Source organism: Arvicola amphibius, chromosome 13 (assembly GCF_903992535.2).
Source record: "Arvicola amphibius chromosome 13, mArvAmp1.2, whole genome shotgun sequence".
NCBI classification, from domain to species: domain Eukaryota; kingdom Metazoa; phylum Chordata; class Mammalia; order Rodentia; family Cricetidae; genus Arvicola; species Arvicola amphibius.
The window spans coordinates 31,116,299-31,188,387 of record NC_052059.1 but is presented as its reverse complement, the minus strand read 5'-3'; positions in this window follow the sequence as shown (position 1 = coordinate 31,188,387).

Below are 72,089 nucleotides of genomic sequence, written 5' to 3'. Positions count from 1 at the left end.
GATATGTCAGTGGAAGAATATTCTTGCATAGACACAAGCTTTGCATATTAGCAACATGAACAAAGAATTCTTACAATTTGTTTGTGAGTACACTTTGGGGTTGTGTTCTGTCTTCAGAAAAAGTGTCAAAATTAATGAATCTATATTTAGGCTTTTATGTTCATTATGGCTGAGCATATATCAGTTAGTAGAAAGGATGGAATTGTTTTTGAAAGTAAGTTATGAGTCAATCAATAACTAAAAAATAGCACATACGTAAATCAGCAATAATGAAAATACAGTTGATTATTTTATAGTCAACTAGATAACTGGCATTTAAAACATTTAAAAGTTTCAGTCAAAAATATTAAAACCTGCTGGATGGTAGTGGTGTGTGCATTTAATCCTAGCACAGGCAGCCAGATCTCTGAGTTCTAGCCAAGCCTGTTCTACAGACAGAGTTTCAGGACAGCCAAGGCTACTAGAGAAACCCTGTCTTGAAAAACAAAACAAAGAAAAATTCTTAATTTTCTCTAGTTTATCTTTCAAAAAATAAGGAAGAAGAAAAGAAAAAACAGTGCTGTTAAAATCTCAGTAAAAAGGTTGAATTCTCGTTAAGAATAGTTAAATACTATTGTGTGATCTGGTTAACACTGTTCAATTTTAAAACTAAATGGAATTAAACAGTGATGATGGGGGAAATGTGGTTATTACTACAATGCATTTAAGCCACGTGGGATAGGCTAAGTTATACAAAAGATTTGTACTTTTAAGTGTTTATTGAACATAGAAATTGCTTTACATGTATTGCATCCCTTCATGTTATGCTTTTGCTTTGTCTCTTTGTTTCTGTTTTGCTTGTTGAGGCATTGTTTCTCTGAGTTACAGTTCTAGTTTCTTGGAACTTGCTTTGTAGACTTGACCTCAGAGATTCACCTACCTCTGCCCCCTGAGTACTGGGATTAAAGGTATGTGCCACCACTGCCCAGCCATTTTACATACTTTTATGCAATATTTTTGCAATATTTTCACAATGCATATTGATAGTTGATAGATGAATAGATAGATATATGGAACAGAATGTTAGGCAATAATTTGTACACTGTGAAGATGTGTTGCTCTCACTGGTTTAATCAAGAGCTAAAGGAACAGTAGATAACCAGGTAGAGGTTAGGCAGGACTTGTGAACACAGAGAGAGTTTTGGGATGAAGGAATCACCAAAAGATGCAGGGAGAAGCAAAATGAACATACCACACTGAGAATAAGTATTAAGCCATTTGGTAGAATATAGAAAAATATTGGGTTGATTTAAATGATAAGAGATAGTTAATAACAAGCTATCAACCATTAATAATTAATTCATAATTAACAATAGGTCTCTGTGTAGTTATTTGGAGCTGCCTGGCAGGACAGAAAATTTCACCAACACAGGAAGTTGGGAGAAAGGTAGGTTGAGGAAGTTCAGAGAAACTGGAAGGAATGAATGAATGATGATCATAATCCATTGGATGCATGATTAAACTCTCAAAGAATTAATTAAAAGTATATTTTTATACTGTGAGCTTCAAATACAAACATATTTTATGAAGAAAGAAATAGAAATAGGAGAAACAGAATCAAAGGAGAAATCTTTAAAAAGCATTTAATTTATTCATTCTAACTCTGTAGTTTAAATATCTATCTAGGGTAGAATCAAGCAAGAATATCAAGCACTTCTGCAGGATAAATGTAAGTTATCTTAGTAGAAAAATGGATTTTGAAATTATTAATGATTATCTCAGGGCAACACTTGCCATGTGGAGAATGTAGCTAACGATTTGCTTCCAAAAGAAACCTTCTAGGCAAAGACAAAAGAGAGGCCAGGGAAGCTAGGGAGGTTTGCACGTTCTCACACTGTCGAGTGTCTCCGCTTTCACTAGCACTGTATTTAGCTGCAGCTTAGAGTTTAGCTGCTCTCTGCCCTGTACTGCACAACTGATACAATGAAAACCAAGTTATCACCATCCTCTTTGGTGTATTAATTAGAAAAAATAAAACATTCATAATTGGTTATGTGCTAAGTATATCATATATATGAGACCACAAAATTGCATATTGCGAATATAATATAGCAACTATTGCAAGTTAGTGAAGTCCAGATAATTTCTTTCTATTACAGGACACACAAAAGGACTTCCTATCACTGAATGACATTGTAAAATCTATGTCCTTTCCACTCACTCCAGGCTGAGTTTATTGTCTTTATGATTGGGAAGTGTTAAAATGCCCTATTTCAATGTAACTAACTACAAGGCAGCAAGCAACACCTGATGCTGGTTCAGAGGAAAAACTATGTTCCTTGATTCTGGGAGAATTATGCCAAGACTGTTCTTTGGATTACATCTTTTTTTTTTTATTTTTAAGTCCCTGTCTAGTTTCAATCCATAAACAAGTTGCTTATGGATTACAAATCACTTTTGCAAGCCTCAAAATAGTTGCTAAAAGCTCTTATTGCCCACTGAGAATTCTTCCCCAGTCAATTGTACTTTCTCACTTTGATAAATAGCAATTGATGATGAACAGAATACAAAATCTTTGCCTGGAAGAGTATTTCAAGAAATAGTTACATAAGTAATAGTAAATAAAAGGGATGTTGCTAAACCAAGTCTTGTATTTCTAATGTTCAATGATTTGAAGCAGCTACAAAAGTTTGTCTGATAATATGGTTAGGTTTGGGTTTCAAGTCACTTTTCACAACAAGCGAAACATACCCAGGCACACGAAGACACATTGATACATATAAACTAAGTATAACATTTTCCAAGTCTCTTATTGTTTAGAGTGATTCCTTTATAGATTTTGTGATTATAGAAAAATTGTTGTCATTATATTTTAATTTTCATTAAAATAAAATGAGCCAAATTATGTTTTATTATTTATATTGTACTATTATTCAGGATTAATAATGTTTTTAAACTAGCCTGGTATCTTTAGGGAAACAACAAAAATAAATACTATTTTAATGACCAATGTTAAAGCATACATACTATGTAAGTTTTACATCAGATTATTTTCTATTCACCTGTATAATTATATTCAATTTATAATATATGCACTTATTTTCACTTCTCTGTACACTTAACACATTCATATTTGTGTGTGTGTTTGTGTGTGTGTGTGTGTGTGTGTGTGTGTGTGTGTGTGTGTATGTGCACATGCATGCATGGGCTTAGCATACCATATGGAGATCCATATATATTTACATTCTTACTTGTGTGCTGTGTATAAGAGCAAAGCTAGTTCAGAGAAATCCTTCATGGATTTCATATCTTTGAGAAAAAAACCTTGTAAAATGCCTGCTATGGTTTGTTTTTAAAAAAAATGACTTCACATTTTCTTGACAAGAAAAAAGCAATTTCACACTGTACGAAATGGCTTTGAGTAACATGGACTTTTTATTCTCTGTATTCTTAATTAAGAAAGATTGACACCTATGAAGGTTCCAAGCCAAATAAAAATTCCAGATTTTAATTAACTCATCTAATGATTTTGTTTTCCTGCTAGGAGACATTTGCAAATCTACAAATTTCTCAGGGAGAGTTGGAAAAGATAAATAATATTAATAATCATATTTATTACTTCTGTAAAGGTTATGGCAAGCAGTTTTGTAGGCATGGCATCACTTAAATAATTAAGGATGGTACACTAACTTTTGGAATTCTCTCTTTCACCTTTTAACCTACCTTTCCAGCTGTCCGTTCAACCCAGCATGCTGCCGTCGCCGTCTCTAACCTTTGACACCTTATGAGAGCCCCTAGGTGCTCTCATCTTATATTGTCTATGCCAATTTTCCACAGTGACCCAGCTTTGTGTGAATCCAACTTCTTTTCCAATAGTTATGAATTCTAATATCCATTGCTATTTATTATAAGCTCAGAAGACTAAAAAAATGATAAAATGCAATACTATATGGAAATAGAAGATAGTATTTACTGAATTTACCAATACCTATGCAATGCATCACGTCTTTCTTCTCCATCTGGGTATTCTTATTTAGCTAAGTTGTTTGAAAAACTGAAAAAAAAAATCTTGAAGTACTAAATACTCATTATTTATCACATCGTGATATCTGAGTGAACACATTACTAATTATAGGGTGAGGTCAAAGTTAAATCAATACAGAAACGTTTATCTATTTACACATCTCTAGAAGCTATACACACACTAAAACCCTACATTTATTTTGAGTCTAGACTATCTGGTCATTATTTTCAGCTATGTATATACACAGTAGGAAGATTATTTTCATCAAATACAGAATGTTTTAATTAAGTCTTCCGGTTGTCTAAATGTATCGCACCCACACCAGTTTTCTTACATGATCTAAATTTGGCTTTTATGTTCATAGAATTATTAAACATCTATGGGCATGTAAAAGGGTCATCTGTACATAAATTTTACAAATTAGTTGAGATCATTTGAAAATTAAATTATCATTAGAAAGCTTACATTAAAGAGAATTTCAAACATTCACTTGAAAGAGCAAGAGATTAATAAATCCAAAATTAATTAGAGATGATTAAAATAAAGTACATGTTACAAACAGAATGTAGACTCTTCAATGACTTAGTTGTCATTTAAGACAGTCTAAATAACATGCAAGTGTTTGCACAAGTCATTTTAACAAAACAAAGCTAGAAAAATAATTTAGACAGTTGAATTAATTTATACATGGAGTTGTTAACAAGAAGTTGGGAATTTTTTTAGTATTACTTCTTTTATTTTTTAGATTATAATATATTTCTATCTTTTCTCCCTTTCCTTTCCTGCCTTCAAATCCTTTCTTTGACCTCTTTCAATTTCAATGGCTGGCAGGGCAGTCGTGGAAGATGCCTGTAATCCCAGCATTTGGGAGGCACAAGCAGGCAGATCTCTGTGTTGTGCAGTTGTGGCTGCACCTTAATTTATTACTATTCCAGTCAGCAATTGTGACCCCAGTTACTGGACTGCTTCTCTGGCAGCAATCCAACCACTCAGGCTGATAAAAATTCTGTTCCCACAGGCACTGGCTCTCTCTGCTGATGCCCTTAAAGGTAGCTTTAACTAAATCTCTATCATTCTATTTATAAATAAAACTAGAGACTCAACGGCTGGGTAGAAAACCTCCTATCTCAGAGAGGTGGAACAGCACCTAACTAACATTCTCCTTTTGCTGGTATCTCCCCCAAAAGAGCATCTTTCTGCACCACCAAACAAAAACAAATCTTCACCAACCAAATTCCTCCCTACTACTTCTGGTGTGCTTCTTTATCTTTCCCAGATGTTCTTGGTGCTCAATGATTACTTTCTGTTAAGTAGGTGCTAACTTAATCACCTGAGTCAAGGTTGGTTTTATTTAATGAATGCAAATGCAAACTCAGGGTTCACAGTGTGATCAAATATCCTCCAATATCTCCATGAGTTCGAGGCCAGCCTGGTTTAAAACATGAGTTCCAGGACAGCCAGAGTTGTTACATAAGAAACCCTGTCTCAACTACTTCCCAAAATGACTTTTTTAGCATACACATACACACTCCTAAACATATCCTGTTCCATCTGTATGATATCGTTTGTATGTGTGTTTTGAAGTCTGACTATTTAGCTTTGAAAAGCCAGTTGGTAGTTCCTCTTTCCGTTCCCAGCGCAGCCATGGCTCGTGGTCCCAAGAAACATCTGAAGCGTGTAGCAGCTCCAAAACATTGGATGCTGGATAAACTAACCGGCGTGTTTGCGCCTCGTCCGTTCCTCCGTATTAAGACTATTTCTCTCACTCTCAGCATTTCTTCCCTGTGGTTTTTGTGTAGGCTTAAGGCCTCATTTCCTTTTCCCATTGACTTCGGCAAGTCTATTGTTGTGTTCAGCTCATGCTTGAGAAGTTCTAGTGATGACAATTTATGGAGGTAGCTTCTGTTCTTACCAGCAGACACAATCTCACAGCAAATTCCCTGGTTGTCTAGCTCTTACGATCTTTCTGCACCCTCTTCTGCGTTGTTCTCTAAACAATTGTATATATTGGCCCCTTTTTTTCTTTTTTATAGTAATCTTTCAGAGAGATTTTGTTGAAATATTTGGGTATTGGTCTATTAAAATGATACAAAGCAGTTATTAGTTATGTGAGCATATATTTTGTATAATTTTTAAATAAATTTATAAAAATTCAGTCTTATCCCAGAGAGATCATGTGTCAAATTTTTAAAATATTAAAATTATTTTGTCCTAATTGAAAAATAATGTGTTCTAGGCAACAAAAATATATCACTAAACCTCCATGCCTAGAACTGTAGATGAACTTAAAAACACTGTGATTCTTGGCTTAACATTTACCTTATCCTACTTTCCACAAAATTATCTGCCAAATGTCTAAAAATTCACCATTAGAGATTGATATTTGCTATTAATTAAGTAAGTAGCAAAAATTTAGAGGTTATAGGATTCAGACTCATCTTCCTCAAAACCATTTAGATGTAAAGAATCATTCTGCTATCATGTATATAGTATGGGAGGTAGAACACAGACTAACATAATCAAGACATGGGGATGGCGAGAGAGAATTGTGAGTAAGAGCATTTGCTCTGCAAACATGAGAACATGAGTTTCAATGCCCAGCACCCATGTAAAAACCTGGGCAAAGCTGTATGCCTATGATCTCAAACTTAGAGGACAGAGACAGGCAGTTCCTGACAACTCCTTAACTGAAAAGACAAGCTTCCAGTTCTGTGGCCCACACTGTCAAATCAGTAAGGCAGAAAGCAGTACAAAAGCAGCATTCTTCTTGTTCTGCACTCTGCCACACATGTACCACCCATGCACATGCATGCACACACACACACACACCATAACTACACACATAAACACACACAAACACATACAAATACACCCACAAATAAGTGATTGTGCTCTGTATTACAAACGGTGATTGGAGAGAAATAAACAAGTAGCACTAGAAATGTCAGCTGAGGTGTAATTTAAAATTTTATTAGTATTTCAGTAAATTTCTGGCACGGGACAATTGTCTATATTCTATCACTAATGTTTTAAATAAACACTAATTGGCCAGTAGCCAGGCAGGAAGTATAGGCAGAACCACCAGATAGGAAGTAGAGGCAGGTCAATGAGAACACGAGAATCCTGGGAATAGGGAAGCCCTCTCGGCAGTCCTGCCCAGACACAGAAGAAGCAAGATGTGACTGCACCACTGAAAAAGGTACGGAGCCATGTGGCTAACACAGAAGAGAATAATGGGCTAATGTAAGTTATAAAAGTTAATAAGAAGCCTGAGCTAATGAGCCAATCAGTTTATGTTTAATGTAGACCATTGTGTGATTTCTTTGGGACTTCATGACTACAGGAACCAGGCAGGACAGAAACCTCTGACAACAAATTTCTTACTGAAGCTGGTGATATTTGAACAGAGACTTAAAATAGAGAAGATCATTGAGATGTAAGAGGAGGCGAGAAACCAACTTTGCAAGCTGAAAAGCAACAAGAAACCGTCTTTGAGACAGCAGCAAGAGTGAGAAGAGTATTAGAGACAAAAGAACAAACAAGTGCTATGGAGAAAGACTCAGTCTGCTGCAAGGTGCAAAATCTCCTGTTAAGTATAAGAAGGACTGGCTTGGCCGGGCAGTGGTGGCGCACGCCTTTAATCCCAGCACTCGGGAGGCAGAGGCAGGCGGATCTCTGTGAGTTCGAGGCCAGCCTGGTCTACAAGAGCTAGTTCCAGGACAGGCTCTAAAAAAGCTACAGAGAAACCCTGTCTCGAAAAAACAAAAAAAGAAAAAAAAAAAAATAGAAGGACTGGCTTGGTCTTACAAACCTCAAGAGACCTAGGAAGAAAAGAGCCATTCAATCTGTAGATCACCCTAAGTATGATACTGGAAATTCTATGTGAGGGGGCACAGTTAGGAGACCCTAGAAAACATAGAGGCACTGGTCAATAATCCAGGTAATATCGTGTATAAACTAGGGCTGCACAGATTTAAAATGAATCGAGAACAAGCCTGTGAGCTTGGCCTAGAGCAAGTGGAGTGTGGAACCATAATCTGACCTGGAAAATAAAAAAAGAAAAACAGACTAATAAGTTTTCTCTTTTTAAATAAGTTTTCTGTCTTATATTTCTGTTTCTACTCACAGGTTGCTAGAGAATTTCTGTATCTTGGTATCTGGAACTCTCTAAGCTATGTAGAGAAGATTGACCTTGAGTTCATAGAGCTCTGCTATTTTCATCTTCAGGTCATAAAAAGTCAAACTAGTACTGACCTGAAAGTTTCATCCCTAGTGACCAGTTTTCATAGTGCTCTTCGGGGCTGTGCATCATCATAGCAACCTAGCTGCAACCTGTGTGAACTACAATAACAAGAACGACAAGATCTCCACCTGTAAAATGTTGACACAACTGTTATAGACAACAAATTTGTGATCACATTTAAAAGTTGTTTAACAAGGTGGAGCCCATCCCTGGTATCAGGTAGATCAAGAGAGTCATAGGCCTTAGGGAAGAATGAACATGTTATGATTATTCTGATAATAGACATCATAACTAAGTTATCATTTTACCCATAAATTAATGCATTTGTTAATTCAGAGAAGCTTAATTTAGTAGTAGATGGTGATAAATGCAGAGACACACTTGTTGTAGGAGGCTGCTTGTTTGTTCTCGGCTGCTCAGCCCCAAAATAATCACACAAAACGATATTATTTGCAATACTGTTTGGCCAATAGCTTATTTCTGGCTGACTTATATCTAAACATTAATCCATCTTCATTAACCTGTGTATCATCATGAGGCTGTGGCCTACCCGGTAAAGTTTCAGCGTTTGTCTCCTGCGGTGCTATATGGAATCTCACTGACTCCATCTTCTTTCTCCCAGCATTCAATTTAGTTTTCCCTTCCTAGCTAAGTTCTGCCTTGCTATAGGCCAATACAGTTTCTTTATTCATTAACCAATAAAAGCAACACATAGACCGAAGAACCTCCCATACCACCCACTGGCCAATGTACAGAGAGTGTGATGTTTTCAACTTTAAATGGTACATCTTCACCACACTCTTCTGCCTTTACGTTGCAGGGATCATGTCATAAAAGGCAGACTCTGAAGTGAAACAGTGTTTGCTTGCAATGGCAGTAGAGTTGTACCCATAAAGCTACAGCATCTGTGATTGAACATAAAAATTTTGCAGAAGGTCAGGTCAGCCAAAATCCCAACATGAAAGGGAGGGTTTCAGAGTCCCACTGGGACTAGGCAATAGCATATTTAACAACAAAAAAAAAAATGATGTTTGGAGAGAATGAGAAAATCAAATAAAGATGCTGGTGAGTCCACAAATTAGTTAAAGCATAACAATCAAAGCTGAAATGAACTAACAAAGGACAGTATATAGAGTTGAGGATAGGAACCTTTAAGAAGCCATTACAGCCATTTTAAACACTGGAATATATTGAGGATTTTTTATGTGATTTGAAATGTTTAAAGAATTCTGGATATTTTTATCAGTGTCTGTTCCTATAAAAAGAACCAGAAAGAGTGAAGCACAAAGAGATAGTCAATTGGAAATTAATTAACTGTCTGGATGTGGTGCCCTATATACTTAACCTGAGTTCCCTGAGGATGAGATCGGAGAATCACAGGCTAAAGCACACATCACTAAATATTGGATCCTATGGCAAGGTCTGTAATAATGTATATAATGCATAGTGATGTTATACTATAACTACATAAATATCTTAAAAGATATTCATATTTCTTTCTGTTTTGCACAAATAAAAATATAAGTCAACATAGAATAGGCATTTTTGATAAATTCTTATTTTTACCATTATTGGAGAATGTGAGCTATTTTTCACCTATATATTTAGCTCTTTGGGCTTTGAACCTTTGCACTTGAATCAAAGTGTAATTCTGAAGGAAGACTGTGCCCTAAGTTTTATTGAAGACCCAGATGCATGTCCTTTTTCCCTGGCTGCATCAAGACTAAATCGGCTCACAGAGGAAACTCAATGTTGGCTGCCATTTGAGGTACTCACTGCCCACAGGCACAATTGCCCATCAACCCTATAGAGAACTGTAAATTTATTTAGAAGGCCTGTAAATGAGATTGATCTAATAATAAATGCCACTAAGAAAGAAGCTGGAGGAAGCAGTGGCAACAATTTCTCTTCCATTACCACCTCAGTATCCCCTGTAGTTATTGCCAATATGAAGGCAAAGGAAGAATATTTTAGGACAAGTTGCAAAATTTCTGACAGAATGATGGTAGACTTTTTAGCTGTGCCCTCCAGAGGGAATAGTTGCATGTGTGTGACATATGACTAATTGAGTAATTATCACTGTGTGTATGTGTATGTGTGGTGTTGCGTGGGTCACACCCTAATACAGCAGTTTCGAAGGCTTTACATGATGTCAGCAGGCCTCTCAGTCATATGCACCTTTACAGGGAGAGTCTTGTGTCATAAATACTGCTGTGATCTCTAATAAGCAACTACATATTGGGCAAATGCATTTAGCTTAGAAATATCAAATTATTAGGCCATTTGCTGTATTTCCAAAGGGAAAGACTCGGGGGAATCTATAAATACTCTAAACTCATACTTGCCATGTGAAAATTTTACTTGTCGCTGAATTATTACTTGGCTTCTGAAAATCATTATCTTCATTTGGCTCCCTTAGAGAAATAATTTACCTCATATGGACAAGCACTTTCCTCCCAAGAGGGAGTGAATTTTACCAGCCTGCGCCTCACAGGATCACAAATACTTTTAATTGTTTCTTTTGCACTGATAGCTTCTTTCAGCTGGTGAGAGGGCTAATCATCTTATGCAAATATCGATGCGCTGAAATAGTATGCTGTTTGGATTCAGAGAAATTCTGCTCCAACTGTCCTCCGTGAGAGAATTCTGAGAAAGAAATACATAAATCCTGAGAAAAGTTCTGAAATAATACCTTTTAAAATTTGCTCGATGATTAGAACACAGGATATTTTTGAAGATTTTAAAAAATATGTAAAAAGAAACACGTATGTACCATACTACTTAATAGTTTAGTCTCTTGATACATTACTTATGATAAAGGTCATAAATTTAAAACCTAAAGTTAAACAAAAGCTTTTCAGTGCTAAGAGAAAACACAATAGAAAAAAAGATGACAAGCTGTATTTATTTATTATCATTAGCATTTTTCTAAATATTGTTTAATACAAGGCTGCTAGATTACAGACCATGTACATAATATTATTCGCTGCCTATATTCAGACCCGAGTCTCTCTGGGCATATATACACATGTAGACACAGATTTTGAATATTTTCTTTTATTCTATTTTCAGCATCCCCGATGGCCTGGTTCTCGTTTCTTTCTGTAACGGTCTCTCTGAATCACTCTGGACGTCTACCTGGACAACTTTATGCATTCTAAATGGAGACAGCAGTGCTGTGGCCATCCCCTAAGAACAATGTTCTTATTTCGAGATGCAGACGCCAAGCAACAGGAGTCCCGAAGCAGCATCCGACTCTAGCTTGTCAAGCTTTACAAGCTGCTGTTTTCCTTCCCTCCTCCCTGTCCTGGGGGCTGCTTGATTGTCCTCTTGAAGCTTTCACCGTTGATTCCCATTTCCTTACTGTGATGTTCTTCCTGGGAGACATAAGGGCTTGCACAGATTGTTCTAATGAGGGGTAATGCACAGAGCTCTTACAAATAAGATATGTGGGGAGCAGGAAGGAAGCGTCAGGGGATGCCCAAATGACTTATTTAATCTGTAGTTCTCATTAATCTACATACTATGTGCCCATTCCCTTGAGAGGTTTGCAATATAGTGATACCCTGCTGTTCAGAATTTATGTACGATTTCCAGGAGGGTGGAGTGGGGCTGTATTCTTTCATTATCTTTTCCCTGAGGGACCAAGACAGAAGAAACTGTGTGTGTGTGTGTGTGTGTGTGTGTGTGTGTGTGTGTGTGTGTGTGTGTGTTGCTTTTCAGTTTTAAGGTGACACTAGTGCTCAGGGGACCCACTGACAATGTCCCATCTGGGCATCACAGCCAGCGTTACATGGATTCTTCACCAGTCAGAAATACTTTACTGCTTCTTCTATGAATATTGTAGGAAAAATAGTATCTCATAGGAAAAAACAAGAAAGCAAAACAGAGGGACCCTTTCTTAGTGTAAGCTCCACTGTGAGGGAAAAGACACTGCAGCCACTGAGATGCAGATTCAAGTCCTGTTTATTTATTTTAAAACATTACAGATGCATCCAAAAGACAAGCCATCAGTCAACAGTGACAGGGAACATGAAAATGTATAAGAATAAATTGAGCTTTATTTTTTCTTAACTAAGTATAGACATTCATCACAACTTACCTGTAATAAACCCTCTTTTCTGTTTGATAATATCATCTATTTTGATACGTGTCTTAGACCTAATTAGAAAGCAACCGTCTGTTGTTGTGAGATGGCGCCTTTTTTTTTTTTTTTTTTTTTGCCAATATTAGTGAAGCCCACTGCAATTAAAGTTATGGCAAAACTTTATGCAAAGCAGTGCGATGTTTCTGCTAAATAGTGTGTGAAGTCCTCCTCCTTGTGATGCCTAATTACTGGTGTCATAGAGGCATCTGTGCACACTCAACACTCTAATGGGCTGCTCCTACAGGACTAATGCATTTTAATTGATGCTGTTTAGCGTGGCTTTTGCTTTCTCACTCACATGAGAAGCTATGCCCTTCTGCTCATCTGTCCTTAAATGAGCTTGGACTCTGCTGGGGAAGTCAGTACAGATGGTCAACAAAAGGTGAAAATTACCAGGATCCCAGCTATCAGTCTCTTTTCAATCAAGATCAAATCTGAATTACTAATCAGCTTCCTTGTGCCCCTCCTCTCAGCCTTGCTCTGAGCCCAAGATGTTTACATTTGGATTTAATGCTAATCTCTCTTTGTCAAATGGCTTTATCAAGTCCCATTTGATTTAAAACACACCTTCCTAACTAGCAAATCAGAGGCAGGCTATTGCAGTCCCTCAGCCTGTAGTTCATTTCAAATACAAATTGTTCTTTCCTTGGGGAGAGAGCTAAAGACTAGTTGAATTTCTTTTCTGGTATCAACTGAAATGGGAAGAAAAAGTGCTTGAACACAATAGAACTAAATGGCAAATCACGTGTGTTTCTTTTGAATTTTACCGTGCATCCTCCACAGAATTGTTATCAGTGTTACTGTATGGCTCTTCACAAACACTGCATTTTGACTTTGGAGTTTTCTGAGCAATGTGTCTTTACTTCCTTGGTAAGAAGTCAGACAGACAGGAAAGAATAATTATGTACACCTGCACCACACTGACCTTAAAAATACATGTATCTTCTCTGTGCGTGTGTGTGTACAGAAATACTTTATATTTCCTAGAATTGTAAAAATCATTACACAGATTGTAAAGACAAAGGGAGCCAGGTTTAGAAAGGAGCTAGACACCAGTTACCCTTGCTGGTCTATTAGCAAGACTGTACCATTATTATTAGAATCACTCAGTACCAGTCCTTCCTGTGTGACCACAGAGAGGAAAGTGTCCTGAAGTTCTAATGAGTTGCTGATAATTTTAAGTGACATTCAGTCTAGTCCTCTCTCTTTGCTTTAGAGAGTAAAAGAGACACAGAATTGCACTCCCTTAAATCATCAAGATCCTAGTACTGGTTTCTAGGCAACCATAACAACTGAATGAAGAAAAAAAAAATACAGAGAAGACTTCGGATTTCTTTTTTTGAATAAAATACATGTTTTTGCCTGTCAATCAAGGTTTTTTGCACTACATATGCCATAATGAGATATTTATACATTTTAGCCTTAAAGAGAGAAAAACTACACTGTTGATAAATGCTATGCAGATATAATTTATGATGCAAGAAAGACACTTTGCTTAGAAACAACTTAATAATACTAAGATTCTAAATTCTGTTTATATTAGGTGGTAGACTTATAAATATATGGCCCTCTAACCTTTACATATAACAATGATAAAAATATGTAGTTGCACAACTCAGTGAAACAAAGGGAATTAAACAGCTACATTATGATAAACTCTTCATAATACTTAAAGCTGTCATGGAGTCGTACACATGTTAGTTCCAAATTTTCACACTAATTTGCAATTAACCTTGTGTTAACTCACATTGTTCTGAGGAACCTTTGTGAGAAGAAGGAAAGAACTCATCCATCTCTACATGGATTCTGGGATTTTACTGAACTCATGACTTCAGTCTTGTGGACAGATGTCTGTGACCTACTGACCCCATCACTAGAGCCCCCTTTAAAAATGTGTATGTCTTTTATAAGTTATACTTCATTTATGATTGTTCGGTGTGTATATATGTTCACACTGGTGCACATGTAGAGGACTAAGGACAATTTGTGGGGGCCTACTTTCTTCTTCTACCGTAGGACTTTGGAGAATGGAACTCTGGTCATCAGTGTTGGTGGCAAGCAACCCACTGAACCTTTTTGGGGCCCCAGATTTATACTACTATTCCGTCAATTTTAAGATTTATATTTTGGTGGGTTTTTTTTTTTTTTTTTCAGAAACCACTCAGGGTTTACCTTCTAAAAAACCAAATCACTGCACAAGAGAATCCCACTCTAGAAACAAAGAGCTCCCACAGAGAACAATAGAGCTTCAATATGGCCTTAGAAATTCAGAGCAGACAAGCCCAGTTCATTGGTCAAAGACAGAAATTCTATTGATATAACAACTCAATTCTTCTGAATCTAAAGTTCATCTTGAAATTCAAGGTAGTGTTTTTATTCTTATCTATAGTCTGCTTGCTGTCAAAGATTGCTTCCAAGATATCTTACAAGATTTATAAATCATGAAAGTTAATATTTTTATTTAAAACTGATCAGGTAGCCTGACAATCCTAACTTTTCCTTCATATGCCTAGGTTCAAAGTGTTATTGTGTGTGTAGTAATAAACATGCTTCTCATAATATTTGCAAATTATATGGAAAGCAGTCTTCAAATAACTCCACCATTAACAGTCATTTATTATGTTTGTCTCCTAAAAAATGAATAAAATGTCTTCACATGATTTTCTACTTCACGAGGAAGATATTTAACATCGATGTAACTCAACAGTTTCTGTTGATATTGATGATGTGGAGATGGGAAAGACATTCTTCAAAGCTCACTTTAGGGAGCAACAGGTAGAGACACAGTGATTGATATGCTGTGTTCTGAACTTTTGGAAAGGGTGAAGAATATCATGGGAGGGAAAGAATGGTCATTTAGTCTGGAAGGATCTAGTTAAGCAAGTCAATCAATGTTTTCAGTAAGACTCTCAGAAAGCCATAATCACAGGATCTCTTCTAATCATAAATACAGTGTTGTAAAAGCTAGAGAGAATCCCAAGAAATATTCTACAAATTAGACTACATGCTTTAAATTAGTTGGTTTTAGTCACATTGAAACAAAGAACTTTCTTAAGTTCTTTTTTGGAATAAAGAAAGATTCTGACCTAAGACTAGCAGTATCTCTCCTATGTTCATGCACAAGAATTGCATAGGTATTTATACTACTTGTATGGTATGTAAAATAACAGTAACCTAAGATTATTGCTGAAAACTGAAGGCTTTCTCATGAATGCCAGCACAAGTAGCTCTTATCCTACTTCCATTATGTCAAAAATACAATTTTAGTAATTCTAATTATTATGTGACATTTTCCTGATGGTTAGAAATTGCCATTGATCTGACTATCAGTTCAATAGTATTTATGTAGACTGGCAGAAAGGTCAGTGAATATATGTTTTCATCATTATCATTTGCATTATTCAAACTGGTTTTAGATACATTCAAATCCCTTTACAATTTACAGAATCAATGAATCTGAATTTAAAAAAATGAATTAAATTTGATAATATTTTTATGATACCATCTAATATTGTAGATGAAATCTACTAAAAGGTGTACCAGCAATTCAATTACCAATAAACTGAATAGTTTATTACAGAAAATATCGTATTTCACCGATTTTTCTAAAAAATTAAATTTGTTCCAAAATTTTGATATCACAAAATTTTGCCAGAACAAATTAATGAGGCAGAAGTATCTGTGTTCAAAAGTAAAAGTAGCTTTGTTTTGTTTTTATAAAATTGCATTAGGTTTGGCAAAGAATAAACAAAACACTAAATGGTGATATGTTCAATTATTCTAAGACATCTTAAAAATAAAATAAATTACATTTATTATTTTATTCACCAACTCTGAATAAGAAAAACTTATGATCTTGAAAATAATATTTGAAATCTTTGCAAATATATATAATAAAATATCATTTAAATTAGCAACATACAAAAAGTATATTATACATATATCTTTGTATTCTGAAATAAGAATATAATTTTGTATTATTGTTCAGAAGGTCGTGTTTTTAATATAAATCTAACAGATAATTTATTGGAAAGTAGAATTTTCTTTTGACCATATAAATTAATATATTACAAAAGTTATCAGCCATGGTTTAAATCATTGTTATTTGTTTGTAATTATAATGAAGTACATGTCAAAAATACAAACTCATCACTGTTATGCACTAACAATTAATTATTCTCTGCCCTTTTTTGCTTGCTTTTTTTAATTAGACTATTTAAAAAAAATACCAATCCAAATTCCCACTCCCTACCCTCCTCCCATTCCCTTTACACAACGTCCCACCCCACCCCCTCTAATCCTAAGAGAGGATAAGGCACTTTGCTTTGTGGAAGGTCCAAGGCCCTCCCTACTACATATAGGCTGAGCAAGGTATACATCCAAAGAGAATAAGATCCCCAAAAGTCAGTACATACAGTAGAGATAAATCCCAGTGCCATTGCCAGTGTCCCTTCAGTCTGCCTTAGCCATATAACTGTCAACCACATTCAGGGAAACTGGTTTGGTCCTATGCTATATCATTTAAATTAGCAACATACAAAAAGCATATTATGCATATATCTTTGTATTCTGAAAAGAGAATAAATAATTTTGCATTAGTGTTTAGAAGGTCATGTTCTTAATATAAATCTAACAGGTAATTTATTAGAAAGTAGAATTTTCTTTTGACCATATTAATATATTACAAAAGTTGAGCTTGTAATATTAATTGAGCTTGGTGAGCTCCCATTAGCTCAAGTAAACTGTTTCAGTGGATGAACCACTCATGGTCTTGACGTCTTTACTCATATTCTCATTCCTTCTACTCTTCAACTGGATCTTGGGAGCTTAGTCCAGTGCTTCAATGTGGGTTTTTGCCTCTGTAAGCACAATATATAGGCATTTATGTAATATAATCACAAGTATATTTATCGTCTGTATTATCAAACAAATACATAAGTTAAATATTGCTATAGAGGAAAATAATCAGTTCACAGAATGGCTGCAACATATTAAGTGATATATACATTGTTTAGCAGAAATATCAGACTCAAAGAAATAGGAAATTGTTATCAGCTTTCAGGAGAAAATGAGTAATGGATTATTTTTGAAAACCTCAAAGTCTAAATGATAATGATATTACAAGCCCACTTCAAATAAACATATCCATAGCACAGAAAACAAAATGTCTAGAAATCAGAGCAATGATGACTCACTACATAACAAATAACAAAAGGCAGATGCTATTTTTAAAAGTCAGTAAATAAAAATCCTAAGATAGAAAATTACAAATTAAATGAAGACCACAGGAACACCATAGGAAATGTGAACCTGTACATAACAATGAAATATTATTATATAATCTGATAAGCATACTTCAACAATGTTGAAAAATAAAAAGGGCCAAAGATGGATTGGGCTTCCTGTACATACACTCTGTACATACACACAGAGGCAGTTGAAGAAATTTGAGAAATTAATAAAGTTCACTAGGTCCTCCTCCTATTTTCTAAATTATTTGAATTAATTATTATATTATAATAATTATAAATTATTAAAGTTAAAAATTGTAACCATTATTATAAATTATTAAAGTCAACTTTAAGTCATCCATATATTTTTTTATCTTTTGGGGTGCCTGGCAATCTGTTCTTTGCTTGTCCTGTTCAGGAAGGCGGACAGAGAATGACATAATGACTGAATTTTTAGATCTGAAGAGATAGTGTTAATATACACAGAAAACAGTGAAATGAATTTTAAAGCAGGATAAACGTTAAAATCCATATATTTTAAAATATCCTAGAAATATGATTGAAAGACAAAAAATGAAATTGACCTCACAACCTCGACGAATTGAGGGCTGCCATCCTGCTGAAGGAATCTTGAATGGTCTCCAAATTCCAGGATACTCTTATTGATGACTTAATCTGAGTTTAGAGTCATGTAACCAGATGCATTATGGCTGGACTTTCCATCCCATGGAATACAAGAGTATAAAGAGGTGTTATTCATGCTATAACTCCAGCTTCCCTTTTTATTTTCTTTTGTGGAACATAACTTTCATATCCCAAGCTAAAAGTGAACCTACAATAAATGGTACGTAATATCTGCTAAGTGTTATTAGTTTATTTAGTCCTGAGTGTGGCTAAATGAGTGGGTTGTTTTCATCCTATCTTTGGAGTGATCAAATAAATTGACTGTGTCAATATATACATTTATTTGGTGTATTATACCCTGAAAAACTGTTATGTACAATTGGTCTCCTAACATATTACTGATAGTAAATTATTAGTAGTTATTACTGAATGAATAGACCTAAGATTTTTCATATTTTCCCTTAAAATATTTTCCAAAAATATGATAAAAAACTAGCAATATATGTTTTTGTCTGTATGTATGCATATATATATATGTGTGTGTGTGTGTGTGTGTGTGTGGTGCTTAAATATGCATATATCTATTTCAGAATGGTATTCAACTAAGATTTTTAAAGAAAAAAATAAACCAATTATTTGTATTTATAATGCTTTATTAATGAATGCAAATATACAGAATATATTATTTGATCTCTCTTAATGCTATATATATGTAAACACAGCTGAAATGTTAAAATACTTAAAATCAATTAACTTACACATACCTTATTTTAATTTAAAGTGATCATTCTTAATAAAGATACAACATATATCCTAAATCTTAATTTATTCATAAAAGTTAACACTATTCAGAAAGTTATTAGGTGATTCCATTTACTGTATTTTAATTTCAGCAGCAGCAGATTAACATACATACTCAGATAAGACCCTAACATACATGGTATCGTTGATGTTTAGTTCAGGAAAAATCAAACTGGAAAACCAGAAAAGTTCCTACTACTTCAAATTTACAAAGGAAAATATATTTATCCTACATTTGGTTTTGGTGTCACAACTCAATATCAATTTCCCCTCTCTGGATGGATGTGTTTTAATTATTTATTCATGAAGTGTTATCCTAGATATTTCTTTGGCCATACTATATTCTCAACTATTTACTATGTTTCAAATTTCTATTTTGACAATTATGTTCATTTAAATTTTCACAAACAATCTTCTGCTAAGTGAAGCACCAATTAGAGACTATGTTTTCCTCAGTTCTTTATTCTGCTGGTTCCCAACAGTTCAGCCTAGGATCTGTTAACCATTATGAGCCTGTACTTTCATACCCAGAGTGACTATCGTGGTGATTTCATATATATACGGAGCCTTAAAAATGTATCTATCATATATATCATATTATATAGAGAGAAATCGATATATGAATAAATATAAATCACACATATATCATAAAAATATTAAAAGAGTGATGCTGAGTAATTTTTACTCTTTTGGCTTTTTTTTTGAGGGACCCACTACCCAGCTACCAAAAAAAAATCACATGGAGGCATATCCTTAATTATAAACACCTGGCCTTAGCTCGGCTTGTTCTTAACTAGATTTTCTTAAGTTATCCAGACTATCTCTTCCTCTAGGCTTTTCCCTTTCCTTTCCTTTCCTTTCCTTTCCTTTCCTTTCCTTTCCTTTCCTTTCCTTTCCTTTCCTTTCCTTTCCTTTCCTTTCCTTTCCTTTCCTTTCCTTTCCTTTTTTTCCTGTATATCTTACCTTCGCTCTTACTCTGCAGCTGCCCTGAGTGTCCTCCTCTCCTTCTTCTCTTGTTCCTTTTTCCTTGTTTCTCCTTCTGTTTAGTCTCTGTCTGCCAGCCCTGCCTATCCTTGCTCCTACCTTGTTATTGGTTGTTCAGCTCTTTATGAGACCATCAACTGTTTTAGAAAGGCAAAAGAGCACAGCTTCACAGAGTTAAACAAAGGCAATATAAACAAAAGCTACACACCTTAAAATAATATTCCCCAACACAATGATATGTGCCCTATTCTTTAAACTTTTCAATACCCTGGTAATGGTGTAGTATAAGATCATCTGTGGCCTTTGGCACACTTAAACTTTCGCCATCTTCATGTGGGCTTCCATATTCTGGGTTAGCATGAAAATACTTCTCTACTCTAAATATACAATCCATTATCTTGTTTTAGTACAGCTAAGACATCAAATAGTGTAGTTTATGCAGACACAGTAATCAAAAATCATTTACTTATCAATCTACGCATATATTCTTATTTGTTGATAAAAACAAAAATAGCTTAAAGATATCTGTAAGTTTAAATATCAATAGTTTTTGCTTTCTGATTTCCATATATTCAGCTAATTTTCTTCAGCTTTATGGAAGTGCATTTTTGTAGGATGAATATAATAATATGTACTTACAGAAGAGTTAAAATTCTATGAAAGAATATTTAAAATGTTAATGTCCTATTACTGTTAAACAAGAAAATGACACACCATACAGTCGTCACAGAGGAGATAGAATATGAGTAGCACTGTGATTAAAAATTTATGTTGGGGATTCACTTAACATTTCAGGAATTTTATCTGATTGTGAGGATCATAGAAATTATGAACGATTACCTCATGTTTTTATGTTTCTAAAAGACTGGAAACATCAATTTAGAATTCAGTCTTTTTTGCCTTCACAGCTTTCAGTATCAAGTTTCCATTTGAACAACCAATGCATTTGTCTAAACCACCAGGGTGCCTAACTCCAAGAGAATGTAGAGGCAGACACACACTAACTTTTATGTCATCTTGTCATGCTGTGGTATCTCAAGGTGCTTTGGAATGACATTAAACTTACAAAAGTTTTCTTTCCTGCTGAGTTAATTAGTTAAAATCCGGGAAGAGGCACTGACAAGCACAGCTTAAGTTCCGATTTAAACCTGGAGGCAAAGGCTGTAGATAAGGGGGAATCCCTTGAGGCAGGTGTAAGGTAGGCCAAGGGAGCTCACCTGCTGAGAGTTTTTCAGCTTCAGAGCTGAGACAAAGCCTGCTTTAGTTGACTTCAACTAGTTAAAACTGAAAACAATACTAGTAGAGGAAGGTAAGTGTTTACTTTGACTGGCACTTTGAATTGAGTTAGCTTGAATTGAGTTAGCTTTGTTGTATAGCATGACCCTAACATGTGTCACTGGGGGAAAAAAAAGCTGTCCATCCCGTGATGTACGTTCTGAATAATTGGCAGCAACTATGTTTTGATTCAGTTACAGTCCATTAAATAAATGAGCTAGGCTGTCAGGGAAGGAAATGTTAGATGTTTTACACCATGTAAAAAATGACCAAGACACTCACTGAAACCATTCAAAGGGATCATGTTCTGCATTCCTTTTACAGCTAAAAGTGGATCCCATTCAAGACCAAGATCAATAAAACACACACATGAGTATGTCCGAGGTACACATCAGTTTGGCTGCCAACATCTTAGGGCCTAGAACCACCTTTGGCTACATTTGTAAAATCTTTCAAATACTGTATTTCTACTTATATATCATGGGTATTCCAGGTTTTAAGCATTATTATTTCTGTTATGTTTGCATAAGAAATTGCTGGGTTTTTTTTTTTTCTTTTTTGAGGTTCAACCTGAAGTTCAGAAGAGCAAAACAGCCAGCCACAAGCTCTTACTTCTCCCTCAGTCCAAAAATGGCAATCCTTTTTCCAGGAATCTCAGAATGAGACTGAGACTGAGAGCTGTTTCCTCCCATCTAATAATCCTCTCTAGGACATGGATTAAGGTGTGCACCACTGGGATTAAAGGCATCCACCATCTGGTTTCTATGGCAACTAGTGTGACTGCTGGGATCAAAAGGTGTGTGTCACCTCTGCCAGGTCTTTAAGATTGAGCAGTAGGGCTGTTTTACTCTTTGTTCTTCAGGCAAGCTTTATTTATTAAAATACAATTGAAATTCCACTACATTTCCCCTTTGTGTCTAAAAATTTTAAAAAAGCTATAACTAATGTAAGAAAAAATATATACAATAAGTACAATAACTATATACAATATATAGGCAAAAATATATCAACAATGTCTAGGCCATTTGCTTTTAATAAATTCAGGGAAAATACTCCATATCTATCCTATCTTTGTGAGTTCAAAGTCTTGTACTTAATTTACTTTTTGTCATGACTTGCTTTCTGTGTTAGGTAAACAATGAAAACTATTATCTATCTAGTCTTCAACTCTCTCAGAGTCCCAAGAAGGAGCTGTTGTAGAAGGCTGCTAATTAGTTCCCAACCACTCGCATCCAAAATAATCACACAGAAACTGTAATAATTAAATAACTACTTGGCCTATTAACTCTAGTTTCTTCTTGGCTAACTCTTACATCTCAATTTAACCCATCTATATTAATCTGTATATTGCTATGAGGCTGTGGCTTATTGGGTAAACTTCCAGTGTCGGTCTCTGGCGGAGCTACATTGCTTCTTTCTAACTCTGCTTCCTTTCTCCCAGCATTCAGTTTAGTTTCCCCCACCTAGATCTACTCTACACTTATCAAACCAAGTTTCTTTATTAATTAACCTATCATATTCACAGCATACAGAGGGGAATCCCACATCACCTCCCTTTTCTCTTAAATAAATGTTGTATTAATTTTTAATCCATTTCTTTCTCATACTTTGAAATGGTATCATTACTCTTTAATACCAGATTTTAGTGGTTGTCTTGCCTTGTCCAATAAGTATGAAGAGCAATGATAAACTACTTCTAACTAAAAGTTTAAAACCATTGTTAGTTTTTGTGTCCACGTTTCTCTCTCCTGAAAATTTACTTTGCTCTTAGAGGATAATTATTTGTCTACTGTGCCCAAATGAAACAACAGAAGGAAAAGGCAGTCAGCACAAGAAAGGCATGAAATTGATGTGAGAAATTATAATTGTAGTTACTATATGTTTTAAATATGTTTGTCGTTGAAGTACCAAAAGTATAATTAATCAATGCATCAGTTTGCATGATATAAAATGGAAATAGATCTGTCTAACAAAAGAAGCAATCAGGAACCAGGTACCATATTTGTAAAACTGAATAAGAAATTAAAAGCTATCTAGGTACAGTGTTACATGTCCTTAATCCAAATACTTTGGAGGCAGAGGCAGGTGGATTTGTGGTTTGAGGCTAGCCTGGTCTACATAGCCAGTACAGCTACTGCCAGAGTTACATAGAGAGAGCTTCTCTAAAATACAATAATAAAAATAATGATAATAATAATAATAGATAAACAAAGGCATCAGTATGATGTTAAAAATATGTAGAAGAAGCTATCTAAAAATTGAAAAATAAATGTTTTATTCTACATATTTATTATGCTTCTTACACTGTATTTTATTAAGAAACCATAATCTAAAATAAAAAAAATACAAATGTATAATTTGTCTTAATTTTCATAAACCAAAAGAAGACTCTTCTGTTCTAATGGCTGAGCAAAGTGCTGACCTATGGTCACAGTAATATATCGTTAGAGTCATTTGTTGCTATGTTTCTTTAGCAAGATAATAGTTGTAGAATATCCCTTAGACTCATTACCTGTCTATTCTCAGGTTCTTAGGTATTTTAGCACAGTAATTCGTTGGTCATATATCATGGCGTGGGCCTCAAATCCGATCAAAAAGTGGTTGACTATTACCATAGTATAATTTTGATGATGAATGTTACATCTCTAAGAATGAACACAGTGGAGCAGAAAACACCTCAATGAATATCATCTGTAAATCTCTGCCTCTCAGACTGAAGCTACATGTACAACAACAAAATCTTATGCCTATGATCATGTTTATAGAAACACTGAATTTGCAAGGTTATGAGTAGTTTCTACAGTTCAGAATTAGCTACTGCAGCAAGAAAGATATAATGAAGGCCATGATATGATATTCCTGTTACATCCCTCCTCAAGTATTATTTATTGCACCCAAACCTATTTCTGATAGTCATTTGAACTCAAACTATATTATTAATGTCAACTCCAAACAAAATATAGAAATATAAAACAAATAATAGACATATTATTTGCTATATACTAATACACAGAATAAATGAATTCTTAAGGAAATTTATATAAAGAATGGTAAAAGATATTTCTCTTTTGGTACTATATAATAATAATAACATAATGAAAATTTACTTTGCTACGTGAAAACATGAATGTGATATTAATCAGGGAAGAAAATACTACCAAAGCATCTATGTATTTTGGTATAAACAAGGTTTTGTTTAAGAAATCTTGTTAGAAAAGTCTGTAATTTCTAAGTTTTAGGTAAGTCAGAATTAATGGTATAAGAATATAAACTATTTTTAGAAGAAAGTAATTCCTTGAATAAAAGATAGCACAAATTGCTGAGTGAGATTTAGAAATGTACTTAAACTTTCCCAGAAAACCAACAGATGTAAAAGATTCAAGCAGAGTGACCCTTGGACTCTGTCTGATCATCTAGAGACAGGATTCTAGCTAGAGGTTGGGGATAATTTGTGTGTGTGTGTGTGTGTGTGTGTGTGTGTGTGTGTGTGTGTGTGTGTGTGAACTATGGATTCAAAGATTTAAAAAACACTAATATATGTATTTTTTTTATTTTTTTGAATGTGTCAGCCTGAAAAATTTTTTGATTAGAATGATTTGTATAAATTTTATGTGATGCGCCGGGCGGTGGTGGCGCACGCCTTTAATCCCAGCACTCGGGAGGCAGAGGCAGGCGGATCTCTGAGTTCGAGGCCAGCCTGGTCTACAAGAGCTAGTTCCAGGACAGGCTCCAAAGCCACAGAGAAACCCTGTCTCGAAAAACCAAAAAAAAAAAAAAAAATTTATGTGATGCTTGGCTTACCTGTGTAAAAACATTTTCCCAATCATCATCTGAACAAGTTTTGCCATATTCAAGATTGATTTTATTTTCTGAAAGTAAAAAATGTGATATGATAATTGTTTACACAATTTTTTACATAGAAGCAGAAAAACTATTAGAGATAATGCATTGCCTTTCTACCATAGAAACAGTTATCAACTGACAACAAGTTTGCAAGAATTAATAGCATTCAGAACCCACCCATTACTAAAGATGGTTATCTTGGTAGAGATCAAGTAGGATCCAGTAATGTGCTGTGTTAATTGGTTTTAGAAATTTTACTATTCATACTACCGGCATCACAACTATAAAAGAACCTAGCATCAGATGCTTACAGGAGAAAAGATAATAACCTAAAAAGAGGGAAAGAAAACATCCTTTAGACACTGAAAATGGAAATAAATGACCATGGGAAAGCTTCCTTTATCTAAACACCTCTTAGCACATTTCTCCTTTTATTTTTTCCTGTAAAGTGTGAATATATTGAATCCATTTCTGTGAAAGCAACTTTATTTAGTTAGCTGTTTACCTTTCTGTGAAGCCTCATTACCCATAAAAACAAAGAATGAAGTTGATTAATGTATCCTAAGCGTGATGTTCAAATTGTAATTTTCATATACATAAATGGATGCTTCTGCAGTATTTTGTTTGATAATTTACAGAGTTACCACAGTCCAAACCACTAATCAGTTCCTTTTTATGATGACAGCTGCAGTGGATTCTTTTAGAATGCTAATTTTCATTAGTGTCTTCCCTTCCTGTGCACTGAGTGCCTGCCTTAGAAGGGATTTCATCATGACAAACTAAAGATGGAGAGGGAAGACATTCCAGCTATTCATCAGTTTGCTAACATTTCACCAAAGAGTCTCAAACAAAGAAAAAACTACAAATTAGTAAATTTAAAATGTATGGAGTTCATATGAGTAATATATATGACATTTACAAGGACATGATTTAAAAAATGTTTGACTTTTACTGTTTTTATTTACTGAAGTTGATATATATTAAAAAGAAAAATGCTGACCTAGAAGAGGTGACTACATCTGTTAGTTTCAGGAGATCAAAATTAATATTCTTCATTAATCAAAAGATATTTCCATTCATCATATTATAGCAACTTTCTAACATATAAGTATATTTTTATATTTGCATAGATTACTAGTAATAATCTCTGGCTTTTCAACCAAATAATTTGATTAAGAGACAATAAGAAGAAAAACTCTCCACTTTTATTGAATGCTTCTTAGGTCCTGCGATGCCTAAAATTCATGTGATGAAGCCAGACAAGATCTAGACTATAAAACAGTAGTAGACAAAGCTCAGGGCAGGTCTGTGGGATGAGAAAACCAATCCTGAGTGTGGGCAGCACTATTGCACCAGCTGGGGGCCAGAAAAAGTAGGAAGAAGACAGCCATCTGAGGATAGCATTCTCTTTCTGATTCCTGACTTCAGACAAGGAATGAGCAGTGCTTCTTGTTGTCAGGAGAAATCCAACCCGCAAACTTGGAAATGCAATATAGTCTCCCCCATTTCACAAACACTTTTGTTTCAGCAACATGTGAAGTAATTCTTACACATGCAAAATGCACCATCGAAGGAAGATCAGCACAAATGTTATTCTACCTGAAAACGAGAAAACCAAGGAAGGAAGTTTGGGGAAGGAATATGCCAAGTAGTATTCAGCACATCTGCATTTGGAGCCAAGCAGTCTGGAGTCACTTCCTGAATCATCATCAGATATTAATATTAAGTTTGTAGAAAGAAAGCATATAATTCAAAGCAGGCTTGGCAAGTGGATTAACGTATTGTCTTACCATATATGATGAATAAAACTTAGACCTAGATTTCTAATTTCCTGCTTAACCATGTTTTATAGAATTGCTGCCATTTCTCACACCGACTCCCACTTTGCCTGAATAGCAGCATCAGTTTCTGTTAATTTGGATTTTTCATGCTTCAATGATAGCATTAATGTTTTATTCCAGTGCAAATGCTGTCTCCAATCAAAAGGCCTAAATATATTAATGTTCTGCTTCTTTGAATAAGTATGAGGAGATAAGAGGAATTATGCTGTCTGAAAAATTATTTTTTGTAAAGGCTAGGTACATTTTACTAAAAACTTCTGATATAAAGAAAACTTTTGCAAATTTTATTCCTTTTCTAAAAATTGAATATTTTATTTATATCAGTAAAATAGTAGTCTTCAGTAAACAACCTTGATCTTTCCAGACATATCATACTGATAAATACAAGAAATAGATAAATATAATTATAATATTATTAAATATGTATTCTATCATTTTCCTTTACTTTCAGAAACCCAGAGTTATTAACACATATGTATCAAATTAACATGTAAAATTGGATAATTTCATCAAAAAATTTAAAATTAAATAAAATATTAACTGTCAACCAGTAACAGTTTTCTTACAATCAATTTCTTTTCCCAGATTTTCTTCTGATGCAACCCCTGTTCTTTACTATGCATTCTCTTGACTTTCTCTGCCCTAGTTAACTTTTTGCTACTCCACTGAGAAAGCCTTCAGGAATACTGCCAAACTCTCACTTCTCTTTCCTTGATTGTATGCCACTTTATTTTCATCTTTCTGTCAGCATTCAAAAATATCCTCTTAGTTAAAATATAAATTGATTTAAAAATCTGTGCTTGAAGTGATAATGGAGTCCACAGAAATTACACTCTGTCGATCACGATGGGGAATGTGAAGCTATATGTACAAGTAACTCTAGCTTAAATTTGCATCTTGGGAAAAAGACTTAGCGAAAAGTTGTTCTGACATTCTTCCTTATGTTTTATTGATTGGGGGAAACCCCAGAGCCTCCCAAAACAATATGGTTACTGCTCATAGTTGCCCACTATAACTAGAGGATAACAATTTGTTGGTGAAAACACCACACAATTTAACTACTGAACATAAAGAAAGGAATCTGGTACTGATCCAGAAGCTTCCTCCATTCTGGCCAGCATTCAAGGTGCTGGAAGGTAGTCTATTGGTTGTGATTTCCAGGGAAGGCAGGAATCATTTCTTCAGTAATGTAGCCACTGATACTACTATGCCTCAGTAAATAAAACTCTTTAATTATACAACCAACTCTAGTTAAACACAATGAGTTTTAAAGGCAAGCTGCTGCTGAGGGCCATGTCTGGATCCGTGGTCCTGCAGCAGACTGTGATAATGTCCATGGCCCATGCTGTCACGGGGTTCCTGGGAACCATGGCATGTTGAAATCCAAGAGCCATGCTGAGCTGGCCATTCCTCTCTGTCTCTGGCATGACTGGCCCTGCCCCTCATTGGACACTGCAGGAACAGAGCTGACCTACCCACCATGGGAAAGCTGTTCCTCTCCCACTTGGGAGAGATTACTCCACCCCTCACCACGAGTGTGAAAGATCTACACCCCCTACCCCCACCATTACCTCGTCTAAGAAAGCTATCTTCACACCTTGTCTGAGGGAGGCAAACCAAGTGTCCTGGATTGGCCAGCTCAGCTATCACTCAGATCCACATCCTGGGCCCTGGGTTGATATCTACCACATCCAGGACCTACTAGAATGCATGAAAAGAATCGGTCCTGTGAAGCAATAACTGCAGGACCACCATCACTGGGGCAACAGCAGGATGTCAGAGAGGAGTTTTAGTGAGGATCCAGCGATGATGGTGTACCAGAGGCCTTGAACTAGACCAATTGATTCATTGCAATGACCCTCTTGCACGTGGTGTTGATTAGACAAAAGGGTCTACTGTGTGATGCACTGCAACTCCTGAAGCCAATAGGATGAATGTAGATTTGTTGAGAAGATAGATGAGCAAAGTGGTTTTTGTGTGTGTGTGCGTTCTTGTTGTTTTGTGTATGTTGTTTGTTAATTTGCTTTGTTTTTAATTAATTTGGGACGAGATGAGCCGCATACTGCAGTGGTAAGGAGCTGATATGAAGGACTGGGATGTGAGCAGGATTGGGATATATGGTGTGAAATTTTCAAAGAATCAATAAAGAACTATGTTTTAAAAAAATTAAGAGGGCTATCAGGAGGGGAAATGGGTATTAGAGAAGATAATGGGTGAGTATAAACAATACATTCACATATGTGAAACTCTCAAAAAAATGATACTCCCTATAGACATGACATAAAGCTATTCGTGTGCTTCTATGGTTGAAAAATTGATGGATAATAATTATATTTGTAAAATATACATTAAAATATACTGGGCAAATTATTGAAATTCTAACCATCATTTCTGGATAAGAAAACAATGGAATTAAAAAGGCAGAAAGATAGATTTCAAAACAGTCCTAAAAATAATTTGCACCAGTTTATAATATCAATTATATTATCTTCTCTCTTCAGTTATATAGTATATGCCCATTACATAAGTAGGTTTTGGCTATTTAATATATAGAGAAAGAGAGGGAAAACAGATTTAAGAAATCATAGCCTTATAATAGTACCCTAGATATCCATGAGAACATAAAAATTTGGGTCATATTTATCAGGAACGTAAGTCTTCCTTAGCACAAGTTATTCCTTGTGATTACTTTTTTTGACATTTTTCTCTTATTTTTGAGATTTTGTAGTTACCTTATCTTTCCCTTCCCTCTCCTTCTTCCAAACCATCCCACATACCTTTCTGTGCTGTCTTTCAAATTCAAATTTGAAATTCAAATGTATTTTCATTAACTGATGTCACCTGCATATGTGTGTGTGTATGCATGTATGTGTGTGTGTCTATATGTATATACATATTCCTAAACACAACCTGCTCATTTTGAAACATGTTAGTTGTATGTAATTTTTCAAAGTTGACCATTTGTTTTTGGTGACCTATTGATAGCTCTTCTCTGGAAAAGACACTTTCTTCTACTCTATCCATTCCTAAGTGGCCTGCATGTCTTTGTGTAGGATTGAGACCTCCCTGGGCTTCTCTCTATCAACTTCAGTATGTCTTTCATAATTGTCTTTGTTCAGTTCATGCTTAAACAATCAAACTGGTAAGAATGTATGTGTGTAGCTTCAGACATTACTAAGAAGCACAACCTAATAGCAAACTCCCTGATCACCTTGCTCTTACAATCTGTCTCAATGTCCACTGAATTTGAGATCTGAAATAATTTTTAGATATACCATGGGACTAAGTTCCATTACACTCCACTTTGATTAGTTGTGATTTTCTGTGATACTCTATTTTTTGTATAAAAATATTTCAGGATGTGGAGTGAGGATTAAAATTGTTTGTGGGTAGAAAAGGACCAGTCTTTAGAATATAGTTCGGGACTGCACCACTGGATTGGGGAAGTGACTGTTGTAGATTCTTTTCAAGGTACATGGCTGTACTAGCACTAAGTAGTTGACTAGGTGTCCAGTACCAAGAGTGGTTCCTCAATTAGCAAGTCTTAAGTCCAATTAGAAAAATGTTACCAACCACAAGTCACAATTATACCCTTACCATTATTGTGGCTCATAGGCATAATAGCTAATAGTTAAATAGGATTATTTGGGTTTTTTTTTTTTATTTTTTGGAAGTGGTCATGTAGTTTGTCTTCAGAGAGGAGGCAGTTAGGTTAGTTCCAGCTCATAGGCCTCTAAGTCCTGTGTCTAAAGAGCATGGTTTCTTCAGCTATAGGGATTTTTTTCCCACCAACTGGGAGAAAACCAATAATAATAGTAATATTCCATATGTTTGGAGAGTTTTTTGGAAAACCACAACCAATAAGTGGAAAAAGAGAATCACATGCCTGGGGTGTTTGTTAGTTTTTGCTGTTATTGTTAAGTGACGTTTGGCTCTTGGAGGAAACATTGTTAGCATTGATGGAAAATTTTTATGTAAACAATATGTGTGTGTGGGGGGGAATCTATACATATTCACATGTATTATAGGTTTTTAGTTAGCTAGTTAATCATATGATTTGTTTGACTTCTCCAGACATCTTTATATTTATTTTACCTTCCTTCTATTGCTGCTATGTTTATATCCCTTCCCATCCCTAAGTAGAGCCTGCTCCCTCATATTTCCTGCCTGAATCAGACGACTTGCACCATTTCTCTGTCTATTGCTCTCCCACCCTGTGCCCATACAAAGTTCATGTTTTACTTCCTCAGTTTCTGTAGTAATCCAGCATGTGTACTTTTCAATGGGTTTCAGGATAAGTTGTGATTTGTGACAACTTTTATTTTCAGAACGAGAGATGTGCATCATTGGTAACTTGAAGGAGAGAATGCTCTACCTGAGGGAAATGTTCTTTATCCATCCCATATAGTATTACACTATCACACAGAATATTTATCCAGTATAAAACTCTGCTGATGCCAGAATAATACTAACTCACTTAAAAATGTACTTCTAAATTATGTACAAACATATTTTCAATATAAACTATATAATTTTAGTAATTGCTATGCTGTAAGAATTTTGAATAAAATATTTTGTTTCGAGATTCTCTTTCTGATCTTTCTCTTTCTCAAATGTTGAAATAATTTTGTAAGTCTTGTACTAGGATGGTGACATTATAAAGCATATACATATAAGTGTTAGGAATCTTGACTGAAATATACAAGATGCTACACAAATTAATACCAGTACTACCAGTAAATGTTTTGTCTAGTAATTGGCCTAAACTCACCAACGTAACTTTTTCTGCTTTCAAAAATCCGAGGTTTGGCCGGGCGGTGGTGGCGCACGCCTTTAATCCCAGCACTCGGGAGGCAGAGGCAGGCGGATCCCTGAGTTCGAGGCCAGCCTGGTCTACAAGAGCTAGCTCCAGGACAGGCTCTAGAAACTACAGGGAAACCCTGTCTCGAAAAACCAATAAAAAAAAAAAATAAAATAAAAAAAAAATAAATCCGAGGTTCATCATGTTTTTCTTTACACATGCATGTACAAACAATCACATTTTAAGTGAAAAATAACATGAAAAAATGGTGTCTACAATTTTATGAAACTTTAATTAACTAGAATTTATATATAAATATCTATATTTATATATTTTTTCTATACAGAAATTTCCAGGAATGAAAAATCATGCAAACACAAAAAACATTATGTATATTTGGTATAGATTTTTTCAACAGCTGCTCATATCATATCCCTGATAGCAATACCACCTTTGGTACATAGGTTATTAATAATTCACAGTATTCATCTGTGTTTGTAATTGTTAGAAACACAATATAAAAAATCTTTGATAAGATCAACTTGTGAGGTCATATGTGTATTTGAATACATAGATAAATATATTTCACAATTATTTTATTGTATTTATATTTCAAACATCTAGGATATTGTATATATATATTTATAAAATTAATCATATAGGTTTATTTCTTGCAGAGATTGTCTTAGTTCTCTTCATATTTTACCAAATGTTTATGTGTTCTTTCAAAGTTAACAACCAATGACATAAACATTCTGAATAATGGAATTTCAAGATGTTTCTTATTTATAATTTTAAGTAGCAAGGTAATTGAGTGGGGTAAAATAAAATTTCTTTGCTATTACTTCTTAATGTGGTCAGAGGAAAATAATGCGGCATAGAGTTATTATTATGTATATATCATATTTTATATAAATATATACATATGCAATTATAAATTTATAATTATATTATATAATATTATGTGATTTTTTTAAACATTTTTGGAGTTTTTGTAGATTTATTTATTAATTATGTATACAACATTCTGCCTCGATGTATGCCCGCACGCCAGAGGAGGGTGCCAGATCTCAGTACAGATGGTTGTGAGCCACCATGTGGTTTCTGGGAATTGAACTCAGGACCTCTGGAAGAGCAGTCAGTGCTCTTAACCTCTGAGCCATCTCTCCAGCCCTATTATGTGATTCCTTATATATTATTTATGCCTTTGGATTTTATTTTGTGGAATAAAGTTGTTATCGTCTTGCAGAGTAAAAGTTTTAGAAAACTAAAATGAAGAATGACTTAGAAATAATCACTGCTATATAACATGGTCCTACGACACACCAAAAAAATATTTATAACAGGATTGAGGAAAACAAACAAAAAAAGACCTAGCTACAGCTACAAATTTGGTTGGTTTTGTTCATTTTTTGTTTTATTTATTTATTTTATTTTTTTCCAGTTTATTTATTTTTTATTAAAAATTGCCATCTCCTCCCCTCCTCCTCCCTCTTCCCTCCCCTCCCCTCCTTCCATACTCCCACTCCCTCCCTCTCCAGGCCAAAGAGCCATCAGGGTTCTCTACACTATGTTGAGTCCAAGGTCCTCCCAACTCCCTCCAGGTCTAGAAAGGTGAGCAACCAAACTGACAAGGCTCCCACAGAGCCCGTCCATGTCATAGAGACCAAGCCCATTGCCATTGTCCTTGGCTCCTCAGTCAGCCTCCACCATCAGCCACTTTCAGAGAGTCCGATTTGGTCGCATGTTCCATCAGTCCCATTCCAAGTGGACTTGGTGGTCTCCCATTAGTTCTGTCCTGCCGTCTCAGTGGGTGAACGCATCCCTCATGGTTCTGACTTTCTCATGATCTCTCTCCTTCTGCTCCTCATCAGAACTTTAACAAAGGATTTTATAAAGTAGGAACTAGAGATGGGAGATGCTGAGACACTACTTACAGAAAGACAGGAAAGAAGCAGGGAAGCAAGCGACTTATATATAATCTTCAGAGTTTACAGGTTTATTTAAATCACCAGTTTTTTTTTCTTGCTGAAGACACATGTAGTCTCCTTAAATTAGCTGTAGTGACACACGCAACAAGATATACACACCCACTAAGAATATCCACGCCAGAATGGAGCAGCCCTGCAAGAACCTAAGCATCTCATTTATTATGATGATTTATTATTCACTGAGTGCCAACGCAGTGCTGGCTCCAAAGAAGAAGAAAAACACATTTGCTGTTTCAGATATTAAAATATGAATATAGATGGAAGGAAAACTATTTTGAATCTGATACTAATAACACATAGCGATTCTATAGAAATATATAATAGAGAAAGTACAGTCAGGCCCTTAAAAATGATCAAAAGCATGGAATAAGGAAAGCAAAATAACGACAAGGATGTGAGTAGAATCACAACTTAAGGCCTGCTTTCTGGTCTAATTTGAATAGTACTTATGTAGAAGAATTGGTGACAGGTGAGGTAAGTGTTTCCCCTCCTTCTACATTGTATCCAAGAATTAACTCTCTAACAAACTGCATGCACACTGTATCTCCTTTTTAAACCCTTCAAGGTCTTACATAAACACTTATTACCTAGAACATTCTCTTTTATATAAGCATTGAATAATCTACTTGGAATTATCCATAATTTATCTATTAATGTATGCAAAAGTACACATATATTCTTTAGGAAAAAAAGATTTTCCAACAACTTATATTAGAGAATAGTTCTTCACTTATTGTCATAAACTATATGCTAAAAGGCTGATAATAAAACCAAGTGGTAAAATTAATCTAGCATTCACAAGAACCCCGGTTAAATTTTTGTGCCCTCTGGCCATACATAAAATTACATTAAAAAATATACTGTAACAAGAACATTTAGTAAACTATAAACAGTTTCTACAGTTTTTTTAAATATTTTAATTTTTTTGTAACTTAAGCACAAATAATTTAATACTAACTTGCCAGGTCTGGTAGCAAATGCTTAGTGAGCATTTTGCACTGACGCTTTATTGCAATATAAGTAATATTTAGAGTTGTCATTTTAATACATAAGGGTTATGAAGTGTGATGAGTTTGGAAGTTTCTTATATTCACAGAGAAAATATAAACGGAGATTCAGTGCCCTAAGCCCAGATACATTCTTTGTTTTTATTCTCTATTTCTACAAAATGATTTCTAAAATTTAACAAACATAAGGAAACAAAATGTTAATGTAAGAAAAACTCATATGCACCTAGCAGTTAATCATTCTTACCTGTTTCAATATTAAGTTTTATTGATAATACAGTTATAGATATAGATTCATTTACAAATAGTTAATATAGTATCAGTCTTATTTTCTAACACCTTGTATGTCCTTTTTAGATGTAATCACTATAATGTAACACTACTCACCGTTTCTTTTCTTTTACAAACATAACCACTGTTTTTCTGATATTTTAACTATTGTGCTGGTTAATCTTGTGTCAGCTTGTGGGTCACAAACTGTAGCTATCTGAAAGGAGGGAATCTCACTTGATAAAATGCTTTCTTAAAATCCTTGTATAAGGCACTTTTTTGTTAATTGTTGATGGGGGAGAGCCAAGTCCATTGTGAGTGGTTCTATCCATGGGCTGAGCGCCCTGCGTTCTATAAGAAAACAGGCTTAGCAAGCAAGGGGAAGCAAGTCAGTAAGCAGCACCAATCCATGACCTTTTCATTAACCCTGCCTCCTGATTTGTAACCTGTTTGAGTTCCTTTACTGAATTCCTTCAATAACGAGAAACAATATGAGAGTGTGAGATGAATAAACTTTATAGTTCCCATCTTGCTTTCTTGTCTTGGTGTTTAGTAGCATCAATAGACACCCTAACTAGGATAGCTATGTTTTCTACAGACACCAACATTTGACCTTTTCTATAGCCATTCTTACAAATCTTAGCATTTTCATGGAATACCCCTTGCAGGAGTCTCTGGGAAAATGATCAGGAAAAACAAAAAGACACTTTGGGTCATCAAACAAATTTCCAGTGCCAGGTATGGGTAATCTTCTTTTAAGTTGCCAGTCAGAGTATTCTAGAGATTCTCCCAGAATATTCACTACAGTCATTGCTTTTGTCTCCCTACTGATGTACAGGCTATTATTAAAGACATATTTTGGTCGCAGGACAAGGAACCGACAAGGTTCCAACATTGGAACCAACCTGGAAGCTCCTTTATTTGCTGGCTAGATTTTAGAGTGCTTGAACACGCTATAAAGGCTGTGGACAAGTCGTCAAGGCCTATATCCATCATGACTCTTCATTTCTACTGTATTTCCCATCTTGTAAAGAGATGCCAATTGGAGAAACAGTGGCATGAATGTTATGGGGATAACAAAGCTGTTATTATTATTTTTTGTAGTTGTATTTAAGGTCTACTTCCCAGCCTAATCTCATGTCTTGTACTCTAAACCCATGCTGGAATCCATAGTTAAGGTGGTCATAGTTCCAAAGGGAAAACATTTTACTTTGATAAAAGGATATAATTTCAAATGTCCTTCTGCAATAATTACCCGTATGCCCATATATTAGTGCAGCTCTCGACCTTAATTAGAAAAAGGATGTGGTACTGGGTATTGTACTCATACAGACTCATGAGAGGCCAATGAGCAGAGAACTGATTATGGAGTGCTTAGGCTCAAATTATAATTCTCTTTGCTCACATGCTTCCCATCCCCAAGATTTAGTGGTCATCACTGTAGGAGCATCTGGAAATTTGTAAGAGTTAGAGATCAGTGATTATTGGTACCAAACAGTTCCTCCTGAATATGATAGGGCTATAACACTTTGAAGCCTACAGTAGTAGTGCTTAGCTGCACAAACCTTCACAAAATCAAGCCAATTAATACCGAACAAGGATGGGAAATTGCAAATGAGGACACACATACTCAGGAACAAATAGTGGAATTGCTTATGTGCGTAAAATCTTCACACGATCAAGGCAGTTACTATCCAGCAGGGATGGGAAGTTGCAAAGAAGGACAGGCCTTTATCTGAGGAGCTACGAGAAGCTAATGGTTACTGGGGAAGGAAGAGTGATCTTTATTTATGGGTGTGGCTCCTAGTAGGTTTCCCATGCTCAAGTGAATGGCCTCCTGCCTATGTATATACAGAGCACTCATTGAGTAGGCGAAAAAGTACATGAAGTTGGAATGGGGAGGTGTTTGTGTGTGTGAGGAGTCCTAACAGAGTAGACGTGACAAGGGCGAAGTGGAAATGATCAAAACAGATTGTGTAAGTCGAAGAAATCCCGAAAGAATAAATTAAAATTATTATTAAATAGAATTTCATAATAGGGTACACTACACAAGCCATATTATTTAGATTAATGATTTCAGTGAAGACAATAAGATTATTCCTCTTAATAAAGCAAAGTTGGGAGATTTTGTGATATTTTTCTTTATGAAAATATCACCAAATCTGTTTATCTCATCTTAAATGTATAAATTAATAGAAGGAAAAAGCCATGATAAATCCTGCTTTATGTTCTATCACAATACAACAATACATACATATATTAAGCATAGATGAAATGAAATATTACACATATTCTCTCAAGACTGACAAAGATAGATTGGCTTGGCCTACAGTTCTAGCACGTAGGGGAAAGAAGAAAGATAAGAGTTTGAAGCCACTTTGGGATGCATTCTGAGAACTCATATCAGAAAAACTTAATAGACACATAAATAAATAATCAAATATACTATCATCACTAAAAATCTAATAAGGGCTGGTATTTTATGTTTTCTTATCATTTTTTCTTTAAGAAAAAATATTTATTTGCATTTGCAATTGTAGAAACAGCAATACTGCCACTTCAAAAGGAATTACACATGAGATTTAAAATTTGAACCATTTTTACTAACAATAAATATAGAATTCTTAAATGGAGGTAAACCATTGCACAGATTGTTTACTTTATTTAAGACACATGTGCATGCACACACACCACACACACACACACACACACACACACACACACACACATCCTGTGCTGAGCACACAATGGTTATTGTGATGCAGCAAACAGCTTGCAGAGTGACAGGAAGAAACTCCCCAGAAGAGGATTTCAGGATGTTTTAGTCTCATGTGAGCTAACATGGGCTAAAATTCTGTTCCTCAGTAACTCTCGCTTCCTGTATCCTTCATAATTTATCAAAAGCAACTTGAGGCTAATCATATGGATAGATTATTATTGTGGAATGAACAAATGTCACAGGTTTGCACCTCCACTCTTTTATTATCTGACGATTTTTGTTTTGTTTGTTTTATTATTTTTATTTTTTTTAAAAAAAAACCAAACTATCTTTTTTCATGATACATACCAATCCAAGTTCCCACTCCCTCCCTTCCTCCCTTTCTCTCCACCTCACCTCCACTCAACCCCCTACCCACTCTCCAGAGATGGTAAGGCACATTGTTTTGGGGAAGGTTCAAGGCCCTCCCTACTATATGTATGCTGAGCAAGATATCTATCCAAAGAAAATAGGTTTCCCCCCAAAAAACCTACAGTCAATAGAGATAAATTCTGGTGCCACTATCAGTGTCCTCTCAGTCTCTCCAGCCATACAACTGTCAACCTCATTCAGAGGGACTAGTTTGGTCCTATGCTTGTTCCTTCCCAGTCTTGCTGGTGTTGGTGAGCTCCGATCAGCTGTTTCAGTGGGTGTCTGAATCATGGTCTTGACCTCTTTGCTAATATTCTCACTCCTCCCATTCTTCAACTGGACTTTGGGAGCTCAGTCCAGTGCTTCGATGCCTCTGTTTCCATTAACTGCTGGATGAAGGTTCTATGGTAATATTTAAGAAATCCAGCAGTCTGACTACAGAGCAAGGCAAGTTTGGGCTCCCTCTCTGTTGCTTAGAGTCTTAGCCGGAGTCATCCTTGTAGATTCCTGGAAATTTCTCTAGAGACAGGTTTCTTGCCAGCCCCATAAAGGTTCCCTCAATCAAGATATCTCTTTCCGTGTTCTCATCTCTGTCCTTCTTCCATCTCGACTATCCTGTTCCTTCAAGTTTTCCTCACCCTTCTCCTTTTCCCCTCCTCTTCCCCTTCGGCCCTCCCTTATCTCCCCACTGCTATGTTCCCAATTTTGTCAGGCAATCTCGCTTATTCTAAATTCCAAGTGAATTTATATATGTCTTTCTTAGCGTTCACCTTGTTACCCAGCTTCTCTAGGATCATGAACTATATGCTCAATATCCTTTGTTTATAGCTTGTACCCACTTATGAATGAGTACATAACATTTTAATTTTGGGGGGCTTTAGGTTACCTCACTCAGTATGGTGTTTTTGAGTTGCATTCATTTGCATGCAAATTTCAAGATATCATTTTTTTTTTTACCCTGAGTATTACTCTAATGTGTAAATGTGTCACATTTTCTTTATTCATTCTTCATTTGAGGTGATTCTAGGTTGTTTCCAGGTTCTGGCTTTTACAAATAATGTCACAATGAATATAACTGAACAAATGTCTTTGTAGTATGATTGAGCATTTTTGGGGTATATGCTCAAGAGTGATATTGCTGGATTTTGAGGTAGGTTGGTTCCCAATTTTTTGAGAAACTACAATACTAATTTCCAAAGTGGTTGTACAAATTTACATTTCTACCAGCAATGGATGAGTGTTCCCTTTACTCCACATCTTCTCCAGCATAAGCTGTCATTGGTGGTTTTGGTCTTAGCCATTCTGATAGGAGTAAATTGGTATCTCATAGTTGTTTAGATTTGCATTTCCCTGATGACTAAGATGTTGAACATTTTTTAAAGTATTTTTTGACCATGTGAGATTCTTCTGTTGAGAATTTTTCGTTTATTTCTATACACCATTTTTTTTTTACATTTTTAAATTGATTTTTATTGATCTCTACATTTTTCTCTGTTCCCCTTCCTGCCTCTCCCCTCTGCACTTCAACCCTCCCACAAAGTCTCCATGCTCCCAATTTACTCAGGAGATTTTATCTCTTTCTACTTTTTAAATTGGGCTATTTGAAATTTTGATGTCCAATTTCTTGAGTTCTTTATAAATTTTGGAGATCAGTCCTTTGTCTGATGAGGGGGTGGGTAACGGTCTTTCCCCATTCAGTAGGCTACATTTTTGTCTTATTAACTGTATCCTTTGTTTTACGGAAGATTCTCAGTTTCAGGAGGTCCTATTTACTTATTGTTGCTCTCAGCGTCTGTGCTACTGGTATTATATTTAAGAATTGCTCTCCTGCGATCATGCATTAAAGGCCACTTCCCACTTTCTCATCTATCAGGTTCAGGGTGGTCGGATTTATATTGAGGTCTTTAATATACTTGGACTTGAGTTTTGTGCATAGGGATAGATATGGATCTATTTTCATTCTTCCACATGTTGACATCCATTTATGCCAGCACCATTTGTTGAAGATGCTTTCTTTTTTCCATTGTATAATTTTAGCTTCTTTGTCAAAAAAAAATCAGTTGTTCATAGGTGTGTGGATTAATATCCAGGTCTTCAATTTGATTCCATTAGTCAACCTCTTTGTTTTTGACCCAGTAACTCTCCTTCTAACTGACTAGATAAGCAGAGGCAGGCAGGGGAAGAGGCCTAGGTTTCTGCCATACCATGGAGGGCCTAAAGACTTGGGTGTCCTGCCCTGTCCTATCATTTATAGGATAACTATGACATGTATATAGTGATATAAAACCATGGACCACACTGTAGGGAAACATACATTTCTCAATATCCACATAGAAATTTTGTAAGAACTTCAAGCCCCATTTTTTCTTTTGATGTGAACAGGACTAATGCTACTTGCCACCTGCTTCATAAGGAATATTATGAGGATTCATGAGATCATTAAATAAAGGCTCTCCAAGTGCTTAATCAACTCCCTGGCAAAAATCCTTATCTCCATTCATCTTTTCAGGTCAGTAGAGAGTATTCTGTTCACAAAGAGTTAATAAACCTGATTAATTTTTTCTTTCTGTCTACAAAATCTAACTTTTGTTTGTAATATGTGAATAAAACTATAATGCAGTATGTTTACTACACCAGAGTGAAAACACTTTTTTCATTAAATTAACCAATGTTTTAGGGGCTGGAGAGATGGCTCAGCGGTTAAGAGCATTGCCTGCTCTTCCAAAGGTCCTGAGTTCAAAACCCAGCAACCACATGGTGGCTCACAACCATCTGTACTGAGGTCTGGTGCCCTCTTCTGGCTTGCAGGCATACACACAGAATATTTTATACATAATAAATAGCAGACTTATTAGAAAACATCAGATCTTTCTATAATTTTTCTCAGAAAAAATTTAGGTTAGAGAAAATTTTTTTTCATGGTTTATTTTTTTATATTTAAAAATTTCCATCTCTTCCCCTCCTCCTCCCCCTTCCCTCCCCTCCTCCTCCCCCTTCTCTCCCCTCCTTCTCCCCCTTCCCTCCCCTCTCCTCCACCCATACCTCCCCTCCCTCCCTCTCAAGGCCAAGGAACCATCAGGGTTCCCTACTCTATGCTAAGACCAAGGTCTCAACTCCCCCCAGGTCCAGGAAGGTGATAGACCAAGCTGAGAAGGCTCCCACAGAGCCCGTCCATGCAGAAGAATCAGAGCCCAGCGCCATTGTCCTTTGCTTCTCAGTCAGCCCCCACTGTTGGCCACATTCAGAGAGACAGGATTGGTCGCATGATCCATCAGTCCCATTCCAACTGGAGTTGGTGATCTCCCATTAGTTCTGTCCCACTGTCTCCATGAGTGAACGCACCCCTCACGTTCCTGACTTTCTTTCTCATGTTCTCTCTCCTTCTGCTCCTCATCAGGACCTTGGGAGCTCAGTCCGGTGCTCCAGTGTGGGGCTCTGTCATTTTCTTCATCTATCGCCAGGTGGAGGTTCTATGGTGATATGCAAGAAATTCATCAGTATGGCTATAGGAACTGGCCTTTTCAGGCTCCCTCTCCTCAGCTGCCCAAGGAACTAACTGGGGGCGTCTCCCTGGAAACCTGGGAACCCCTCTAGAGGCAAGTCTCTTGACAACCCTCAGGTGGCTCCCTAAATTAAGATATATGCTTCCCTGCTCCCATATCCACCCTTCCTGTATCCCAAGCATCCCATTCCTCCGAGCTCCCCGCATTCTCCCCTTCACGCTTTTCTCTCCCCATCTTCCCTTGGCCCCGTCTCGCCCAACCCTCAAGTTCCCAATTTTTGCCTGGCGATCGTGTCTACCTCCAATATCCAGGAGGATTACAATATCTTTTTTTGGGGAGTTCACCTTCTTATTATCTTCTCAAGGATCCCAAATTATAGGCTCGATTTCCTTTAATTATGGCTAGAAACCGATTATGAGTGAGTACATCCCATGTTCATCTTTTTGGGTCTGGGTTACCTCACTCAGAATAGTGTTTTCTATTTCCATCCATTTGCATGCAAAATTCAAGATGTCATTGTTTTTTTACCGCTGAGTAGTATTCTAGCATGTATATATTCCACAGTTTCTTCATCCATTCTTCCACTGAAGGGCATCTAGGTTGTTTCCAGGATCTGGCTATTACAAATAAAGCTGCTATGAACATAGATGAGCGAATGCTTTTGTAGTATGATTGGGCACCTCTTGGGTAGATTCCCAATAGTGGAATTGCTGGGTCCTGGGGTAGGTTGATCCCGAATTTCCTGAGAAACCGCCACACTGCTTTCCAAAGTGGTTGAACAAGTGTGCATTCCCACCAGCAATGGATGAGTATACCCCTTACCCCACAACCTCTCCACAATGGTTATTTTTGGTGTTTTGGATTTTAGCCAATCTGACAGGTGTAAGATGATATCTCAAAGTTGTTTTGATTTGCATTTCCCTGATAGCTAGGGAGGTTGAGCATGATCTTAAGTGTCTTTTGGCCATTCGAACTTCTTCTGTTGAGAATTCTCTGTTCAGTTCAGCGTCCCATTTTTTAATTGGGTTAATTGGCATTTTACCGTCTAGTCTCAAAAAATTTTATCTATCATCTATTTATCTATCTGTTTTTGTTTTTTGTTTTTTTTTGTTTTTTTTTTTTTTGAGACAGGGTTTCTTTGTGTAGCCTTGGCTATCTTGGAACTGGCTTCAAACTCATAAAGATCCACTGACTTCTGCCTCCTGAATGCTGATATTAAAGGCAGGTACCACCATGGACCTGGTCAGTTCTTAAGTTGATAATCTCTAATAAAGTATATGCTAAAATATTAAATGAACTCCTAATCTTCTACAATTAGAACTTAATCAGACATATAGTTATTTTTTTAGGGTTCTTGTACAACTGTGTGACTCTTTTAGAACTCTGACCAAACTCAGGATGATTTTGCTCTTAGACCCTTGTGGTGTGAACTAGACAGAAATTAAAAGAAAAACAATCTTCAGAAAAAGCTCATTTTCTTGTATAGTCAAAGATCATCCAATATTCTTCATTGGATATGAACTTTTTAAAAAATTAAAGTGTTTGGTTGTTGTTGCACCTTTACTTTGGCATCCTAAATATTTTTTAACTTCATCAAATATTTCTCAATAATTCATTATCTCTATGTCATTATTAAAACAAAGTATAAATATATGCTGGTTTAACACCTGCAGAATAGAATGGGGTGCTAAATAAAAGTATGTTAATATCCATCTTTTATATCCACAAAATATCAAATAAATAGTCTTTTGTTTCCTTGTCTTTCAGTGTTATGCAGGTGCTGCTAGTTATTCACAGCGACTCCTATTTTCAGACCCATAGTAAAAACATCATGACAGGAAAACAGCAGACTAGGCTTCACACTAAAAAGAACAACGTCAACCTTTTGGAGCTGTATCAAGTACTCATCTTATATTTCCTTTTAAATTCAACTATAATGTTGGCCTCACTCTGAAGTGTCACAGCATCAACTCTAAGACCATGTTCCAGTTAGGAATTATATCACTTATTGTTACCTGGCCAATATTCATTGTCCTTGCCTAGTTCTGATCTCTAGCATCTCGTGGACTGTAGGTATTGCACATTTATCAAGATAATTAACAGGCTAGATTTTTTACCTACCTCCTTATTTTCCCAAATGTATCGCCAATATTTATAATCAACTCTAATAAAAAGAAAAAAAATCAAAGTATTTTCAAGGAAAAGAGACATGAAGAGCTGCAATACTCTTGAATATCACTAATGACTAGGCAATGGACTGAGATCAGAGTCCAACAGTAGACCAGTCAGCTTGGATGCATGAGGCCCATTTCAGTCTCTAGCACTGGAAAAATAATAAATAAGCAGACACTTCTTTTTCTTTTGAAAACAAATGTTTGTCTGTCCTTCCATTTCCCATTGTCACTTCCAAATAAACACTCAGAGGCTTAATATTATTTAATAATATTTGACCAATAGCTCAGGCTTATTACTAGCTAACTCCTAAATTGAATTTGGCCCATATGTCTATGTTTTTCCTCATGACTCAAGGCTTTTCCCCTCATTTTCTACATATCCTGCTTGTTTAGCAGCTGGCTGGCATATCCCTAAGTCTGCTTGTCCTCATCTGAGTTCCCAGTTTGATTGTCCCACCTCATCTTAGCTTGCCTGGCTATTGGTCAGACAGCTTTTATTATTAACCAATGAGAGGAATACATATTCACATCATACAAAAAGATCATCCCACAGCATTATGTTTTTTTAATAGTGTTCTTGTTTATTTACATTAACTTAGGGAATTTTTCCCTAATCCTTTTCAAGATCTAGACAATTCTTCTGGCATTATAAGGAAACATTCTTCAGTAGCTTTCTATTTTCTTATAGAAGGAATGAAATTGGAGATTACATTCAATATATATTTCATCGTGTATATTTGTCCAAAATATATTAATAATCCAATCTTTATACTTTGTTTTATAATATAGCATCTTACCTTTAATATTAAAAATTTATAAAATAGCATGTTATTTTAGTTATTTTTCTAATGCTGTGAAGAGACTCCATGACCAATGTAATTCACTTGAAAGAAAACATTTAACTAGGTGCTTACATTCAGTTTCAGAGGGTTAATCAATATTATCATCAAAGTGTGGAGCAGAAAGACATAGCAGTGGACCAGCAACTGAGAACTTTACCTCCTGATCTACAGATAGCAGGCAGAAAAGAAAGACTGAGACTGGCATGGACTTCCCACAGGGAAGGTAACCCTGACTACTTCTTGGACTGAAGAGGGAGGGGGAGGAAAAATAGGGGGAGGGAAAGGGAAATGGGAGGAGGGGAGGAGGTGAAAATTTGTAAAAATTATATAATTTAATAAAATAAAATAATGAAAAAAATGAAAGCACAAAGCCCACAATATCAAATACCTTTTCCACCAAGGCCGCACCTCCCCAAGTAAGGTCACATCTACCCCAACAAGGCCACACTTCTTAACCCTTTCCAAATAATTCCATCACCTGCGAAGGGATGTAGCACTCAACTATAATTTGCCTATGTGCTTACTCAAATAAAAGTTTATAATAAAATTTAAATTTGTTTAGAAATGTATATTAGTCAAAATATAAGTTCCGTATAGCACTAATCTCTGTTTTCTTTATTCCCAGTATTGACAGACATTTATTGAGAGCTTTAGGTGTTCACAGATTTTATGGAAAAAATGTGAAATGAAGATTTCACTTTCCTCCAGAGAACCTTATAGAAATGAATAACTTAGAGCTCATCTCTGATTTGCTACAAAATTCTTGCTCCTGGAGAAAATAAAGGCCTACAAGATAGGGAACCAACTGTTCCCCAAAGGTAGGATAATGCTTCCCAAAAGGCTATAAAAAAGAAACATCTTCCACCAAGGACTCCTTCTCTCTTAAGAAATGACATTATTGATCAACTGTAGCTACTTTATATGTGCTTCCATCCAATAATTTACCAATTATACACATTTGTAAGAGGCTCAGTCAGTTTCTCAAATGAGATTGTTGTTTTAGTTTTTAAAAAGATGTTGTAATTACTGTTCAGTCATTCTTGGAAGGAGCTGGAAAAATCTATAACATAAAAGGAATCAGCCTTCTTTCACCCCTTCTCTGTGTTATGTTTTCAAAGAAAAGAAACTATTTTATAATGCCACATGCTTGGTCTACAAGCAGTGAAAGTTCTACACAAAAATCTCCACTTGGTTTTTCAAAAGCTTAGTTGAGGTGATCATTGTGGGAAGGAAGTTGAGAGACAGCACAATTATCATCCCATCACAAACAGTGCAGGCGATTTTTGACACAGTTGCTTTCTGAGTGAAAGAATGAGATATACATTGCAAATCTATGTCAGAAATTTACAGAGGAGGCTTGAAAGTGGGATCAGCGTGCAACATCAATGGATCTGAGTTCTTGACGCTCATCTCACCAAGCAAAAGTTTTTTTTTCTTAAACTGTGAACTTCTGATTCTTCGGAGTACTTAAGATTGCCTATCATAATAGTAAGGTATATGTTTATGTCTTTCTTTCATAGAAGAGATGCCTTAATAAATCCCCAATATCAGTTTTTTAGTTCAAGATAGACCATCAGACTACTTTCTCTGTACTTTACAAGCAATATGTTCTATTAATTACCTTTAGTAAAATGAGAAAATGAGAAACTAATTGAGTATTTATTATATATACATAATATATATACCATTGCTTCTACAAGGCATGCTGAAGAATATTAGTGATAAAAATGTTCTTATTAAGCCAGAGAGTGCTTGTATGAACATTTGTCATGTACAATATTTAACAGATGTCTCAATTCAGTGTTTTTATTACTAGAAAGTCAGCAATGATCTGGTGGATAGTATTCCATCAGGAGCCAGGAAAAATACAGCCTAGATTTTGGCTCTGCTACTGACAATTAAATAACAGTAAACAATTCCTGGATCATCTGTGCCTCATTTAATTTACCTTCAAAACAGAGGGGAAGAATATTTCTTCCCATAAGGTTTGATCAGGAATGGTAAGTACGATTAAACAATTTGAATAATATTTCAGATTCAAAGTCAGCATGAAGTAGGGGGGTCAGAAGTTTGGGGTCACAGTGATGTAGGTATTAGAAATCATGGACGATTCATTCCTGAAATACTACTGGGACCAAATGTACAGAACTGAATTGAGACAAGAAGCTGTTCTGGTGATGATCTCAGTGAGGATGGTTCCTCACTCTTCAGCAAGAGAGTGCTAGTGATCATTTGACGACACCATAGCATATCAGGTGCTTAGACTCCTCACTAGCTCAGAACAGGCACTTCCAGAATAATTACTCAGAAGGTTTCATGTGTCTTTCATGATACTAAGTCCACCTTCTTCTGTGAAAGTTTGAGTTCTTTACATGCCGTTACTATTAAGAAAAAATAACATTTAGAAGATGAAAATGTAGAGAATTTTTAGTAGGCATAATAATGTAAAGTATTGCAGTCATAAACTACTCAATGTGTCTAAACTAACAGTAAAACTGATGATAGACTAAAGCTCTCTAACAGACCCCATAACTTATTTTCTGCCCCTGGTTCTAAAGAAGAAACTAGTTGCAGTGATTTTCCATTCTGGCCTCTACTAGAAACCACCTGATAAGGGCTAGTTAGTACACACTTATTCATGCTCCAAACTCTAGGACAACTGAACAAGAATATATAGACACGGGCCCCCTACATCTTGGTGTTCTGATAGTTGTGCTCATAATGTTTGTCTGTATTCATGTCTAAAACCTTACAAGCTACAAGTACTTATAAGCTACAAGTCCTAGGCAACAACTCCATTATGATAGCTGAAACAACACAAAACATCTTTTCTTTCCTTAACAGAACCTGGTAATCAAAATATGCATAAAAACTGCTCCAGAAATACTTTAAATAATAACAGCTAAAACAATGTTTATAGATATATTTCAGAATAGAGTACAATCAAAAGATTCAGATTTTTTTTTCTCACCCGAATCTGTATTTTTACCTTGAAACAGATGCATCTGAACTTTTAACCTCCACTCCTGGGGCTGTATACACAAACTAAATATTACCTTCAAACACATGACATTCAAGTTTTCAAAAGCAGCTCCTCCAATTATTAATTTTTTGCCTTCAAAAGAGTTATTCTTTTTGATTAGAGTCCTAAGTGGCAACATGCACTGAACATCTAACATACATAGCTTACATTATCACTTATTCAACACGATATTAATATCCTCACAGAAATGTCACCAAGTCCTCTTATATATCATATACTAACACAGAGTGTCAAATCAAAGCTGTGGACACTGAATGTATAGTTTTCTATTTCAAACACCAAACCTCATTCACTCTTTGAAGATGTCTGGCAAGTAATTTATATGTTTGCTTAAGATTTCTATCTGAAGAGAGCTGAGCGTTGGCTCAGCCTGTTAAGTGCGGCGCTTGCGAATCCCAAGAACCCGGGTTCGATTCCAGGGTCCGATTGATCGTGTCTCTCCCGAGTTGTTCGATCCTGTCACAGAGAGGAAACGTGCCGGCTGTGTCCGGAGTGTCCTGCATTCCCATTCCTTCTCGTCCCGTGGGAAAAAAAATTCTATCTGGTTTTGCCTTTGTGTCTATCTCTCTACCAAAAGCTAAATCAAATTCAAAATAATACAACAAATTAACTGCATAAGAGTGGAATCATCCAGAGAATGAAAGCTGAAAGGAAAGAATACTGGCTGCTCAATTAACAAATTGCTGAGTGAGTTTTTAAGGCATCGTTCTGATTGTGTTTAAGGCTTGTTCCACATGATGGAACCCATACCTGTCACCATCATCAGGGCAAGAACACATAAGGCAAAGGGCCTAGGGCAGAACCTACTACTGTTACTCTAGTGAAGTGTCCTAGTAACAAACCAACTCCTAATGATTCATTGTAATCACCATAGATTAGTGCATCTCTCAGGCCTCATTGGGCATTTGCCATTGTATATATGTATATATCAAAGAAGCTTAGGTTGTCAATGGCTGATTGAGATGCAGAGCATAAGTGACAATGGATTGTACAGACCTAAATGGGATTTTCATATCACACCCCTCTTTCCAAAGCTCAGGATAATCACCGAAGAGGGAGTGGAAAAGTTCTAAGAGCCAGAGAAGCTTTATGATTGCAATGAAACAGTGTTCCCTGGATCTAACTGGGCAGTTGCATATGCCAACTCATGATGGTTGTGCTATTCCATAAAAAATGACAAAACGTCAGTATAGAGTGAAGATATGTTTTTGTCACAAAATCCCACACCTAACTGATGATCTATTAGTAATCAATAATTATCAGGAAAGGGAAAATATTATTTTTATTTTCTAAATTAAAATATAAATTTCAATGCTTTTATTTTTAGTTTTCTCCTCTCTCCAGTCACTCCCATATAGCTCATCTACACCCCTTCCTGCTCTAATTCAAAGGCCTTTATTTTTACTACTTATTGATGCATACAAATATGTAAATTCACATATATGTTGATAAATACATAAATACAACCGGCTCAGTCTTTATGCTGCTTGTACTTCTGTTTTCGTGGCTAACCATTTGGTATTGGATAATTGGTCTGTTCTTCCCTAGGGAAGATTTTCCCTCCTGCTCTGATTGCTCATTGGTTGCCTATAGTTCTTTATGTAAGGCTGAGGCCTTATAGGATGTACTTGATGACCCTTGGCATGCCAGTTGTTGTTCTTGCTCAGCTCATGTGTAGGCAGACAGATTAGAGAGACTTTATATGTAGCTTCTGAAATTCCCAGGAGATATAATTTCAGAGCAGACTCTGGTTCTTACTTTTTTTTCTGACTTTCCCACTGACCATGTTTTCTGAGCCTTAGATATACAATTTGTTTTGTAGATATGTCAGATGTGACAGGGCCCCAAATCTCTCTATTTTGTTTGGTTGGGTTTTTCTGTAGTGGTCACTTTGGCAAAGTGAAGTTTTCTTGTTGAAGGTTAAGGACGTCTTTTAACCATGAGTATAAGGACTAATATTTAGAATGCAATTAGGGATAATGCTTGATCAGTAAAGTGGTGGTTCTTAAGTTTGCCTTCAAGATTAATTATTTTACTTCAGCCCTAGATGGTTGGCTAGATTTTCAGCAGTTGAGAATGACTATCTTAGGCAAGGAAAGTAAAACCTTAAAATTCATTATCCAACTTTTATCTACAATTTTGCTAATTGATGAAATACTTTCATGGAGCAATCTTTACAAACTAAAATTCTATAAAATGATTTTTTCAACTCTTTTACTCTTTATATTATCAAGTAATGGAAAAGACTACATTGCCTCATCTGTTTGTTATGAACTTCACATGAGTGAAGATGGATGCCAAGTAACTTCCCAAATGTTAAATGAGAAACTCATGGTCATTGGTTATCCCTGTGCTAATAAACAAAGTACAGGGAGGTTAGGAGAAGTTCATAGGAGAGCCCGGGAACCGTGTGCCCGGAGTTAGGCATTTCGATAAAACAGAATATAAACAAAGCATTTTTATAAATCCCCAGCATTGCTTAGTTGTTTGCAAGCATAATGCTTCTGCTTTTCTCTGTTTAGAGATGCCATGTCTCTGAGCATGTCTGCGTACTTCTTCCTTAAATGTCACACCAGCTCTGCTAACAAAGGACAACATTTACAGTCAATTTCTGGAAAATCCATCTGAAATAACTGGGCAATTAAGTAAAAACTTATCCATAAAACAAAGTAAATCTTATTACCAGCACCGTGCTCAGAAATTACCAACTTTCATTTTAATGACCTACAGATGCATTACATAATAGAAGGTCCTCGTTTCAGAAAAATGGAAGTAGCATAACGAGGCACTTGGGAGTTGACTGGGGAAGCATTCAGTTCCTCAAAAAGCGCAACTGCACTTCAGGCATTAGCAGGCAGAGATGTGTTTTGAATTCAGAGCTCACCTAGTGTTTCTGGTTGAATGGAAGGAAAGTTCGAATGAAGGCAATTGGACTCCCTTTTTTTTTTCTCTGCCAAGCATTGTGATTTTATCACACGTATTATGCTGGCCACTTAGAAAGCACACACAACTGTGTTCAGCTTCGCTCTACACTGTGGTTTGGGAATAAAAAGTAACACCAGATGGAGAAAATAAAATTGAATTCCTAGTATATTACAAACAAGCTTAAATACTGCATTCAGCTTCCATGTGGAGTGTGATTTGGTCTGAAAGAGAGAATGTGATAACGCAATGGTGACTCATAGCCCATGTCTGTAAGGAGACACAAAATCCAATGTTTTAGAGTCGACATTTTTGCTTCGCTTTTATTTTTTCTTTTCTTTTTAACTGCTATATAGATAATTATAACAAACTATTACAAATCTCAAGGAAACTGATCAATCTGTCTTCATTCCCTTGTTTTTGTGTTCTTTAAAGAGATCTTATTGAATTAAAATAATTAACAAAAATGGTGGAGAACCCCTCTTACAAGGCTTAAGGAATCTATCAGAATATGGCATTCCCAAATTTTAATTACAACAGAGAAGAGATAGAATGGGGATAGGGATTACAGGATTACATCTTTCACCAATCTCTACGCTTGTTAATACCTTAAGTTATCATCAAGGATTCTGCTCAGATCTGTTTCATCGTTGTTTACGATCATATTTTCACACATAGACTGTGGATGTAAATATCACGCAACAAGGACATGAGTGAAATTCCAAAGACTACAAGTTTACCTTCTTTTCATTTAATTTCAGTGGAGGCAAGTATGTAGTATTACATTTTCATTTCTTTTGAGTATTTTAAAAGCTTATCTTTAAATGACAGATAATATTTCATTAATGTACCATTTATACACTGTCATAGTTAGGGCTATTATTGCTGTGGTGAAACACCATGACCCAAAGCAAGTTCGGAAGGAAAGGGATTATTTTGCTGATATTTCCAAATCACAAATCGCCCATCATCTTAAGAAGTCATGACACGATCTCACACTAGTCAGGAACCTAGAGGAAGGAACTAACCTAGAGGATATGAAAGATGGCTGTTTACTGGTGTGCTCCTCATGGCTTGCTAAAATTGCTTCCTTAAAAGCGTTGAACTATCAGATAGGTGTGTCCCCACTCACAATATGCTGGGCCATCCCTCATTAATCACTAACCAAAATGTCCTAAAGATTTGTCTGTTTACAGCATGATTTTAGGGAGACATTTTCTCCATTGAGATTTCCTTCACTCAGATGACTATAGCTTGTGTCAAGTTGACATAAAATTAGTCAGCACAAACATCTTTTGTTATTTTCATGTTTGTGGAATATACTTGCATTTTGCATGGATTTTTATTTTTTCATTATGTTCTAGAGAGTTGCTAAAATGCTACTAATTGGCATACTTGTTATTCTTTCCAAATTTCTTAACCAAAGTATTAGCTTTGTATATTTTCCCTTGTGCTGTCTTCTGTTTCAATCCACTCTGTAAATTTTATTTTTGAGATAATAAAACAATTACACAATTACATTTCTCTCTTCTCTTTCTTCCTTCTAAACCTTCCCATATACTCCTCCATGATCTCCTTCAATTTTATGGACTTACCCCCATTAATTGTTATACTATGCATATATATATATATATATATATATATATATATATATATATATGCACGAGAACATAGTTCACCCATAATTAGTGAAACTTTAAAAAATAAGGACCATATAAATGAGTTCATAAACTCTCCAATATAAGTATTAGAGTGCTCTACGTTGTAAATTGAGAGTAAAGAACAAGATACTCAAAAGTGAAATATACAAATTGTTTTACTTCTCTCTAAACTCACTAAATTAGAGATATACTTGTTTTGTTTTCATGATGCTGTCAGATTGTCCTTAAATAATGGAACTATTGAAGGGAGAAGAATAGGGAAATGGCAACAAGATTCAAGAAATGCATTTTAAAAACAGAAGAAGGTCAAACTTTTCAAAATAGGGAACTATGGGGAAGAAACACACGCATCTATCATGTGGGATGAGGCCCACATGATGTGCCTCAAGTTTTGTTTTTCCAGCCGAACTGTCTAGTACATCTCAGTTTTTGTTAGTGTCAGTTCTTTTCTGTTCTGTGCTATATGCATTGCTCTTGCTATGTCCCCATCCAGTCTCTCATAGCTGTTTAAGTCCTTGCAATCTACGACTGCAGCTCTTAAAATGACCGTTCTATAATCTCCTCCCCTAAAGTAAAGAAAAATATGGCTTCAACTTTCATTTTATGTATTACATTTTTGTTTATATATTATATAAATATTTATAATATTTTAGCTAGCTGTGTTTGCCTTATCCCATTGATTGATTCATTTTACAGGCATAGACAGACTTTAAGGAAATATATATATTTCCTTAAATATATATATTAAATATATATTTATATTAATATTTTACACTTTTTATTACTGATGAAGTAAGGTCAATCTCTGTGACCCTTACAGTGAACCAAAGCAAAACAAATTGTCCTTTGGATTATCAAAGCATACTATGATACTTGTGGGCACAGGAACTTATGTGTGTGTGTTTTATTTTTTATTTAAAAAATAAAAAGTGTAAAATATTAATCCAGAAAGCTCCACCAGTATTTCCCATAAATCGACTGTCAAAAGTAAAAATAAACTTTGGTGTTTATTCAACAAATACATTTATTCACTATATGTTTACATTCTATGTATTTATTTATTAACAAATAATATACTGTGGAATAAAGTATTATCATGCCTTTTTGCATTATGTGCTATCAATGCATCCAATAAAATGTTTCCTCTTTTTGGAATATTTGACGTTCCAAATTGAGGATGATAGATTTGTCGTAACTTTAACCAATATCACTTTTAGGAACTCTTTTTTTATTTTTTTATTGCTTTATAAATAATATCATTCAAAATTTCCACTTCCTTCCCTCCTCCCATTTCCCTCTCACTCCCTCACTCACCCTCCCCCCTCCTCCTTCCATCCTAAGAGAGGGCAGGGTACCCTGCCCTGTGGGAAGTCCAAGGCCCTTCCCCCTTCATCTAGGCTTAGGAAGTTATGCATCCAAATAGCCTAGTCTCCCAAAAAGCCAGTACATGCAGTAGAGCCAAATCCCAATGCCATTTTCATTGGTTTCTAGTGTGTCCCATTGTCAGCCACAATCAGATGGTCCAGTTTGATCCCATGCTCCTTCAGACCCAGTCCAGCTGGTTTTGGTGAGCTCCCATTAGATCAGGCACACTGTCTCAGTGGATGGACCAAACCCTCTGACTTCCTGCTCATAGTTTCCTCCTTCTGCTCTTCTACTGGACCTTGAGAGCTTTTAGGAACTCTTTATGAGAAATTTTCCAAGTTCAGAAAAGACTACGAACAATAAAGTATTATCAGTCCACTACATCCAACAACTTATATAATAAAACTCCAAACTACTTGAATATTAATGATTAACTCTTCTTCAAATTAAAAGTGCTATATGTGTAGAAAAAAATATGACTAAATTTAATTATATTTTAGAACTTTTTAAGTAAATTTTATTCTGTGATAAAAAGTATAATAATAATGACTATGGAAATTATCCAGACAGATAATATATATACAATATACATACAATTTAATGTAATACATACAATTAAATAAATATTAAAGGTTTTCAAAATGGAAAAAAATTCTTGACTACCACAAGCACAATTATTCCTCTGTAGTCTGTCATGCTCATCATTAGCAGAGGCATGAGAGTATTCTTTCACAATTCTTGTGTCAGCTATGGCTTGTTTTCAGTTTCGTTCATTAAGCTTCTAGATAGTCCTATATCCAGTTCAGGAGAAGCTTCAGTGTAGAAGTGCTTGATCTATATACTAAAACACTAAACTCCTGACAGTACTTGTTTACACTTTTATTTAAAAGATTATGAGACAGCATAATTTGTTTTGGTGGGATATACCTAGAAGAGAGGTAATCTCCCAAACAGTAGACCCTTCAAGAAAATACAGTAATGACTGTTTGAAAGTTGATTCAATGATGTTACATCTGTGTGTGAGAAACAGGGTGTGGGCATATGTATGTTTGTCAATCTGCCTGTCCTTGCAGGAATATATATTTTAAACTCCCAAACAATATTTTCCCTGCATTAAGCTGTATGATGCTGAACATTTCAGTTATATCTGCAGCATCATTTTTATCCTAATGTTTTCTCCAGTGATTTCACTACCTAAAGAATTCCTTTATGATTAGTATGACATTATTAGATGAAAGAAGTTCTGATCCAGAAAAGAGAAGCACCATTAATTTTTCAGTATTAATTGTTAAAATAGAGAGTTCTGAACTTTTACATATCTGGCAAATTCAGTGGTTTTTATTGCCTCTTCAAACACAAGTGCCAATTCTTTATTGATTAGACTACTCTAATTAAAGAAAAAAGAAAACAATGTACTGGCAATACATGGCATTATGATGAGAACTTATTGATCAAAAATTAATTAAAAAGATACATTTCAATCAGAGGACCTGCTTCGAGAACTATCATTCTATCAGTGATCATTTTCTTCAAGGAAAAGATAAAAAATATGTAAGCATTTCTCCTTTTTATTAAGAACAGTTTATAAAATGAGAAGAATAATAAAAACCAAACTGTCTCTTATAATGTGACCAACTTGGCCATGTTTTGATCCAATAAAATATACCCTTTTTGAGTTTTTTTTTTTTTAAATTCAACTTCCTGTGAATAGGCTAACAGCTTCACCATCTTCGACACAAAGTTATCAGCTGTTTCATGTTCCTGCCACTAACTCTTCTCCACTGCTATTGACTGTACTCTTTTGTAAATCAAAACGAAAAATTAACCTTTCCTTCCATTTCTTGTTTTTGTCTGGTATTTAATGAGAAAATAAAATAATCGATGTGCTTTAAAGTTTAAATACTCTTGAAAATATCAACATACCTCATTAAAGTTGTGTATTTCAAATTTAGGAGTAAAATAGTCCCAGAATATCTAAATACACTTCAGTGGTATTACATATAGAATGTAATCACTTACATATATTATTTTGAATTTCCTCTATAAATTGGAAAGTAGTCTAACACCGAATACAGAAATACAGGAAACAACTGAACGTCAATCAATTATCAAAGTCAATTTGCTATCTTAGAAATGCTTAGGTTTCCTTATTATTTATTTATGACCTTTTCCATGTGAAAGTAAAATTATCCTTCAATAATAATTAGTCCCAGTATGTCTACATGAAAAAAAATCTATTACACAAAAAGTTGTAATTGGATTTATTTTAATGGTGCTCTAAAAATCAGAAGAGACATAGCCAACAATTTCAGGCAAGAATGAAGAGATGTTTTAATGTCAACTTTAACTAAACTAAGCATTTAAATCAAATACATAGAAAATAACAATATTCAGAGTTAAAAATATTATTTTGTTTGCTAGTTACAGGTATAAAATCCTTTAGTGTTCCCTGAAAGTCTCTTTGTGTAGCAGATATTCACTTTCTAATGTGATAAAATCTTTATAAACATATATAAAACAGTTTCATTTATCTTAAAAATTGAATGTAAAGACACTTTTAAGTTCTAAAATTAAGTACTATTGACATTATTAGTTAATCATTATATAACAAAGTAACATTACAGGATAGGAAGTAAAAATGATGCTTAAATATCAGCATTAAATTTTGAAATGATTTTAACATAGATGAAGTTTCCCCCCCCCCACCACCATGCTTTTGAGTGGCTTTTGATATATAAGTTACTGTAAGGAGAAGCAGCCTGCGAATGTGTGCTGATTCCAACCAAGCACTTAAAAACTCTTCTTTTAACTTCATTGCTTTTTCCTACTTCCTCTCTCATGCTCCATCTGCAAGCTACTAATCCAAGAACTGTCTCCCTTGAGCATATTTTTTTTTTCCCAAAGAGATCATTTCCGTAACAGAAAAGATGTTAAAAGAAAGATTAGTGCCTAGTAGAAGAACTCCTGAAACAAGAAATGGACCCAAAGGGACAATCAGAAAGAAGAAAGAATAACAGGGAGATGTGAAAGAAAGCAGGTTTCAAAAAGAATCCTCAGGAAGAGAGGACCCAGAAAAACCAGAACACATCAAGTGAACTTGTATTGAGCAAAGACAGGCCTCTTACTTAACAACCTACAGTCTTTCTATGACTTTCCAACAATGCTCCTAATCATATGAATATTACTATAAATATTCTGTTGAAAAACATGTTGGTCAGCTAAGTCTTTATTTGTTGGATCTATCATCTATCTGTCTGTCTGTCTGTCTGTCTGTCTGTCTACCTATTGTCATCTATCATATATCTATCTATCATCTATCTACCTTCTATCTATCATCTATCTATCTATCTATCTATCTATCTATCTATCTATCTATCTATCTATCTATCTATCTATCTATCTATCATCTATCTATCTACCTATCCATCATCATCTATCTATCATACATCTAATCTATCTCTCATCTAACTATAATCTATCTATCACCTATCTATTTTCTATCACTTATTTAATTAAGTCAGGGTCTCATGTTGCCTAGGCTAGCCTTGAAATTGCTATATTGTAGAAACTGTCCATAAATACCTATTTATGTCTACCCCTTTAGAACTGGGCTTAGAGGTATGTGCTACCATATCTAGTTTGTACACATAATCTACAACACACAGTAATCAACATGACTATATGAAAAGCACTTGAATAAATAAGTAGTCACAATTTGGACAAGAGCAGTTTTTCCACCGCTTGCAGACTAAGATCGATGGTATGTCTACGTGCATTTAATCAGTCAGAAATGCAGTAGGACTACATCCACTCTCACATTATCTTTGCCACCAGTTACCTACCTCTACTGATGCTGTTTCTGTGTTCTCTTATTCAATTTTTACATGATCTTGTTTTTCAAATGATAGTTCATTCATTAAAGTCATAGAAAATTGAAGTGTGAAATAGGATTTAGTAATCTTGAATTTTTGTACTTGACTTGGTTATTTGATTGTAATGTTGTCATACGGATCCTTAGTTTCTGGATCCAGTATTCAAGTGTCACAAAAATCAACATGTAAAAATGTTTTGCATTCCTTTATTGAACCTCTGAAATATGCTAGCTACAATATTAGCTTCACATATGTATCTTTGACGAATACATACCTCCAAAAATCTGGTGTATGTGTTATATGTAAAATATAGCATTGTTATAACATATTAATGATGTCATTTGCATAGGATATATTGATTCAGTAAAATGGATTTGAACATTTATAGATGAAGGTAGACTACATTCTATAAATCATTCAAAATAAAGATAATTTGAGAAGAAAGTCAAGTTGTCAGATATGGTTCTGTGATGTCCTTTATTTTTATACTTTTTAAATTAATCACTATCTTTTCTATAGCGCACATATCTAAACATATGTCAAACAGCTTACTACATAATTGAGACTGTGTTCTTACATCATGGATGTCTTCCATCTTACTGTTTCAAATATATTTAAAACCTTAATTCTTAATAAGTACTATTATAATAAAGGACAGAAGAGTCTAAAAAATTCATAGGCCTAAGTTTTTTTTTTCTTTATTTGGTAAACTTAATAGCATCTCCTATAATGTAGTGGCATTTCATTTGTATTTTAATAAAGAAAGCTTGTCTGAAGATCAGAGATTAAAACAGCCCCACTGGTCAGCCATACATACCAGGCAGAGGTAACACACTAGTTGCCATAGAAATCAAATGGTTCATGCCTGTAATCCCAGTGGTGCACACTTTTAATCCTAGTCCTAGAGGGGAATATAAAATGGGAGGAGACAGCTCTCAGCAAGATTCTCATTCTGAGATTCCTGGAGAAAGGATTACTATTTCGAAATAAGGTAGAGGTAAGAGCTAGTGACAGGCTGCTTTGCTTTTCAAACCTTCAGCATGGATCCCAATTTCTCTCTCTGTTTCACTATAACAAATAATTGTCTTATTGCAAACATTTTAAAAATTTCCTTAAATTCTAAAACAAGAATATATTATGTTTAATCATTTTGAAACGTTAGTGTCCATTTAAAGCTGACTTGATGCACGAAGGGTATCAACTAAGGAAATTAATGGCTATTTCATTTCTCATCTTCAGTTCTACTCTACTAGTCACTGACCTTTTCAAATTATCTGTTAATTTAATTTTCCATTATATAAATAATTATATGTGATCCTGTATTTCTGACTATAAAAATATGAAATCACTAATTTTAAGTTCCAAAATGCCATGTTACAAATAGAATAAATAACAGTAGCTGATAAAAACATCAGAAGCTCCAATATTACCCAAAAGAAATCTTATGTAAAATAATTTGATAATGATTCAATGTTGTGATGTTACCTTTCCACAGATGTGACAGACAATATATGTGGGGAAAAATCTATTTAAATGGAGAAATATTCCTTGTCTCCATTGCTTTACTCCATGATCAGTTGGCACCATTGTTTGTGCACCTGTTTTGAGACAGAAGAACGTAATTACAGGGTTTGTGTCGTAGAACAAAACTGTTTACCTCATTGGAGCTAGTAAATAAAAAAAAGAGCGCTCACTTTTATAACAATAAAAGCAGAGATTCTCTCTCAAAACCAATTAACTGTGAGATCATAAGTGTATCCATTTGCATATGAGTTCAGAGTGTTCCTGGTCTAATTACTCCTGAAAGGAGACCACTCTGAGCAGCGCTGCTTTGGCGTTCAAGCCTTCAAAAATGAGCGTTTCAGTGATATTTAAATTCTGTCAATAATTAAAATCAAACTCACAGCCTGAAGTAGAAACATGCTTTCCTCTCCATGCAAACTCCAGTACATATCTAGATTAGTTAATTGCATGGTCTATAGAATGCTACAACATTTTTAAAAAATCTTAAAACAAACTGTAACTATGGAGATTGTTTTAATTTAATTTTCTAGTGCCTTCCTAATGCCGAATTTAAATCTTTGAGTCCAGTGCTCTTCCATATTCTAAGTAATTCTTACGTATCACTCCCAAACCATTCTCAATAACAATTTATTCACTGAGCTCAATTTAATCTTTAAGAAAAAATAAAGAAGAGGATCTAACAAAGTGGAAGTATCAGATATACTTTTCTAGCACGGGTAAAGACATGAGGATTTCTACAAATATCTAAATCTTCACTTTTCTTGATTCTATGTGCCCATGAAAATTGCTAACACTTAATGCACTTTGAAAGGAGAATTCAGTAGAAGACCTTACCTCAGACAACTAAAATATGATTCATTCTTTATGTGCTAGTGCACACCAGTTAGGTGAGTAAACAAAAGTCTATGCATTCAGTAATGTGAAAACATCTGTGTCCGTGTATGTGTGTGTGTATGTGTTTCCCCTCCCTATACTTAACATAATTTTTCAAACTGTTGTTGCTAATATGTAATTCACATTGCCAATTACTTAGAATATTAATTAAAATTAAAATACAGGTAGAGAGATATTAATTTCCTTGTACTTTTTAAAAAATAGTAATATTTTGATAATAAGTTTCATTTTAATGAAAAAAAATATCTTATAAAACCATCAGTGTCCAAAATTTAGATCAAAATGATCAATCTTGGTTTCTAATGCCACTCCTCACCATAGGCACTGTATTAAGAAACATCATACAGAACATAGTTGCAGGAGTCCCATCCTGAAGCCTAAAAATATTTCCTAATAAATGTAAAGTAATTTTGACTAAACTATAAGGGTTCAGTATTGTTCACTTAGGGACATTAGCTTCCAAGACTTGGATCATATTAAACAGCTTGCCAGCATTCTATAATTTAATCAATATAACTTTTTGGGAAACACATTTTTGTCAACCTACGTCCTGAAGGTTACTGCCCCAAACTTAATCACTTCCTTATTACTGACAACTAAAATGTGTAAAATTCATGTGACAAAAGTTAAGTTATTTTATAAATATGTTAGGTCAGTTCCTCTGAAATTCAAGATTATGCACTAGCAGTAAAACTTCATTTAGTTTTGCTCACTTAGTTTTCATTCTTCTTTTATACAATTTAACAGCAATTTCAATCTTTCTTATTTAACATATGTTTTATCAAAAGTCATTAATAAGTTTATAATTAGTGGAAAATAAAGATGACACCTACTGGCAATTTATGTTCTAGATGGCAATAACCTGTAAACTAGGGGTTTGTTGGACCTTACTGTTCAACAACTCCAAAAGATACAACCAATTGCTTGCTTTGTTGTTTTTACTGTTATCCTGTTTACTGACATCTAGTAGGGCAATTCCAATCCTGTTACAAAGGAATAGCATTGAAAGGGGTTTCTGTATTCAAGATGCTCCTTTCTATCCCTGCTCCATTGAACTCCATTGAGTTCTTCTAAGAGTTGCTTTCCATTGAGGAATTCTTGAGAGACATGAAGACAGAAACATATAAATAAAGAAGAAACTCAAGTATCTTCTTAAGCAACCAAAAATCTCTAACTCTCATTATTGTGTCCCTCTGGGTTCTCAGTAAGAAAACAGAGATAAAAGGAGAAATTACGAAGTAAGTCAAGAGAATGAGGGAAGAGGTTACTATATCTGAAGGGAGGACAGCATGAATGAGTAGGAGGAATGTGAAGGATCTTCAAGGTAAAGGTTAGGTTCCTTTATTGAATTCAGTACCCTGTGAATCATTTACTGTATCACTGTACTATATTATATATACTATGTTAAAAATAGTCTTTATAAAAAAATAAATAACAAACACCCCCCCCCAAAAAAAAGAATGTGCTAAAAGAAAGTCTTCTTTGACTAAAAGTTCACTTTAAAAACAAAGTCTCCTGTAGAATAAATCTCAGTTTTGTAGAGACTAGAGATCAATGTGATACCTCTTGGATTTTTCCAGAGCATTATCCAGGAAATGCACACCCTATCCATTTGGAGATTTACATATAGGAGATCGGGAAGTATCCTTTTAGCAGCTTTTGTGGAAATTAATCACAATGGCACTTAATTGTCTGCCAGAAATAATTTCCAACGTGACATAATGTTTACGATAATCATGAAGTTGTTCAATTTTTTAATTGATGTTATTAGTTCTAGCTGATACACAGAGACATTATCATTTGATAAATTTCTATTTGGAGTGGTAAGTATGAGCAATTTTAATTGACATCCTGGAAATCTCTAATCTTCATTTCTCGACACCTGGTAAAAATAGATGCAAATGGCAGCATAGAGTCTAACTCATTGCACTTTAGCCCTAACCTGCAGGGTGTCCCATGTATAGTTTCTGTGTCCAGTGGCCATTTGTTTTCTCACTGTGGCTGCCAAAATACTTGCCAATTAGTGTCAATCGCAGAAGTGGATTGGGAATGTGGGCACCTAACCAGGAAGAAAGTATAAAAACTGTTAGCACATTTTCCTGAAAATAAAAAGTTACACAAAGGGTAGTTAATAAATTTATACAAATATGTAATTATTAAGTACTCCAGGATCTATAGTATTACATCAGTGGCAGTTAACATAATGAAAATAATGTATGGCCACCTGTATTGTTGAATATGTGAAGTAGTTAGTATATTTGTTTCACTATTTCCAATTTATAGCATGTATATTGGTGAGCAATCCATGGAGAAAATCAGTTAAAAAATAATATGTCAATAAACTTTAGTATCATTTTCCTAGAAACTTAGAAAATTACACTAGAGAATTTCTGGACAGCACAAATAAAGGAGACACTTCCACACTTATCTAAAGACAAATCATTCTTTCTCAAAACACGCAGGTGATATATAGTTAAATATTTTCCTTTGATCTCTATATCACTTTTTCTATTTAGAATTAATTTGATGAACAGCACACCATGAAAGAATCAGAAAAATAAATAGAGGAGGAAGAGCTTTCTTTTTCTGGCAGATAGACAGGAACACAGCAGCCGAAACTTTTTGTTAATTGAACTACTAGCAATGATCATAATAACTCAAAATTAAAGTTGAGCTCTGAAGGCATATAGCTCCTCAACTAGAGAATAAGGACAATGGAATATTTGAGCATTTTAATGATTTTTACATGTAGAAAGTTATTACTAAAATTTTAAGTGGAAAATACTGCTCTTTTTTGCACAGAGTAAAATACAAAATATTGAGCAAAGGGAGCATATGCATATATATATATATACATATATGTGTGTGTGTGTGTATAAGGCATGTAGTATATAAAACATAAATATAATATATACATATATATAGGAACATATGTATGTGTAAATACATTCAGGTTTATTCTTTTCTATACCTGAGATCCTGTTTATGTAAGCAAACATAAATATATTGGCTCTCTATTTATCTTTTATTTGATGATCTTTTCAAATATGAGTAGTTATAAATGTGAAAACAATTCATCTTACTTATTTTTTCATCAAATCTTTCTGTCTGTAGTTTATGTCTGTGTACTGGTGTGTGTCTCATGCAAGTGCGTGGAGAAACAGAGACTGATACTGGTTATCTTCCTCCCTTGTTCCCTACATATGCCTTTCCCCTTTTAAAGATTTACTTTACTTTTGTATATGAGTATTTGACTACATGTATGTATATACATTACATGTGTGTACTGTGTAATGCATTTTATAGAACTGTAGTTACAGGCATTTTGAAGCCTCATGAGCAATCTCTGAAAGAGGGATAACTGATCTTAACTCCTGAGCCATCACTCCAGACTCCCACTTTACACTTCGAGACAAGTCATCTCTCTGAACCTCGATCTAACTCATGATCTTGGCTGCATTGGCTGCCTAGCAAACCCCGTCATTGCTTGTCTTTACCCTTAATAATTATAATTCTGTTGTTTGTTTGCTGTTTGGGAATCTCTGGTATACATTTTTTTTATTGCAGGCACTTGGTTTTCTTTTCATTGTGTTTTATTTTCGAATTTATCCCTTCATGTTTCTTCGTATGTTTTCTGATTAGTTTCTACTTGACTTTACGGATGATTTGATATAGAACATTACAAAGAAAAAATAAAGGAAATTTAAATAATAAAAATATGTTGTTTTCAAACAAAAAACAATACTATTTTTTATTTGTTCCCTTAAATGTGTTTTAAAGATATAGGAATGGACTATATCAACTCAGAAATTTTACTCAGCATGTACTGATTTGTATTAAAGCCTTAGCATCAGTAAAATACAATTTTGATATTTAATTTCTTTGCCTTGATGGAATGGGAATAAAAATAAAAATTCATGGTGTTTACTTTTGATCGGAGATTAGGTTTTGTAAAGCCTTCTTTGTACTTCTAGGAAAATCAAGATTCTTTCTCAAAATAAATCTGAGTCAGTATACTCTTGGGTCTGAGAGTATCAGAGCCTTATTTACAATGTGTGAAAACAGTTAAGAAGAACTCTGAAGGTTAAAGAGAGAGAGCCCACTGGGAAATGAACTAGACTAGTTAAGGCTGTATTACAAAAGAAGCGAAGCACGCGCCTTACAAGCCTCCTGAGGAATAACAAATCTAATCAGTCGTTCAAGTGTTTCACAAACCAAAACTGAATGTTGATATTTTCTCTCTGATTGTGTTTTATGGTTGTGGATGGTGTACCAAAAGAAAGGGCAAACCATGCTTACCTTCCATTTGAATAACCCTGCCAATCAAGTAGCAGCTGCGAATGCGAGTACCAGGTGATCACAGTAAATTTGCTTAGTTTTGTGGATGTTGGTTCGATACATTTACTGTGACTAATCAAGTTGGGCTGTAAAATGCATAGAATAGGGCTTGATTTATAAATTTGAATATACTGTACTATCTCTTCCCTTTTAACTTCATCCTAAGTATCTTTACCTGGCATTTGACAATACAGAAATAGAACTCAGGACAGTATCTTAAACATATCATATTTTTGCTTTTATAAATCATTATCAAGAAGTCATTTCAATATTAACAATATTATGAAATAATATCCAATAAGAAGCAGGTACTATATATATATATATATATAATGCTCAATTTAAATGTAGTGCAACTTTGATGTTGGTTATATTCAGAATATCAGTACTTCCTTCATGCATTTCTGTTAATGTTTTCAATTATATTTATGTTTTCATTAATTGGGCTGTATTTGAGGTTTATTTAGAAAAATTACTAATTAAAGAACTTGTTTTTCTAGGCTTTAAGAAGCATATCCATATAGTTGCATTTGTTCTCAATGTACAGTATAGTACGTAAGAATTCTTGCTAAAGATAATAAAATTGCATATTTTTGTACCTCATTTTGTCAGGACCATAATGAATTTTTTGGTGTTGCTTTAGAGTAGTTGATCATTAGTAGGTCATGAAGTGGTAGATCATTAGTAGATCACTGTCACTACTAGGAGGCTTCCATATTACTTGGTACATCCTAGAAGAGAGAATGAAGAAAGGTGTTAGATAAAATAACTCATTGTATAGAACTAAACCATAAGACCCTCCAATCCTCCTGGACTCCCTGTTTTTAATGGTCCAAGTCCTACAACCTCAGGAAAGGACCATTTCTAGCAAGAAAAAAATGAGTTATAAGTACAGGATAAAAATAACAACTACCACAAATATCATATACGTGTCATGAACAGTATATAACATTTTTATGTACTCCTAGTAAGAGTGCAAAAGTAACTAAACTATAATGTAATACTACAATACTTACCAAGACTTCAGCTACACATGGCTTATGTCTATAATTTCATTTAAACGTATGTATGCAAAAGACATACACATGTATATGACACTTATGACAACAATGTTTGTTGAAGCCATGGAATTTAAATTTTAATATATTGACAAAGTATATATAATGAATATTATATTTTATCCACATAATAGTTATATAGTCACAAAAAGTTATAGTATATTTGTTCATGGGGGAAATATCCTAGGTGTATTTTCTAACCAGCAGAGAAATAGTAGAAAGTATAGAATGATGTTTAAAAGATTATTACTGAACCAAAAGGCATATGTTTTACACATATATTTAATCATGCCTGACCTCTAAAATAAAATTTACTAAATTCACACAATAGCTAAATTTGTGAATAGTTGTGACAGGTCTATTGAGTAAGAGTGGAAAAGAAAACTGACCTGTGTATCGGCTTATAATTTAAAATATTTAGAATATATGACTTAGAAATACCTTAATGAATATAGCTATCCATGAAATACTAAAAACATCAAATCTCCCCACAAACATTGTAGTTTGTGTTTTAAATTTTTCCGTGGAATATAGTGGAATGCATATTTTAAAGATATTCTTTACTTTGTAGATAAAAGCATCATTTGTCGGTCATTTTAATACATCACATACCACGTAAAGCACACTGTGTTTACAAAGCTGTGACAAGCAACTATGTCTCAACATTTCAGACATGAAAACAAAGACTCCACTCTTCCCCAAACCACAGAATGTCTGAGTCGGTAAGCAAATGTTCCTACCCACCATACAACAACATCCCCTTTACACTACCCTACAAAAACATCTCAGCATTTGAACCAGCCTACCCCTATGGTATTTTACATGTAGCAATTATCAGAGCCACTACACCAGACTATATCCACAACTGTGTTACAGAAATAGTGTAAGACTACAAATTGCCAGATTTATTAAAGTTTTAAAGACTACTATCATAACCGACAGTGCGTGGTAGTTTAGAAAGAAGCTGAGTGATCATTATCATCATTGGTCTGACATAATATCATTTAATATCAAAGATTCATTCTCCGATAAAATAAATTCAATGCTACTATAGCATCTTAAATAACGCTATATTAGATTCAGTTTCCATAAAATGCTGTATTTTAAATTTTATTGTTTTATTAGCCAGAGGAACAATTGCTTTGTTTAGCAAATCTAGGTCTCTAGTGTATAAACTGAAAGATGTTCTGAAATTAAATGTATAATTATTGTATTTGGAATGCAAATAGAAAGAGGGGGATATGTAGGATTTGCAGCCTTTTAAACTGATAACACAAGAGGCTGCTTTCATGGAACACTGATACAATGGATTTCAGTTTCTAATTTTGTAGGTATAAAAAGCACCACTTCTGATAAGAACAGCTGGCATGAGTGGCTCTGAAAACTAGTTCCACAAATTTCTAGTGCTCTTCAGAACATGGGAACTGATTGTGATTAATCAGGGAAAAGCCTTTCTCTAATAAGCCTATGTCCAGTCCAATTGCTGAACATGACAGTCTGGAGAATTACATCGCCAAATGGTCTACTAGCTATGGAAGGTTGAACGATTGGCTGAATTAAATAGCTCACCTTAGATGACCTCAGAAACAGACATTTTGATAGAAGGTGAATAGGAGATCAATGAATTAATGATTTTGTATATGATGTATATATTTTGAAAGAAAAACCTTATAGGACTTTATGGTTTTTTTTTTTTTTTTTCCCACACTGCGGTCTGCTTTCAAGTATTATCATGCTGTCTAAATGCTGCAATCACTCAGGGGACAGCCCGCAGAGTGCATCCATCCCTTCACTCCTGATTACAGATAACATTTGTAGCTTGACGATAAGAGAGGAAAGTGAGAGACGGAGCACGGAGAAAAGTCATCAGGCATCATAAGACAGGAAGAGTTCATTTCTTATGACTTTGCCACCTCCCAGTCAAGTGCCTTCTGCAGACATTCATTATTATTAGAAAGTGGGATTCTAAGACAGGTGAGTCGTGTCTCAGAGTGTGCTAGCTCTTCAAATAATTAATAGCTAAAAAAGCAAGTGTACAAAAACTTTGTCAGCATCAAAATGACTCAGTCATCTCACAGCCAAAGAGCTGCTTTGATTGCATGCAGATACTTTACCAGTCTCAGCAAATGGAGATGGTCCTCCGGGAAATCTTAGAGACTTAATAGACAGAAAAGACTCTTTTCAAATAAATAAAGTCATAATTTAGGCAAGTCTCATTTCCTTTCCATAACTAAGCTCTGACATTTTTGTTGGTTTGTTTTACATTAAAAACAATATAGAGGAACAGAAGAATTTGAGTATCAAACTGTTTGTCATTGAATGTCAATTGATTGAAAATAATAATGTATTAATCATTATAGGCATACTGCAATTAGGCATGTTGATCATCTTGTGTTAATGCTTATTTATTTATTTAAACTAGTTAAATATTTGACTTTTACCCATTTTTAGAAAATAACACTGGATTGAATATAATTTTAGATAAATTGTAAATAAATTCATGATTATTTATTGAGAAGATTGTCTTAGAAACATAATAACATTAATTTTAAGGCAAACTTTTAATATATGTTACTTTGTTTATCTAAAAGTCTTGTAACAATCTCTGATTTCCCACCTTGTCTGTCATCTGACATTTGGTTCCACAAGTTCTAAATAATTAAAGATCACATTGAAAAATGTTTCTGAAAATAAACAGCAAGGAACTATGTTTTGTTAAATGTATATTCCTTTATTATAAAGGAGCAATTTGTAATTATATCACTTGTTAAACTTTAGATGCTTATTCATGTTTCAAAGTTTCTCATATTTTGTTGGAACCCGTCATCATTTAATTTGGAATTAATACATGTTAATAATATATTTATTTTTCTAGTAGCTGTTTCATTAATAAAATCATATTCAATAAAGATTTTCTTTAGCTGTTTTCTAATATGGAAATTCTATCATCTCTAGCCTTCAACTTGGATACCAACCAACAAACCATGATTAGTTGAGCATCAAATAAATACTTGAGTGATGGCCAACTATTTATATTAAGTATGTATTTATACTTTATTATATATTAATATTATATGTAATTATATAAAATGACATAAATAAATTATTGAATGAGGCAGAAAGGACAGTTCTTTCATGAATAAAAATCTTAGTTTATAAGTGTACATTAAACAACAGAACTGCAACAGAACAGAAAAAGAGAACTGCAATTTAAGAAATAATGTAACTTTTTTTCAGTCAGGAATGCTATGTGGATACTAAAATTGCTCAATCACAGAATAGAATATTTAATTCTTTCAATAAACCTCCAAATATGGTATTTACTAAATATAAGTAGAAGTCTGGTTAATTTATATCAGTGATTCCAATACATACTACTTTAGCCAGTTATTCATATTGATAATATCAACTGTTAGTGATTAATCACTTTGATATCATACATTTTTTACCTCATGCACTAAAGGGCAATATATAATTTATATAATACATAAACAAATGCATATTCTCACTCTAACATGAGAAGGCACACTGTAAGTTTGAACTGAGAGGCAATTCAACTTTAGTGATTGAGAAACATTGTGCAAAATATTTTACCAGTGTTCTCTCCAAAGGGAGATTAAAATAAAAAAACCTAAGAAAATACAATTAACAAAAAAGAAAGTGTTCAGAGTAGAGGCAAAACCAGGAAATAAACATTAGTTGCAACTTCTTAATAAAAAGGAATTTAGTAATAGCAGTGTATTAATGATAATTTCCTAATTTTAAAAATCATTCAGATTTATACAGTTATCTTTGAGAACTAACTGAAGGAGCTCTTCAAACATAAACCATTTTTTGCAACATTTTGTTAGCTTTAAACAATTAAAAGTCAGCTCTACCAATCAATCAGATTTGTTAAATTCTCTGTTAGCATTTCTGCTATTATATTTCTATACCGTTATGTAACCTGCACTCCACACTCCACACGTTTATTTTTGATTCTAGCCTTTAAAATGATGATATATTTAGATTGATTCATAACTTAGGTTACATTTTGAAAAATCATAACTATGGAATACTTTTAAATCTTTTAAAATGTTTTATTTTATGTATATGAGTGTTTTCTTCACATGTATGTCTGTGAATTACTTTTGTTCCTGATGCTTGTGAAGGTCAGAAGCAGGTGTCGAAACCCCTGGAGCTGGAGTTTGGATGTTTGTGTGCAACCAGGAGGTTACTGGGAATCAAATTTGGTGCCTCTGAGAGAAAAGAGGTGCTCCTAACTGAGCCATCTCTACAGCTCCAATATTTGAACTATTAATGATTATTTGACAGCAATATATTGTTATAATTAATACAGTTTATTCATTAATGGTAATCACAGCACAAAAAGGGGACTCCCACATCAAACTGAGATCACCAGTATCCACTGAGGGGAAGTACCCAGGTCCAGTAAGGCTGATGGAGAAGAAATTATAGGAATAGGAACCAGTTATCAACAACAGCAGAACAGTTTGCTTTCTTCAGAGAGTCCAGAGAATATACAAGAGCAAGGATATATACAAATAAAATAAATAGTCAAAAATGCAAGCAAAGTGTGGGGATAAAAACTATAATTGGCTGGAGAGTTGGGTCAGTGGTTAAGAGCACTGAACGCACTTACAGAGGAGCTGGGTTGCCAGTCCCCTCATGGCAGCTCACAACCATCTCTAACTCCAGTTCCAGGGGATCTGATGTCCTCTTCTGGTCTATGCATGCACCAGACTTGCACATAGTGCACAGAGACAGAGGTAGAAGAAACACCATACACATACAATGAATAAATAAATAAAAATTTGAAGTTCTAGGCATAGTGATGCATGCCTTTAATCCCAGTACTTGGGAGGCAGAGGCAGTTGGGTTTCTGTGAGTTCGGTGCCAACCTGATCTATATAGGAAGTTCCAGGCCAGCCAGCCAAGATTGAACTGTGACTCTCTAACTCAATAGATAAATAGATAGATAGATAGATAGATAGATAGATAGATAGATAGATAGATAGATAGATAGATAGATAGGATGGGTATACCCATAGAGCCACATGCCTGGGAAGGCTGAAGCAGCAGAATCACAAATTCGAGATGGGGTGACTGGAAATAGAGTGAGATCTTCCCTAAGGGCTTCTATTTTGCCTGTGAAGTGTGGACACAATTGCATGTGGGAATGGAGCAATGACTGTGGTGGCTGGGGTAGGATGTACTATGAAACTAGATTCATCAGTGTCAAGCTTTAAACAAACACAAACAAACAAAAAAGCAGGGCTGAGGACATGGCTGAGCCTAGGACCCACATTTAAAACTGGGTACCGTGGACCATGTCTGCAACCGCAGTGCTGAGGGCTGGAGACAGGCAGGTCCCAGAGGCTCCCTAGCTAGTTAATTTAGCCTTAGACAGTCAGCCAGCTTTAATGAGAATGGCCAAGATCAAAAACACTGATGACAACTTATGCTGGAGAGATTGTGGGGTAAAGGGAATACTCCTGCACTGCTGATGGGAGTGCAAGCTGGTACAGCCCCTTTGGATGTCAGTGTGGTGATTTCTCAGAAAATTAGTATTTGATTCTTTAGGAGAACACTTAATAACCACACATCTTCCCCAGAGGCTCATGTCTGTCTCATAATATAAAATTCATTTATTTAATTTCCTGGAGTCCCTACATCAAAACGCTGCCACTGTTACTGAGAAATCTCAATCTAAACTGTATTCTATGTCTCAAGTTTCACCTAAAACAGTCTGAATGCAATTTTTCTTAGCCTCATTTTCACCAACATTATGGCCTTTTGTACTCCCAACAGAAATACCCATTATGCTCTATATAAAGTACTCTATATTTTGCTGTCCACTTTCTCAAAAATTTGTAAATTTAATAAAAAAAAAACCAGTTCCAATGGCTTCTGGAGCACACTAGATACAGTCAAAGAAACAATCTTACTCATAGATTCAATCGTCTCTTTTAGTAAGGTTTATATCATAATGAAAAAAAAATCCCTGACAAAATAATGTGGAATTCGGGAAAGTTTACTTTGCCTTGTAGTTTAAGAGGGTGAAAGTCAGGTCAGTTATAACTGTTGTTTCTGACATTAGGCATAGTATCATGTTAGGGATTAGAAAGTGTTTATAAGCTTCTAAATTTATGATGGTTTCAAAGGAAAGGGAAGGGAACTGGGGCATGTTATAAGTCCCCAAAAGAATGCACACAGAGGTCCATTCTCATAAAACTTGATCACATCTCAAATTTTCATCAGCCTAAGAATGTCCACCAATTGATGAATCTGTCAATTAGTGACATCACATTAGTGATGAGGCCAGCAGCCTCACTATTTAGTCTCTGAACCCTCTTACAATAGTGGCTGATCCTTGAATTCAGTACTTTTGAGAAATTATCTCAGATTCGAATATTATCTGTGTTTAATAGAGGGTATAGTATATTACTCTTTATGTGCTTTGCATCAGGGTATTTGTGTTCCAAAGTAGATTTTTTAAGTAACCCTATCTCTTTTTCAGTATGTGAAGAAAAAAGTATATTAAAATTTAGAAGTTCCAGGGTACTGAGCTAGCTGCTTAGTCTTTCTGTGTTACTAGAACAAAATGCCATACTGCATAATTTCAAATCATAGAAAAGTGCTATATTAAGTGAAGCAACCCATATATGTGTTATCATCTGGTTCCTTGTGTGTACCTGCTCT